The following is a 72,089-nucleotide window of genomic DNA, read 5'->3' as shown; positions in this document are numbered from 1 at the left end:
TAAAAATCCTGCTTGATCACAGTGTATTATCCTAGTGAGATCATACTATAATCACATTTCTAATATTTTATTTGATATTTTTGCATCTACATTTATTAGGGAAATTGGCCTATAATTTTCCTTCTCTGTTTTGACACTTCCTGATTTAGGTATCAGCACAATAATGGTATCAAAGAAGGAATTCTTCACCTATTTTTTCAAATAGTGTGAATATAATTAGAAACAATTGTTCCTTGAATGTTTGATACAATTTACTTGTGAATTCAACAGGCCCTGATATTTTAGCTTTTTTTTTAAAGCTTTTTATGGTTTTTTTGCAAGGCAATGGGGTTAAGTGGCTTGCCCAAGGCCACACAGCTAGGTAACTATTAAGTGTCTGAGGCTGAATTTGAACTCAGGTACTCCTGACTACAGGGTCAGTGCTCTATCCATTGTGCCACCTAGCTATTCCTGTAGATTTTTTCTTAGGGAGTTCACTGAAGGCTTCTTGAATTTCTTCTTCTGAAATAGGGTTAAAGTATTTATTATTCTCTTCTTTTAACCTGAGTAATTTATATTTTTGTAAAAAATATTCATCCAAGGGGCAGCTAGGTGGCACAGTGGATAGAGTACCAGCCCTAAAGTCAGGAGTACCTGAGTTCAAATCCAGTCTCAGACACTTAATAGTTACCTAGCTGTGTGGCCTTGGGCAAGCCACTTAAACCCATTGCCTTGCAAAAATATATTTATCCACTTCACTTAGATTATCAAATTTATTGGCATACAGTTTGGTAAAATAGTTCTCAATTATTACTTTAATTTCCTCCTCATTGGTGATTAATTCACCTTTTTCATTTTTGATACTAGTAATTTGGTTTTCTTCTTTTAATCATATTAACCAAATGTTTATCTATTTTATTAGATTTTTCATAAGATCAACTTTTGTTTTTATTTATTATTTCAATAATTTTCTTGATTTGTTTTATTAATTTAATTTTCAGAATTTCTAATTTGATATTTAATTGGGAATTTTTAATTTCTTCTTTCTTTAACCTTTTTTAATTCCATGGTCAGTTCACTGAACTCCTATTTATCAACTGTATTCTTGTAAACATTTAGAGATATAATATTTCCCCTAATAACTGCTTTGGCTATATCCAACAAGTTTTGGTATGTTGTGTCATTATTGTCATTGTCTTGGATGAAATCATTAATTCTTTCTATAATTTGTTGTTTGAACCACTCATTCTTTAACATTAGGTTATTTAAACTCTAATTAGTTTTAGGTTTATCTCTCCATGGCCCTTTATTCACATGGTCTTTATTGTATCATGGTCTGAAAAGGATGCATTTAATATTTCTACTTTTCTGTATTTGATTATGAGGATTTCATGCCCTAATACATGGTCAATTTCATGTAGGTGCCATGTGCACCTACATGCTGCAAGAACAAAAGGTATTTTCCTTTCTATCTGCATTCAATTTTCTCCAGAAGTCTATCATATCTAAGTTTTCTAACATTCTATTCACTTCCTTAATTTTCTTTTTGTTTATTTTATGGTTAGATTTATCTAATTCTGAGAGAGGAAGGTTGAGTTCCCCCTGCAGTAGAGTTTTGCTATATATGTCTTCCAGTAACTCATTCAGTTTCTCCTCTAAGAATCTGGATGCTATACCACTTGGTGAATACTTATTTTGTTTGTTTGTCTGTTTGTTTTACAGGGCAATGGGGTTAGGTGACTTGCCCAAGATCACACAGCTATTTAATTATTAAGTGTCTAAGGCTGGATTTGAACTCAGGTCCTCCTGACTCCAGGACTGGTGCTCTATCCACTACACCACTTAGCTGCCCCAGCATATTTATTTCGTATTTAAATTGTTTCATTACCTATGGTACCTTTTAGGAGGATATAGTTTCTTTCCTTATCTCTTTTTTATGAGATCTATTTTTGCAATTGCTTTGTCTGAGATAAATATTGCTACCCCTGCTTTTTTCATTTCTTCTAAAACAGAATATATTCTGCTCCAGGCTTTTACCTTTACTCTGCATGTATATCTCTGCATCAAATGTGTTTCTTGTAAGCAGTACATTGTCAGATTCTGTTTTTAATCCATTCTACTATCTGCTTCCATTATATGGGAGAGTTTATATCATTCATATTCAGTTATAATTACTAACTCTTTATTGCCCTCCATGCTATCTCCCCTGCATTTGTATTTTCTCCCTTCTTTCACCGTATCCCTCCTCCCCAGAATTTTGCTTCTGAAAACCACCTCCCTCAATGTGTTTACTCACTTCTATCCATTCCCTTCCCTTTCTTTACCCTTTCCCTTTTCCCAGTCTTCCTTCCCTCACTTCTGTTAGACTCTACTTCTCCCCACCACACTTCCTCTTATAGTACTTGAAGGATAAGATAAATTTCTAAACTCAAATGAGTGTGTGTTAATCCCTTTTTGAGTTAAATCTGATGAGAGAAAGATTCAGGTGGTTCTCACTATCTCCCTTCTTCTCCTGAAGTTCAATAGGTCCTTTGTACCTCTTCATGTGATGTAATTTACCCTATTGTACCTCCCCCTTCCTCCCTCCTCTTTACTGTCCCCCCTTTTTAATGAAATACATACATACATATGTATGTATGTACATATTTTTAATCATTCCATTAAAGTTATGTACATATGGACATGTGATGAATATCCATACCTTCAACTTAAATATATTCCCTTTAATAAAGTAACAATTCTCAAGAGTTATGAGAATCTTCCTCCCAGGTGGGGATGTAATCAGTTTAATCTTATTAGATAAGTTTTTTTTTTCTTTTCCCCTGTTTACTTTTTCATGTATTTCTCGAGTCTCCTGTTTGAATATTAGATTTATTTGTTTTTTTATCTGGAAAGATTGAAAGTCACCTATTTTGCTAAATGTCCATCTTTTCCCCCTGAAAGAGAAGATAGTGTATTCTTGGTTGTCCAAGCTCCCTTGCTCTCCAGAATAGTATACACAAACCATTCACTTCCTTAATGTTAAAGCAGCCAGGTCCTGTGTAATCCTCACTGTGGTTCCTTGGAATTTGAATTGTTTCTTTCTGACTACTTGCAGAATTTTCTCCTTGATTTGATAATTCTGGAATTTGACCACAATATTCCTTGGTGTTTTCCTTTTGAGGTGTCTTTCAGGAGGTAATCAATGTAGTCTTTAAATGACTAATTTACCCTTTGGTTCTAGGATATCAAGGTAGTTTTCCATAACTACATCCTGAAGTATGGAGTCTAGTGTTTTTTTTTTCAAGGTTTTCAAGTAATCCCCTGTTTCTTAAATTGTCTCTTCTGGATCTATTTTCCAGGTCCATTGTTTTACCAGTGAGGTAGCTTATATTTTCTTTTTCTTTTATTTATTTTTTTTAAATTTCATTTAACAGGTTCCTGGTGTCTCATGAAATCATTAGTTTCCACAGATTCCAGTATTTTTTTAGAGAAGAATTTTTGTCATTTACCTTTTGCATCTCCTTTTCTAATTGGTCAGTTCTATTTTTAAAGGAGTTGTTCTGCTTTTCCATTTGCTCAATTGTGTCTTAAGGGAATCATTTTCTTTTTTGTATTTGTCCAATTGTATTTTTAAAGGATTTGTTTTCTTCTTTAATTTTCTTGTTGTAAGATGTAAATTTTCTCTTACATATTGTTAATTTTCTTTTGCGTTTCTTTTCCAAATTTTTCCACTTGATCTTTAAACTCCTTTCTGATCTCTTCTAAAAAATCTCTCTGGATTGGAGACCAATACATATTCTCCTCTGAAACATCACTCTTTCTGTCCTTTTCTGAGCTAATATCCTTGTCTCCGAAGTAACATTCACTAGAATTTTTTTTGTACTGGCCTTTCTTCCTTTGGGGATGTTAGCTTTCCCTACAATCTTGTGATGGGGCTGATTTGCAGATCTTCTGTGTTGAGATCACTGAGGCCTTGCTCACTGAAATTAGGAACTCCCAAGGGTTACAATGTGAACCAGAATAAGGAACCAGAAACTTTCTCTGGTTTGTCTGTGTTGAAATGTCAGTGAACCACTCCCTAGGCCTGGGGCTAGAAAATGCCAGAGGCTCTCTTTGGGTAATCAGTGCTGGGAAAGATCTAGTGTCCACAATTAGGCCATGGGCAAGATGAGAACACCTGGGGCTGTTTCTGCATATGGGATGGAGAAAGTCACACCCTCCCATGGGAGCAAGGAGGACTCTGGCTGGAAACCAGGGGCTTTGGTCAAAACACAGGGGCTTATGGCCCAGGACTTCCCGATCAACCAAGCTGGTCAGATAGGTATCTGGACATCCACACTGGAGCTTTCTCTGTCTGCCCACAATGTACATGGCAAAGGCTTCCACACAGAGCTCAGGTCACTCCCCTGTGTCTCAGCCCATTGCCCCATGCTGGATTTTTGCTCTCTGCCCTGAGCACTCTTGCACTCCCCCATGAAGAACTTGCTGGAAGATGTTCCCCTCTTTCTTCTGGGGGTTCTGCCCATCCAAAACCTGTTAAGAGACTTGATTAGGTCAAGGCTGAGGGAAAGTCAGGAGTACCTGGCTTCTCTCTGCCACCTTGGCCAGAATTTATGATGTATGAATTCTTGACTTGCATTTGAATTAGATTGAAATAAAACAAAGTTACACAGTTAATAGTCTCATCCTGTCTTCCAGTCCTTGATGTCCAGTAGCAACATAAAAGTAAAGATGACTAACAGGAATGACTAAAAAATGTGGAGGAAGAGAAAAAGAACTAGGGGAAAATTATCTGTACCAATCATAAGAATCTAGAATAGCTTAAGACTGACAACTCGTTCTACCCAGTGCTAATTTTTTAATAGGTTTAATTTCACCTTTTTCTCCAGTTTACCACAAATAGCAAGAAGATAAGTTTTTATGGAAATTATAATTTGGACACTCAGTGGATATTTAAATCCCCCAATAGACTTCCTACAGAGTCACTCAGCCTCAACTAATCCTAATAGATCTGATCTGGGGCAGTTAGGTGGTGTAGTGGTTAAAAGTATTAGACCTGAGGGGCAGCTAAGTGGCACAGTGAATAGAGTGCCAGTCTTGGAATCAGGAGTACCTGAGTTCAAATCTGATCTCAGACACTTAATAATTGCCTAGCTGTGTGACCTTGGGCAAGCCACTTAACCCCATTACCTTGCAAAAAAACCCAGAAAAACCAAACAAACAAAAAAAAAAAGAGTATTGGACCTGAAGTCAAGAAGAATCAGCTTCCTAAAGTCATCCATATCCAGAGAAAGAACTAAAGTGTTTGAATGTAGACTGAAGCATATTATTTTCATCTTTTTTTCCCTTGGTTTTTCCCTTTTATTCTGAATCTTCTTTCACAACATGACTAATGTGGAAATATGTTTAACGTCATTACACAGGTATGACCTATATCAGATTACTTGATGTTTGGGGAGGGGTGAAGGAAAAGAGGACGGGAGAAAGTATTAGAATTTAAATTCTTATTAAAAATGAAGATTGAAAATTATCTGTACATATAATTGGAAAAAATAAAATACCATATAAAAAAGAGCCAGCTTCTGAGTTCAAATCTAACCTCAAATACTGACTAGTTGGGTGACCCTGGGCAAGTCACTTAACCCCGTTTGCTTCTGTTCCTCATTTGTAAAATGAGTAGGACAAAAAGATGACAAACTATTCCAGTATCTTTGCCAAGAAAACTCAAACGTGGTCATGAAGAGTTGGACACCACTCAACAACAAAAATAGCAACAGTAACAAGGATACCTGCATCCAAGCCCCATTATCCTTTTAATCTCTACACTGACAAAAGCAGGTATTTTTTTTTTAGGTTTTTGCAAGGCAAATGGGGTTAAATGGCTTGCCCAAGGCCGCACAGCTAGGTAACTATTGTCTGAGACCGGATTTGAACCCAGGTACTCCTGACTCCAAGGCTGGTGCTTTATCCACTACACCACCTAGCCGCCCTGAAAGCAGGTATTTTTTATGAATCATAATGAAAAACACCTCAAATCTGTAAAAATGACAGGATTATTTAAGCCTGGATTGAGTTGAGGTTTCTGAATAATTCTAATGACAAGAAAAAGGATCTTTAAAAACTTAGTCATAACTAAGTTTTATTTTGCTTTAAAGTATGGGTTTTATTTTATTTTGTTTTAAAGTATGATTTTAAAGGAAGAAGGGAGTTTATGAAGATGATGCCCAAACAAAAGATATCAGTAAACTATATCTAAAATAGAACTCTCAGAGGAGAATGCATGGATAAATTTCAGGGAGTCTGAATTTGTTTTAATTTTTTTATATTTTAATATTATTCTAATTTTATTTTGATGTAATGGAATTTCTTTCATTTCATGTATTTAAAAGCATTATCATAGAAGAAGCAACCAATAGATTGCCAAAGGAATCCATTACAGAAAAAAGCAAGGAGGGAAAAAACCATCCAAAGTCTTCCCAAATTTCCCTACAAACAATTAAAAAATGATTTATAATTGGTCCAGAAGCCCTAAAGCATAAAGAAATACTTACCATCCCAGAAGGAGAGGTCTGCCTGTGGAAGTAGAAGAGTGAGTTCTATCAGCAGCAGCAGCTATCAACCTTGCCTGGATCATTCCACCTTGGGATCCCCACCCTCCTGCAAACTAGAAGACCCCTAGGCAAGTAAGCAGTTTGTGAAGTGCAGCAAAGCCCTCTCCAGTGACCCCATCCCCAGGAGAAGCCACCTAGCAAGATCTGGACCCCTTTGCTGGGCCAAACCAATAGCAAACTCTCTAATCTAGGACAATCCACCAGAAAGATTATGGTACCATAGCAACCCAGCAGCAAAGTTCCACCCCTGGAGCAGACCATCAGGGCCACACCCTCCCCAGTCAAACCAGAAGGGAAGTCTGCTCTTCAGATAAAGCAAACAGCTAAGCCTTCAAGTCCAGTGAAAAGCCAGCAATAGGAAACCCAGCATAAAAATGGACAGTTTTTTTTTTTTATAGGATCAGAGCCCAGCTCTCACGTTAAAACACCAAATCATAAAGAAGGCAGAAAAATGTGATCCAAACACAAAAAAAGAACTTAACTATAGAAAGTTACCATGGTGATAGGAAAGATGAAGGCATAAACTTAGTGACAATTGTGTCATAAATAGCTACACATGAGACCTCAAAGGAAAATGTGACTTAGTCTCAGGTCCAAAAAGAATTCATGGAAAATGATTTTCTAAAGCAAATTAGAGAAGTAGAAGAAAAATCAAGAAAAGAAATTGGAGTAGTGCAAGAGAATCATGAAAAAATAATCAATAGCATGATAAAAGATATACAAAAAATTTATTGAGAAATATAACAACTCCCTAAAAAATAGAATAGGCTAAAAGGAACAAAAGTACAAAAGCTCACTGAAGAAAATAATCCTTAAAAATAGAATTGAAGAAGTAGAAACTAATGATATTTTAAAATAAATTAAAAAGTAAAAAAAAAAGCAAATGTGAAAATCGTTGTAAAAACCACTAACCAGGTGCAGCTAGGTGGTGCAGTGGATAAAGCACCGGACCTGGAGTCAGGAGTACCTGGGTTCAAATTCGGTCTCGGACATTTAATAATTACCTAGCTGTGTGGCCTTGGGCAAGCCACTTAACCCCATTTGCCTTGCAAAAAACTTAAAAAAAACCCACTAACCTAGAAAATAGATGTAGGAGAGATAATATAAAAATTAATAGACTATCTTAAAGTCATGATTTTCCTCTCCCCCCCCAAAAAAAACCTTGGCATTATCTTTCAAGAAATTATCAAAGAAAACTGCTCTAATATCTTAGAACCAAAGGGTAAAATAGAAATCAAAACAATCCATCAGTCACAGCCTGAAAGAGATCCCCAAAATAAATACTCTGAGTAAACTTATAGCCATATTCCAGAGCTAACAGATCAATGACAAAGTATTGCAAGCAACCAAAAGAGAAACAATTCAAATGCTATGGAGTTACAATCAAAATTACAAAGGCAGCTTCCACTTTAAAGAACTAGAGGTCTTGGAATGTGATATACTAGAAAGCAAAAGAGTTAGGATTGCAACCAAGAAAACATAAAATGGAATGTAATCTTTCAAATGAAAATGTATATTTAACAAAACAGAGAATCTTCAAGCATTTCTCATTGAAAGACTAGAATTGAATTAGAATTGTGACTTCCAAATATAAGATTCAAGGGAAAAATAAAAAGATTGAAAAAACCAAGAAGGAGAAAATATGAAATTCAAAAGGTAAAACTATTTATATTTCGATCACAAGATAATATTTGTAACTCTTAGCAATTTTATAACTGTAAGAGTAATTATACATATATAATGTGGATAAACAGTGAATCTGATGGAATGATATCCTAAAAAAACAAAATATAGAGGTGAGAAAAAATTGCACTTGAAGGAGGAGAGAAATTGAATGGGATAAATTATCCCACATAAAAGTGGCATGGAAAAAAGTTATTATATTGGAGGGAATGATTGGGGGGGGGGAGGATTGGTAAGCAAAGCTTAAACCTTAATGTAATCAAAATTGACTCTAAGAAGGAATAATATACATACTCAGTTGAATATATAAATCTATCTTACCCTATAAGGAAGTAAGAAGTAATGAAATAATAGAATATTTATGCAGGTTTTTTTGTGGTGACTAAGAGTTGGAAATCAAAGGGATACTCATCAGTTTGGGAATGGATAAATAATTATTTATGCTCCCAATGAAATATTATTATGTTATAAGAAATGACAAGTAGTATGATTTCAGCAAAACCTTATGGGACCATATGAACTGATGCATAGTGAAGTGAACAGAACCAGGAGAACATTGTGCACAAGAACAGCAATATTGTTTGATGAAAAATGACTTGACTATTCTCAGAAATACAATGAAAGGACTTAGTGTCTACTTCCAGAGAAAGAACAGATATTGATTGACTGCAGACTGAAGTATTCTATTTTTCACTTGTTTGCTTTTTTCTTTCAAGTATTCTTATACCAAATGACTAATCTGAAAATATTTTACATAATTGCACATATATAACCTATAACTGATTACCATTTCAGGAGAAAGGAGATGAGGGGAAAAGAGATAAATTTGGAACTCAAAACTTTAAATAAAAATGTCCAAAAATTTAAAAAAAAACAACCTCCCTAATAAAGGAAATGAAAAGATGAAAAAAAGGATAAGAGAATTTTGAGGGGTAAATAGCATGATGACTTGAGAGAGAGAGAGAGAGAGAGCAAGTAAAATTACTCAATTTTATTTTAATTTTTTAATACCAAGAAGAATAATTCTAGTATGGAAAGTATAGAACAAAAGGGTTACCAGTGAAATTTGATAGATAATAAATGCTAAAATAATATACAACTACTCTTAATTAGTTCATTTATAAGACCCAGTGGAACTACATACATTTAGGTCATGAAACCATTAGTAGTGATATTTGAAAAATCATGGAGAATAAGAAAATAGTTACAAAACAGGAGATAAGAAAATATTGTCCCAATATTTCAAAATGGCAAAGGTGGATATTTAACTTTTTGGCATGTGAATTTGATTTGACAAAATTCCACAATGTTAAGGACAAGTTTTAAATAAAATTAAATCCCTTATTTCTAGACTAAAAAGAAAATAAAGAGAGTGATAAATATAAAATTTTAGTATAAATCAAGGTATTTGACAGTCTTTCATGATATTCTAACTTACAAAAAAATTACATATAGTGGATGATAGTATAACTAGATGGATTCAAATCTGATTAAAAGACCAACTCCAAAACAAGGATTCGTGGCTTAACCTTAATCTGGAAGGAATGTTTATAAATAAATAAACTTTTTGATACTTATTCGATACAGTTTTCTGTTATATTGTGCTCATAACTTTCAAATATTCAATCTGATCATTGAAGAAATGCTACCTGTGCACTTTCCTACTTTACTGGTTAGACTTTAGCACCACAAATCCACTCAGATGACTAGCTAGCAATATAATAAGATATTTCACAAATTTGACATGGTTTTTCTTTCAATAAATAGGTTAAGTGCAAAGAATGGGAAAAAATCAGCTGTCAACACAATTTTCAGAAACATTGTAAGAACTTAGCTCTAGAATTCCAAGTCAAGTTAGCAACAAGGTAGAGAAATAGACATTTTCTCTGATCCCAATACCTATAATACTTCTTTAAAACAAACTTATGTACCATAGATAAAACAACTTTGGCTATCTTCATAGTTCAGGACATCCAAAAATCCAAATGAAGATTAAAAAAAAAAAAAAACAAACCATGAACTGGCATTGAAAGACCCAGAACAGACTCAAAATTCCTCTCTCCACCATAATTGCAAGGAGGCTGCACTGGTCAATCCAAAGACAGACTTACAATATCAAAACCCAAACTTGTACTTTTAGTCTTTCTTCCATCTTTCTAGTTCCCAAATGCAAAAAAATAGATTTAATTATAAAGCAATCACCAAAGGTATGGGAGGGGAGGAGAGAGGGAGATAGGTAAAGCTTCTAGTCCTGATGTATTCTTTGGATAATTCAATCAAAGATTTTTAAAATTTTTCAATTATATGTAAAATAGTTTTCAATATTAATCCTTTTGCAAGCTTTTGAGTTTCACATTTTTCTACCACCCTTCTGTCTCTCCTCCCTCCCTGTATCAGAAAACAATTTGATATAGGCTGTACACGTACAATTGTTTTAACATATTTCCATATTAGTCATATGTGAAAGAAGAATTAGAATTAAAGGGGAAAAACATAAGAAAGAAAGAAAAAAAATAAAAGTTTAAAAAGTGATCATAGTATACTTTGCTCTGCATTCAGAATACATTGTTTTCTCTCTTGATATGGATGGCACTTTCCTTAACAGTCCTCTCTGGATTGTCCTTGATCACTGAACTACTAAGAGAAGTTGCTTTCATCATAGTTGATCATCTCACAATGGTGCTATTAATGGGTATGATATTCTCCTGTTTCTGTTCACTTCACTCAACATCAGCTCATGCAAGTCATTCCAGGCCTTTCTGAAGTCAAGTTGCTCACAATTTTTGTCAGAACAATAGCACTTCATAATATTCATATACCATACTTTATTCAGCCATTCCCAAAATGATGGACATTAAAAGAAGCATTTTACAAAATTTCACAAATATGTCTATTAGTTGGCCTTAGCTTTACAATGTCTTTCTCCTTCCTTATCCATTTTAATTAGATCTATTTTTGCTGTTGCTTTGCCTGAGGTCAGGATTGCTACCTCTTCTTTTTTTTTTAACTTCAATTGAAGCATAATATATTCTTCTCTAACCTTTTACTTTTACCCTGTATCTTTCTGCTTCCAAATGTATTTTTTGTTAGCAACATATTTTTAAACACTTTGCTATTTGCTCCTTTTTTATGGAAGAGTTAATTCCATTCACATTCACAGTTAAGAATACTAATTCTATATTTTCCTCCATCCTAGTTCCTTCTTTTTGTATTTCTCTCTCCTTATCCGTCCTCATCCTATTCCCCTTATCCCTCCTCATCAATGTTACACATCTATCTGATGCATCTATCAATCTGCCTTTCCTTCTACCAATTCTCTTCCCTTTTTTTCTTCCTTTCCCTTTTTCTTTACTTTTACCTTCCCCTTCTCTTTTATCAACTTCACTTTTCTTTTCTTACCCCTTCTGTCCTATTTCCCTGTAGGATACGATAAATTTCTAAAGTTATTTGAGAATGTATATTATTCTCTCTTTGAGCCAAATCTGTTGAGAGTAAGATTTATTCAGGGCTCACACAATCCCTTCTTCCCCTTTATTATAATAAGTCCTTTGTGCTAATACATGTGGTGTTATTTATCCTCTAATGCCTTCTTCTCCAGCATAATTCTCATTTTTAATGTCATAATTATTTTGTACATTTCTTGTACCCACATCCTCTGTCAAAGTTTACTCCTTTTATCTGACCTGATGCAAATACAATTCTCAAGAGCTGATTGACTGATTGATTGAATTATAAACTTCATCATAGCATTGTGCCAACATAAATACAACCCTCAAGAGTGAGGAGTTTGATCATATCACAGTCAATTTCTACCCATACCATCCATCTGCATATGATTCTTTCAACTGCCCTCTCAGGAGTTACAAAAATTCCTGTATAAGGATACAGACAGTTTAGTCTTATTAACTAACATTCCCCTCCAGCTTCCATTTTCCTTTTAACTCATCTCTTGAGTTTTGTATTTGAATATCAAATTTTCTGTTTAATACAGGTCTTTTCATCAGGGAAATGTGAAAGTCCTCTATTTTATTGAAAGTTCATTTTTCTTCCTGAAAGAATATGCTGAATTTTTCCAAGGTAGTTGACTCTTGATTGTGATCCAAGCAACTTTGCCCAGACCTTTCAATCCTTTAATAGTAAAGGTTATAAGTTCTGCATAATGCTAACTGTGGCTCCCTGGTTTTTAAATTGCTTCTTTTTGGGTACTTACAATCAATTTTCTCTTATAGCTGAGAATTCTGAAATTTGACTATAATATTCTTAGGAGTTTTTATTTTGAGACCTCTTTTGGGGGGGGTGATTGATGGATTCTTTAAAGGATTATTTTATCTGCTTGTTTTAGATTACTAGGATAGTTTTCCATGTTAATTTCCTGCATGATATTGTGCAGGCTCTTTTTCTCATTGTGCTTTTCAAGTAGACCAATAATTTGTAAATTAATTCTCCTGAATCTATTTTCCAAGTCAGTCATTTTTCCTAAGAGGTATTTTAGATTTATTTTATTTTTTCAACCTTTTGATTTTGGTGATTTAGGTGAACTCTTAGTCATTCATTTTCATTTGTCCAATTCTAGTTTCTAAGGTTTTATTTTCTTCCATTATCTTTTTTTTCTTTCCTTTTCCAGTTGCTTAATTTTATTTTTTAGATGGTCAATTTTATTTTTTAAATTATTTTTTCTTCAGTCAATTTTTTATAGTTCTCTTGCATAATTCTCATTTCTTTCCCCCATTTTCTTCTTCCTTTCTTCTCTGTTTTTTAAAAAATATTTTTTGAACTCTTCCAAAAGGTCTTTTTGAATTGAGACCAATTCATTAATCCCTTAGAGGCTTGACATGTAATCATTTTGTAACTCCTTTCCTCTTCAGAGATTGGATTATCACCCTTCCCTAAATAATAATCGTCAGCAGTGATTTTTTGGTTTGCTTGGGTTTTTTTTGGAGATTTTGTCAGTTGAGTTCTTATTGTATAGGATGTTCAGTCCCAAGTTTGTTTGTTTCTGATTACTGGTTTTCCATTCTGGTGTTCAAGTGTTCCAGTTTTCTCCCTGAAAAGGGGTAGTCTAACCATGCACCAGCTTCTCAGGGCTCAAAGCCTTCCTTGCTCTCTGAACTGGAGTTGGAACCCTCACTGCTGGAAGAGTTTCACTGGAACCTAAACTTCACTGTGGCTAAAAGATTCTCACTGGTTTCCCACTCTGTCACTTATACTGGGCTACAATCCCCTTTCTGCCATGGGATAGACCTTTTCCTGACGTTCCGCCAAGATATGTTCCTGAAAAGTTGTTTCACTGGGGATTCTTTTGGTTTTGGTTTTTTTGGTGAGTTCTGTTGCTTTAGGATCTGCTTAGAGGTTTCATTCAGAGTTGTTTTGGGAAAAACTCCAGGAGCTTTCTAGCTTCCTCCTATCATTTTGGTTCAGTCCTGTAAGTCCTCAATCAAAATTTTAAAGAACAAATAATATCCATAACATCAAAAATTATTCTTGAAAATTGAAACAAAGAAAGAAAGCACTCTCCTGGAATCCTTTTATAAAATGAATATAATCCCAATTCCTAAATCAAGGAAAGATAGAACATATAATGAAACTACAGATCAATATCACTAATGAATATGAGTAAACATTTTTAACAAAATCTTGTTACATAGACTGTAGTTATTATGACCAAGTAGATATAATAAGGTTTCAAGATTATTCAATAGTAAAAAAAATCAATGTAATTAATCATATTCAAAACCAAATCATTCAAACGCGCATGATTATCTCAAGACATGCAGAGAAAGGTTTTGACAAAAAAACTCTCTTTTATGCTAAAGTATTACAAAATATGGTTGTAGATGGTTTAATATCATAAGAAAACAGATCTGAAACCAAAAGGAATAATTATGTGCAATGGAGAATACTAGAACTTTTCCAAATGCATATATATATATATATATATATGGAGAGAGAGAGAGAGAGAGAGAGAGAGAGAGAGAGAGAGAGAGAGAGACAGGAGGGGCAGCTAGGAGGTGCAGTGGAAAGAACATTGACCCTGTAGTCAGGCCAACCTGAGTTCAAATTTGACTTTGGGCAAGTCACTTAACCCCTGCCTCCCCTGCCCAAAATTCCATATATATATATATATATATGTATGTATATATATGTATATATATTTACATATTTTATATATATATATATGTGTGTGTGTGTGTGTGTGTGTGTGTGTGTATAGAAGTGAACCAAAGATTCTTCTCAATATGATTTAATTTGGAAAATGCTAGCAATCTAGCAATAGCAGTGAGAAAAGTGAAACAAATCAAAGTCATAAATATAGGCAAAAAAGAGCAAAAGCTATCCTTGCTTGCTGATGATATGATGGTTTAGTTGGAAAATATTACAGAATTAGTAAAGATGCTAAATGAGGCAATAGCTTCAGCAGAGTTGCAGACTATAAAATAGACCCTCAAAAATCATTTTCTAGTCTATATAATAAAAACAAAACATAAGAGACAATGATAGGAAAGGAAATCCCATTCCAAACAACTATCAAATGCATGAAATATCTAAGGATCAATCTAAGAAAGCACAAAAAAAGACTTGTAAAGATTGAATTCTAAAGTACTCCTTAGAGAAACAAAGAAAAATTAAATAACTATTATTCAGTACTCATGGCTAAGCTAGGCCAATATAATAAAAAGGATAGTACTAACAAACTGTAATTAGACTTTTATTGCCATACCAATCAAATTAGTAAGAAAATATGTTATAAAACTTGATAAAGCAATGATAAAATTCCTTTGGAAAAAACAAAAGATTTAAAATATCAAGGGAAGTGATGAAAATAAATAGGGATGAAGAGAAAATAGCATTTTAGACTTCAACAGCTGTCATTAAAACTAGAAAAACAGAGATAGATCAATGGAACAGATGAGGCAAGGGAGAATAAGAAGAATAAGATTAATATAATAAAATATAATGTAATATAATAAAACATAATATGATATAATATAATGTGATATGATATGATATTATAATATAATATAATATAATATAATATAATATAATATAATATAATATAATATAATATAATATAATATAATATAAAGAATGTAAGAAGAAGAAGAAAAAAGTTTTAAACAAGTTTTTAACTAGTTTTAAACTTATCAAATACCAAATACATGGATCATTTCCATATACATTTGAGAAGAGAAGGATTATATATGAAAATATAAATCCCTTGGATATAGAACTTGTTTTTACTTTCTAAGTATAAATATAATTCCCTTTTTTGGTGAAAAGAAGGATTAAGAAGAGTAATGTCCATGTCACTTCTCTACCTTTCAAGTTTAAAAGAAAAGCCAAACTCACAATAAATAAGCATAGTCAAGCAACAGAACATCCTACATTGATAAAATCTAAAACTATATGTCTCATTGTTTATCTTGAGTCTATCTTCTCTCCCCCATAAGGTGGATACCATGTTTCATCATTGTTATTCTGTAATTTGTTTGGTTAATTAATGATCAGAGTTCTTGCATTTAAAAGTTACTTTTTCTTCACAGTATTGATATTATCCAAATTCCTCTCCTGCTTCAATTTCCATCACTTCATACAAATCTTATATTTCCAGGAAACTTACCTTTGCTGTTTTTCTTATGGCACAACAATATTTCTTTACATTTCATATATCCTCATTTGTTCAACAATTCCACAATCAATGGACATCCTTTTTGTTTCTAGCTCTTTGTCAATTCAAAAAGAGCCACCATAGCAAAGGTTTTATTCAGGGGTCCTTTTCCTCTTTCATTTAGGTATAGGCCTAAAAGTAGTATTTATGGGTGAAAGGGTATGAACATTCAATGCCTTTTAAATATATTTCTAAATTAAATCATCCAACTTTTCTGGAGAGCAACTTGGAATTACACTCAAAGGCCAACAAAAATGTGCATACCCTTTGATCCAGTAATATCACTAGCTGAAGAGATTATGAAAAAGGGCAAAAATATCACTTGTACAAAAATATTCATAGCAGACCTATTCATGGTGGCAAAGATTGGAAATTAAGTGAATGTCCTTTATTTGGGGAATGGTTTAACAAACTGTGGTATATGTATGTGATGGAATACTATTGTTCTATTAGAAACCAGGAGGGATGGGAATTCAGGAAAGCCTGGAAGGATTTGCATGAACTGATGCTGAGCGAGATGAGCAACATGGGGGTGATGGTCAACCTTAATGGACTTGCTCATTCCATCACTGCAGCAATCAGGCACAATTTGGAGCTATCTGTGATGGGGAATACCATCTGTATCAAGAGAAAGAATTGTGGAGTTTGAAGAAAGACCAAAGACTATTACCTTTAACTTTAAAAAATCATTATCTTATTATGTAATTTTGCTATTTCTAATACTTTATTTTTCTTCCTTAAGGATATGATTTCTCTCTCATCACATTCAAGTTAGTTCAATGTATACCATGGAAACAATGTAAACACTAACAGACTGCCTTCTGGGGGGTGGGGGGAGGGAAGCAAGATTAGGGGGGGGAGTGTATAATTCAAAATAAAATCTTTCTCAAATATATGTGTATATATATATATATATGTTTCTAAATTGGTTTTTTATAACTGTTGTACCAATGAACAATTCTACCAACAGTACATTTGTGTGCCTTTTTCATATAGACCCTCTAACATCTGGCATTTTTCTTTTTTTGTCATTTTTTCCAATCTGATGATGATTATTATATATGAATTTCAGTAAAGAACTGTTCAAGAAAAAAAAAGAAAAAAAAACAACTATTCAGGAGACTATCAGCTTTGATATCAGAACCCCACATTACAATTCCACTTTTATAGTCATGTTTTCAATAATGAGTAAAGGTTATTGACTTTTCAACAAGTATATAGTATTTTTGTTGCATTGATATGAAATTCTAATTCTGTTTTGCTCAATAATTGGTTTTAAAATTAATTAAAATGAAACTAAGGGCAGGGCCAAGATGGCGGAGAGAAGACAGGCACAGTTCTAAAGTCTCCTGATCTCTTCCCCATCTATCACATGAAACAAACCTCTTAGAAGAAATCCGAACCAGGAAACCCAGAAAGAAAAGCCAGGAGAGGAAAATCTACCTCAGGATTTGTCTCCTGCAGCAGCCTTGGCTGAGTACCAGCAGGTGAGTCTGAGCTCCCAGGGAAGATCAGCCAGACCAACAGCTGAATCGGAACCGGGAGTCTGAGGGCCCGACAGCCCACCTGATGGATCAGCGGTGGGGCTGGATGAAGGGGGCTTGGGTCCGCGGGGAAGCAGAGGTGCTGGTGTTGGGGCTATCCCCCTGGAGCTTGGGGGAAGGGGCTGCGGGGAGAGGTCTGTTGCAGGAGAGCTGTGGACACCATCCTTGGGCTCCTCAGGTCTGAGAAACTCTGAGCCCAAGCCTCCATTGCACTGAGGTCTCCTCCCAAACAAATGCAAATTATTTCTGCCTCAGGCCCAGGTGTGTGAGCAAAAGAACCAGCCCAGCTGAGGAATCACCTCAGGCCAGAGTAAAGCCCACCATTGATTGAAGACAAAAGAATTCAATAGCTCCAATTCCCTCCCTCAAGCAAAGGGAGAAGGCCTCCCAACCAAGGTCACAGACACCCCAGAGATGGCAACCACCTCCTCCTACTGGCCAGCTAGAGAAACTGCACTCAGTAAAGCCTTTAGAGATCCCACCCCAGGTGAACCAGCCCCACCCAACTCAAGGTCTTAGCATAATGAAGAAGGGTCAGCTGAAAGGTGGATCCATAGAAAAATTCCTGGAAGGGAAAGACCCCAACCCAGAGAGACCTGGAACCTCTGAGGAGAATACAATCTGGTCTCCAGCACAGAAAGACTTCCTTGAAGAAATAAGGAAGGAGTTTAAAAATCAACTGGAAAATTTGGGGGAGACAATACCTTGCAAAATGAGAATAATTCTCTCAGATCCTCAAATGAGCAAATGCAAAAAGAAATTAATTCTCTCAAAACCTCAATTGGTCAAATGGAAAGCTCTTTCAAAAGTAGAATCGACCAATTGGAAAAGGGTAATGAAGAAAACTCCTCCCCCCAAAAAAATAATGGAGTCTGCAGAAACTAATGACTCCACGCAGCAAGAGTCAGTTAAACAAAATCAAAAAATAGAAAAAATAGAAGCAAATGTGAAATACCTCATCAACAAAACAGATCGAGGAGGGGAAACCTGAAAATTATAGGACTTCCTGAAAACATTGAAGAGAAAAAAAGCCTGGACTTAATATTACAGGATCTAGTGATGGAAAACTGCCCTGACATCATGGAATCAGAGGGCAAAATAGTTATTGAAAGAGTACATCGATCCCCACCAGAAAAAGATCCTAAAAGGAAAACACCAAGGAATGTTGTGGCCAAACTCCAGAACTATCAGATAAAAGAGAAAATCCTGCAAGCAGCCAGAAATAAACAATTTAAATATCAAGGAGCCACAGTAAGGATCACGCAGGACCTGGCTGCATCAACTTTAAGGGATCGAAGGGCCTGGAAGGAGATATTTCAAAGAGCATGGGAGCTTGGAATGCAGCCAAGGATCTACTTTCCTGCAAAGCTGAGCCTTCTCTTCCCGGGAAAAAGATGGACATTTAACAAAATGGAAGAATTCCAAAAATTTCTGATGAAAAGACCAGAGCTAAACAGAAAATTTGGATATCAAACAGGAGGTTCAAGAGACACATGAAAAGGTAAAAAAAAGGGGGGGGCAGTAAAAAGAAAAAAATGCAATCCAGCAAGTTGAAACTGGCTAGATCCCAGCCTGGGGGGGGGGTAGAGACTCTCATAAATCCTGAGAATCCTGAGAAATGTAACTCTATCAGAGAGAGAGTATACCTAGCCAGAAATACTGGATATCCATGACCTATCCATGAGACTGATATCTAATGGGATGTAACTGGCTTTAACTCCACTGGGGAGAAAGATTCTAATAACTCTCAGGAATTTGGACTCTATTCAACAGAATATACTGAACTAGAAGGGTCAGACACTCAGAATTTTCTATGAGTTAGAATGATCTAAAAAAAAATACACTACCTCCCTAAAAAGGGGGACAGGAAAGAGACGGGAGGAGGGAGGGAATTGAATGGGACAAATCTCATTACACTAAGAGGTACAAAAAACCGATGGTAATAGCAGGGAAGAAGGGAGTAGAGGAGAAACATTTGAATCTTCTTCTCATCAGACTTGGCTTAAAGTCAACCTACACATACTCAGTTAACTTATAAAACATCTAACCTTTGAAGAAGTAAAAGGGGAAAAGGGGAGGGGGGACAGAGAAAGGGAAGGGGAGTGGAGGAAATAAGGGGAAGTAACAAAAGGAAGGGAAGGGAACAGGGAAAGGGGAAAGAAAGGGAAGGGAGTGATATAGGAGGGCAAACACACTGAAGAGGGTGGTATTCAAAAACAAAATACTGGGGAATATGGATAAAAGGGGGGGGAAGGGGGTAAAATACAAACAGAGGGAAGATAGCACAGAGGGCAATAAAGAATTAGTAATCATAACCTTAAATGTGAATGGGATGAACTCTCCCTTAAAACGTAAGCAAATAGCAGAGTGGATTAAAAACCAGAATCCTACAATATGCTGCTTACAAGAAACTCTTTTGAAGCAGAGAGATACATATAGAGTAAAGGTAAAAGGTTGGAGCAAAATATATTTTGCTTCAGCTGAAGTAAAAAAAGCAGGGGTAGCAATCCTTATCTCAGACAAAGCAGCAGCAAAAATAGATAGCATTAAAAGAGATAAGGAAGGAAACTTTATCCTCCTAAAAGGTACCATAGACAATAAAGTCATTTCAATATTGAATATATATGCACCCAGTGGGACAGCACCCAAGTTCTTAGAGGGGAAGCTGAAAGAATTACAGGAAGACATAGACAGCAAAACCCTACTAGTAGGAGACCTCAACCTCCCGCTATCAGATCTAGATAAATCAAATCATAAAACAAACAAGAAAGAAATTAGGGAGGTAAATAGATTGTTAGAAAAATTAGATATGGTAGACTTATGGAGGAAACTGAATGGGGATAGGAAGGAATAAACCTTTTTTCTCTGCAGTACATGGAACTTATACAAACATTGACCATGTACTAGGACATAAAAACCTAATGATCAACTGCAGAAAGGCAGAAATAGTGAATACATCTTTCTCAGATCACAATGCAATAAAAGTCATATGCAATACCGGGCCAAAGAGATATAGACCCAGAGCAAATTGGAAACTGAATAACCTCATCTTAAAAAATGAGTGGAACAAAAAACAAATTATAGACAGAATTAACCATTTTATCCTAGATAATGATAATAATGAAACAACATACCAAAACCTATGGGATTCATTCAAAGCAACTCTCAGGGGATATATTATAGCTCTAAATGCTTATATGAATAAATTGGAGAAAGAGGAAATCAATGAACTAAACATGCAACTAAAAAAATTAAAGAAAGAACAAATCAAAAATCCCCAAATACCAAATTAGAAATTTTAAAAATCAAAGGAAAAATTAATAAAATTGAAAGCAAAAAAACTATTGAATTAATAAATAAAACCAAAAGTTGGTATTATGAAAAAACCAATAAAATTGAGAAACCTCTGGTCAATTTGATTAAAAAAAGAAATAAGAAAACCAAATTGCTGGTATTATAAATGAAAAAGGTGAACTCACCACCAATGAGGAGGAAATTAAAGTAATAATTTGAAATTATTTTGCCCAACTTTATGCCAATAAATTTGATAATCTAAGTAAAATGGATGAATATTTACAAAAATATAAGTTGCCCAGGTTAAATGAAGAAGAGATTAAATACCTGAACAACCCTATCTCAGAAAAAGAAATTCAACAAGCCATTAGTGAACTCCCTAAAAAAATATCTCCAGGGCCTGATGGATTCACAAGTGAATTCTACCAAACATTTAAGGAACAATTGGTTCCAATCCTTTATAAACTCTTTGGAAAAATAGGGAAAGATGGAACTCTGCCTAACTGTTTCTATGAAACCAATATGGTACTGCTATCTAAACCAGGAAGAGTTAAAACAGAGAAAGAAAATTATAGACCTATTTCCCTCATGAATATAGATGCAAAAATCCTAAATAAAATCTTAGGAAAATGACTACAACAAGTCATCACTAGGATAATACATTATGATCAAGTAGGATTTATTCCAGGAATGCAGGGTTGGTTCAATATTAGGAAAACTGTTAGTATACTCAATTATATCAATAACAAACCTATCAGAAAACGTATGATCATATTAATAGATGCTGAAAAAGCTTTTGACAAAATACAGCATCCATTCCTATTAAAAACACTAGAGAGTGTAGGAATAAATGGACTGTTCCTTAAAATAGTGAGCAGTATCTATCTGAAACCATCAACAAACATTATACTCAATGGGGAGAGGCTAGAGGCATTCCCAATAAGATCAGGGGTTAAACAAGGGTGCCCATTATCACCACTACTATTCAATATTGTATTAGAAATGTTAGCATCAGCAATTAGAGAAGAAAAAGAAATTAAAGGAATTAGAATTGGGAAGGAAGAGACAAAATTCTCACTATTCGCAGATGACATGATGGTCTACCTAGAGAATCCCAAGAAATCATCTAAAAAACTACTGGAAACAATTAGCAATTTTAGCAAAGTTGCAGGTTATAAAATAAACCCCCATAAATCCTCAACTTTCCTATATATGACTAGCAAGAAACAGCAGGAAGAGCTAGAAAGAGAAATTCCATTCAAAGTAACCTCAGACAGTGTAAAATACTTGAGAGTCTATTTGCCAACACAGACTCAGAATCTTTTTGAAAACAATTATAAAACACTTCTCACACAAATTAAATCAGATTTAAATAACTGGGCAAATATCAACTGCTCATGGATAGGTAGAGCTAATATAATAAAAATGACAATTCTACCAAAACTAAACTATCTGTTTAGTGCCCTACTAATCAAAATCCCAAAAAATTACTTTAATGAGCTAGAAAAAATTGTAAGTAAATTCATATGGAGAAATAAAAAGTCAAGAATTGCCAGTAGCTTAATAAAAAAAAATGCAAATGAAGGTGGCTTAGCACTACCAGATCTAAAATTATATTATAAAGCATCAGTCATCAAAACTGTTTGGTATTGGCTAAGAAATAGAGTATTGGACCAGTGGAATAGACTAGGTGTAAAAGCAGGAGAGGATTATAGTAATATGCTGTTTGATAAACCCAAAGAGTCAGGCCACTGGGATAAAAACTCCCTCTTTGATAAAAACTGCTGGGATAATTGGAAGTTAGTATGGAAGAAACTTAGATTAGATCAACACCTCACACCCTTTACCAAGATAAGATCCAAATGGTTACAGGACATAGACATAAAAAAACAATACTATAAGCAAATTAGAAGATCAAGGACTAGTCTACCTGTCAGATCTATGGAAAGGGGAACAGTTTATGACTAAGGAAGAGTTGGAGAACATCACCAAAAACCAATTAGATGATTTTGATTACATTAAATTAAAAAGTTTTTGCACAGGTAAAACCAATGTAATCAAAATCAAAAGAAAAGTAGTAAATTGGGAAACAATCTTTACAACTAATGATTCTGACAAAGGACTCATTTCTAAAATATACAGAGAACTGAGTCATATTTTTAAAATAAAAAGCCATTCCCCAATTGACAAATGGTCAAAGGATATGCAAAGGCAATTTACAGATGAGGAGATCAAAGCAATCCATAGCCATATGAAAAAATGCTCTAAATCATTAATTATTAGAGAAATGCAAATTAAAGCTTTGTTGAGGTACCACCTCACACCTCTCAGATTGGCCAGTATGACCAGGAAGGATAATGATCATTGTTGGAAGGGATGTGGGAAATCTGGGACACTATTACACTGTTGGTGGAGCTGTGAACTCATCCAACCCTTCTGGAGAGCTATTTGGAACTATGCCCAAAGGCAACAAAAATGTGCATACCCTTTGACCCAGCAATACCACTACTGGGTCTATACCCTGAAGAGATGAGGAAAAAGGGTAAAAACATTACTTGTACAAAAATATTTATAGCAGCCCTGTTTGTGGTGGCAAAGAATTGGAAATCTAGTAAATGTCCTTCAATTGAGGAATGGTTTAGCAAACTGTGGTATATGTATGTCATGGAATACTATTGTTCTATTAGAAATCAGGAGGGATGGGATTTCAGGGAAACCTGGAGGGATTTGCATGAACTGATGCTGAGTGAGATGAGCAGAACCAGAAAAACACTGTACACCCTAACAGCAACATGGGAGTGATGTTCAACCTTGAAGGACTTGCTCATTCCATCAGCGCAACAATTGGGAACAGTTTTTGGCTGTCTGCAAAGGAGAGTACCATCTGTATCCAGATAAGGAGCTGTGGAGTTTGAACACAGTACAAAGACTATTCCCTTTAATCCGGAAAAAAAAAACCCAGATGTCTTATGGTTTGATCTGGTTACCTCTGAGAATTCTGTTCTCTTTAAGGATATGATTTCTCTCTCATCACACACAATTTGGATCGAGGTACAACATGGAAACAAAGTAAAGACTGACAGAGTGCTATCTGTGGGGTGGGGGGTGGGGGGAGGGAAGCAAGATTGGGGGAAAACTGTAAAACTCAAATAATATCTTTAATAAAAACTTAAAAAAAGATAATGATAGAAAAAATAAAATGAAACTAAAAGGCTCTGTCTTTGGTCCTATTGAATTTAATATTTCAATTATTGATTTAAAAATGAAAATATATTTTTAAAAATTACAAATAATACAGATCTAAGAGAGATTTTAAGAATTACTCACAGTAGCAGATAGACTTGGAATCTAAAGATAGAAATAAAGACAGAAATGGATAGATACATATGTAGATACATGCACACATACATAAAACATAAAGTTATAATGATGAGACAAAATCTAATTATATGAACATTAATAATATTTCATCTTTTTACAAAAATCAGGTTAAAATATCTTGATGATCTAAAATTGAAAGATTTTAAACTAATAAGAAATGCCTATAATGAACTCTAGAAAATAGTTTTTATTGACAGTTTAATGCATGGATCATAGTTATTTAGTATGGCTAAATGATCTGTGTCATGTTGACTATATATAGCAAATCCCCCCCCCATGATGATTTTTTAGGAAATTTGTTTTGAATAGCCTCCTTGACCCTTTGGCACTTATAATATATTTTTAGTTTGTTTTTTGGTAGGCTCCTTGATTTTGCTGAATTTTTTCCTCTTCCTATTTTTCTTTATATTTTGTTATATATTTATATACATCACATATAACCTATATAGAATATATAATATTGATACAGAATATAAAATATAATAATATGGAATATATGATATATAAAGAATATATATATATATTCCTTTTTTAATTTCCTATTATTTTTGTTATGTGATGGCTGAGAAAAGAGAAAGTCAGGGGTTACATTGAGAAACATAAATTTAAGCTATCTAAAATATTTTCAAAAAATCTCTTTTTGATAAATATTGATGTTTGCTTAGGATTTGGACTTTTGGGGGACTTCTGGGGTGGAGCCAAGCTGATGGCATGAAGTTAACATGATCCTGGAGTTTTTCCCTGCACAACATTAAATGAAGCCTCTACACAGACACTAAACTACAGATACCATAAAAAAAAAAAAGATCAAAGCATGTTTTCAACTGGAGACATCATGGAGGATCTTCACTGAAGGTCTGTCTCTTTGGAGGAAAAGGTGAAGTAAAGCCCAGCTAGCTGGGAGAGCATGAAAGCTAGTGGAAGACTATTAGCCACAGTATAGACCTCATACCAGCACCAAGACAGTAGCACAGGTCCCAAATGCCATATAGAAAGCTAACAGGGAAGGTTCCAACCCCAGATAAAGTCTGAACCTTGGGACAACTGGGGCAAAAGACAGGACTGAGTTGGTAACAAGCCACTGCAAAGGCAGAGCTTGGACATAAAGGAGGAAGTAAACCTTTGCATAGGCAACATCTTGACCAGCAATAAGCCAAAGATCAGACTCTAGCCCCAGCACAAAAATCTTGGGTCTATATTCAGTAAACCCCATGGAGAAGAACTCAACCAATCAAAACAAGCAAAAACCCACTAAAAAATACTAACCATAGAAAGCTATTGTGCCCATTGAGATGATAATACTGCCACCTCAGAATATGAAAGCAGTGAAGAATTACCTACATGAGAAGTCTCAAAGAAGTCTATGAATTGGACTCAAATCCAAAACCTCAAAGAAGAGTTAAAAGAATTTAAAAACCAAAGAAGAGAGCGAGAAGAAAATTGAGAAAAAGAAACTAGAATCATGCAAGAAAATTATGAAAAATTAACCAAAGAAATAAACTCCTTTAAAAGTAAAAAATAGCCAATTGGGAAAAAAGAATGTAATTCTTCATAAAACAAAATTGAATTGGAAAAGGAATGCAAGTCATCTAAAACTCAAATTGACCAACTTTAAAGGGACTGCAACCCCTACTGAAGTAAAATTAACCAACTGGAAAAGGAAACACAAAAGCTAACTAAAGAAAATCAATCCTAAAATTTAGACCTGGACAAATAGAAATCAATGAATCTTTGAAACACCAAGATTCCATCAAACAAGGTCAAAAGGATTTGGACTTGCATTTGTGCAAAAATTAGGGGTGAGTACATCTTAAAGAATGTTTGTAAACTGATTTTAGAGTCCTATGCAGAGAAGACAAATATTAATTTGATATAAAGAAGAACAAACTAAATTTTTGTGATGTTTCTAAGGTCAGAGATTTATTTTTTATAGGGAAAGTCCCAGTGTTAAAACTATAGCTAGATACAAAATAACAAATCATCTAAAAACTATCTTTGGCAGTTATCTGGGGCACTGAAATATTAACTAAGCCACTCTTGCTCAGGTAGCTAGTACATTGTCAAAGGCAGAATTTGAACCCAAGTACCTGACTCTAAGGTCACTTCCATCTAGGGTACCAAGTTGCCTCCTCTCCTAAGAATCGGAGCTATTTTAAAATGAAATATTCTCTTTTGTAATGTAGTATGCTCACCAATATGAAAAGTCTTTTAATGTAAAGTGTATGGACAATGGATGTTATGGGAGGAACTTATGCCTTGGTGCAGAGGTTTCTACTTGGAAGATAGAGTTTCCTTCCAATCCCTATTATTCTATAATTCTATACTCTATATAAAAGCCATTGCTAAGTAATTGAAGACTTGCCCGTTCATCATTGCTAAAGATTTGAATCGTAGAATTAAGTTCAGTAGGATGGGGTTTCATGAGTCCTCTAGTCCTACTTTCTCATGAGTTCAAGATATCAAGTGCCTTGCCCAAATTGTACCAGGTAGCATATTGTATAGCAGAAGCCAATTCTAATTCAGCTGTTCTGACTCCAAATCCAGATTTCCTGTTTGAAATAATTATTGTCCTAATGAATTAAATTCAATTCAGTAAGTATTCAACAAATATTTATTAAATGACTTCTTAGCCTAAGTTATTGTACTATGCCTTAAGCAAACAAAGAAAACAAAAAATAGTTCTTTCCTTCCCTGGACTTGTATTTAACTGGGGAAATAGAATATAAGGAAATTAAAAGGGGAGGAAAGAAATTAAAATGTAGGAATATTAGACAAAGGAGAGAGAATTATAGATTGATAGGTCCTTAATCTAGCCCTATTTCATGAAAAAAACTGAATCTCAGAGATATTAAATGATTACAAAACTTACACAGGTATTAAGTGATCAAGTCAAGAACTTGAAGGTCTTTTAATTCCTCAGGAACATTTCAACCTTGGCTCTTCTTTCCTTTCAGTCTGACACAGAAAAGACAGAAGATCAGCGACTTTGAACTGGAAGTCTTCTGAGAGGTCATCTGATCCCTCTCTAGTTTTACAGATGAGTCAATTAGTCAACTAACCTAAAGTCATACAACTACCAAGTGTCACACAACTATAAATCTAATAAGAAATGTTAATCCTGAATTGATTTTTGTCTTTCATCTCTTTTGCTCATTGAGCAGGAAACACAGTTTCTCATCTCTGACAGAGGGTTTCTCTCAGTTTCTGGATGTTAGTTGACCCATCTCACTCACCTGTATAAACCTCCAAACTATTGATTCCTGAATCTGTCATTTCCATCTCCAAATATATCAAGCAAGCCATATCCTACAGATATTCTGAAGTTCGAGAGAGAGACAAAACTGTATTATTACACACAGGTTTACTAAGAACCCTGAATTCCTAAAGTTTCCTTTAATTCTTACAAATATATGATTCTGGAATTATGGCATCCTATAATTTCCCAGTGAGTGATATTTACGAGATAAACTCCAAAACTTGCAAAATCAGAAAGAAACATGAGATTTCTCTTTCTGTTTCTCAATTACATAGGATTTAAATTCTAATGAAAGGGATACAGATTGAATTTTATGTGCCCATCATTTTGCATATGAAAAAATTAAAGCTCCAAGGAGATAAAATGAATTGCCCAAGATAATACATTAAGCAGCAGAGATAAGATTTGAATCTGACTCTAGTTCTAGCATTCTTGCTCCCATGCCATTCTGCTTTCTATATCCATGTCATTGAAAATTCCCTTCCCTTTCTGCCTTTGGGAATGAACTTTCAACTTACTAAAAATAAAAATCCTTGGTGAACTATATTATTAACATTCATTTATAAGCTAGGAGCATCCACAGTTGAGAGAGAGAGTGGGTTAGTGAAGGATCTCATATTCATGCCATATGAGTATTAGCTTAAGAAACTGAGAATATTTAATCTAGAGAAGAGAATACTTAGCAGGTATATTATATGGTTGCCCTCAATATTTGAAGGGTTGTTGTATGGAATTAGATTTGTTCTATTTGGTGAAATAAAGATAGAAACTCTAGAGGGAATAAAGTTTGATATAAAGAAAAGCATCCTAAAAATTAGAGCTATTCTGAAGTAGAATGTGTTTTCTCAAAAAAGTGAGTCCCTTCCTGTTGAAAATCTTGAGGCAAAGACAAGATGATAGCTCTTTAGGTATACTGTACAATCTTGTTCAAATATGGGATACACTAGATTACCTTTGGGACGAAGACATATGATTCTATAGTCTAGAACAGCAATTCTCAAAGTGTGCTCCTCAGAATTCTGATGGGTGCCAGAAACCCTCTCAGAGGGTCACTGACGTCAAAACTATTATATTCTTCAACCAACAAAATTCATTGTAATAGATTGAATTCAAAAGCATAAAAAATAATCCAAATATCTTCTATTGTCAGACATTAGATAGAGCAAAAAAATGTAAAACAATGCCATTTTTCTCATTTTTTATTCTGTAAGACATAGTTATTTCTTCTAAAATATGTCAGATATGTTTACTGTAATACTTTTGTTATTATTACTGATTTAAATGAATGAATAAGTATAGATTTTCAAATTTTATTAGTTTAATTTTGTAATATGATGATGATGTTTGTCCTTTTTCTCCAAGAATATCATGCTATCAGGGAGGTGATGCTATGAAAAGCAAGTGAATTGGATTTGAGTGAGGGGTTGCTGTGTTAAGTCACCAGCCTCATTTTCTCTTCTGGTGCCAAGAGGGTCTAGGAACCACATATTAATCAGGACAACTGGAGATAATCCTGGATGTGAATCAATCAGGGGTAAATGATTTTCCCAAGGTTACACTGCTAGAAAGTGTCTGGGGCCAGTTGTGAATTCAAATTCTCCTAACTCTTGGACTGAACTATCTAGTTGCCCTTATCATGCACAGTCCAATCAGGTAAATATTGATAAATGTAATTCATATAAATTCAAACCTTTTGGGGTCCTCAAAATTTTTTTAAAGTATAAATGAGTCCTGAGATACAAAAATATGAAAAAACCCTGATCTAGACAGTCACTTAAAACTCTACTTTTTTGGGGGTAAATCCCATATAATGTCCCAAAAATTTTTGTGCAATTTAAAATTGTCAAATTATAAAGTTATTAAAACTTAAAAAACAAGAAGACTCAGGGAACACCCTGCATTTTAAAGTGCTCTGTTATTATCAATGGTTGCTGTTACTACTACTACTACTACCTACTACTACTACTACCACAACTACTGTTACTACTAATCCTCCTCCTACTACTACCACAACCACTACTACTACTACTACTACTACTACTACTACTACTACTATTACTACTACTACTACCTCTGCAAGAGCTATTACCTCTACCATCATCACCACCAGCGCCACTGCTGCTGCTGCTGCTACAACTACTAGTACAATGATTACTGCTAACATTTTTATTTTGCTCACTAAGCATTTATTAAGTACCTACTATGTTTCAAGCATGGGCCATGGAGACAAAAATGTAGCCATTCTACTATATTCTATAGAAAAGGAATTCTAAGGAGTTACATTCTACAAGAGAAAATAACCTGTAAACCAAATTGAAAACACAATATATAAGCAAAGTAATTTTCAAGGGGAAAAGTACAAATCCTGAGAGAATGAGTATAGATGTTATAAGCTGAACTTTGAAGAAAACTTATGAGGATGAAGTACATTCTAAAATGGGAGATGAATTGTCACATACTGAAAAAGAAATTTGCCATTTTTGTCTATAATACAGAGAGTGCACAAAGGCGATCAGTGTTGGGTAAGATTGGAAAGGTAAACTCAAGCCAGATTGTGAAGGGCTTTAAATGTCAAATAGAGTAGTTTGCATTTTACCCTAGAGGCAAGGGAGCAGCTGGAGATCCTTGAGCAAGGGAGGGACATGCACAAAACTGTTATTTAGGAATATCCATTTAGCAGCTGTGTGGAGGATGAATTGGAAAGGGGAGAGGTCTGGAAGAACAAAGAGCAGGCTATTGGGATAGTTCAGGAAAGGTGATAGGGTCCTGAACTATGGCTTTGGTGATATGAGCAGAAAGGAGGCAAAGGATGAAGAAGTTGTGAAGACAGAATGAATGTGATTTTGCTATTCATTGGACACAAATGGTGATTGGGAGAATCTTAAAGCATTAGGAATGACCTTGAGGTTGTCATATCCTTTTCATCAACACAGGAATCTTTAAATAAGTTCTGCTTTCAAATTTGGAGAATTTTATTTTTAGACAAAAGGAAGAAACACAGGCAATTATGAAAGAACCTTTTAGAAAGCAGTGGGTCAGAAGGAAGAAACACAGATGGGGCCATCAGAGAAAAAAACAATTCCTAAAGACAAAGCTAAACAAAGTAGTTTGTTTTCAAGTATCTAAATTACATGTATTTATTACAAGATTTTGAGATTGAGTCCTGAACCCTGAATATTTTGGTGATAATAGGATAATTGTGCATTGTCTATTTGTGGTGTGTCTGATAAAAATGTTATTTTGCTTTCCCACTCTGGTAAGTCAATTCACACATATAGTTCCTGCTTCAGAGAAGACAGAAGAAACCAAGAATGAAGTGGAAGAGAATGAAAATCAAGTAAAGAAGATGACAATAAGCACCTAAAAGAAGCAATAAGAAGTGCCAAGTCTAAGCAATCTATTCCGGGAACAAGATGCTGGCCCCTGCTCTTTGAAAGAAGACAACCCCAGATAATATATGTGTATGGATATCTGTAGATGTTTAGATATATGTGTAAATATGTTTAGATACAGGCTCATTTCAATGCCAATATACATATATGTGCATACACATATAATTTTAGAGGTAGTATAATAACCTGTGTACAATAAGGAAACCATGATTTTAAATTTCTCCTCTTTCCACCCCAACTCTCATATTAATTAACTATGGGATTCTTGGCAAAACACATGATCTCTGACTACTCATCTACTAAGTCATAGATGGATCGTGAACTGCTCAGAAGAAGGGATTCTCACAAGGTGTGTTCCGCACCCCAAGAAAAGGATAGATTGTTTGCAAGTGTGTATATCTAGAATCTTTCTCTTTTATGTAGGAATACAATCATAATTTCTCCTTTTAAGTCAAGTAAAATGATCCGAAGACCCATTGGAGAAACAAGAAAGCTTATCAATGTCCTCCTCATAATGTTGGGGAAACAGAAAAGTCTTCATGGAGGAAATAGTATTAAAGTTGAGTGTTAAAGGAATATAAGGCTTAATCTCATGAATGAAGGATCTTGTGTGAATATACTAAGGCAAGAGATTGAATGTCAAGTTCCAGAATAGATAGTATCACAATTTTCTTGGAACACTGAGCATGTGAAATAAGCTGGCGCTAGGTCAATTGTAGCTAAATTGTGGAATTCCAAGCTCAGGAACTCATATTTTATCTATTCAGAGACAATAAAGTACTACTGAAGGGTTTTACATAAAGTGATAGTGTAAAAGCTTTGCCTTGGAAATATTATTTTGACTGCTGGGAATGGGGAAGGGTTCATATTGGAGAAGGGTGAGTTTGGTAGAAAGGGGGTCAATTAGGCAGCTGTCACAAAAGTCTAGGCAAGAGGTATATGAGTGGAGATAAGGAATAGATGAGAAATGCTTTTTTAGATGTAGAATCTAAAGGACTTGGCTACTGAACAACTTTAAGAGGTGAGGTAGAGAGGAGAGTTAAAGATGATTCTCTGGACCTTAGTTTCCTCATCTGTAAAACTAGGATCTCTAAGATCCCTTCCAAACATGAATTCATTGATCCTACAACTTCTGCATGTGATCCCGAACATCTCCTCCTCTGTGCCAATCTGGAACATGATCTTACATTGACATAGTCAGAATTTTAGTTTCCTGAATGTTTAGAGGACTATACAAGTCCCCTTTAAAACCTATAATCTATCAGATTAGATAAGTATATGCCTGAGCAGAAGCTTCCACAGGGAAACCTGAAAAGTTGTTGTCATTCATGCCAATGTCTCTCTGCCCTGCAGTTGGTGATATTGAACCTTTCCCCCTGTGTGTCCTGCCTCCATGCTAGAGATAATATCCCATGTTAATGATAGTGGTGTATATTCTGATCAAGACTATTCATTCCCCCCATCTCCAAATGGTCTTCTGGTTCCTCAAAGAAATTTTCTGGTTTCACAGTTTTCATTTTCATATTTCCTCTAATCAGTAATCTCAACTTATTATTCATTTTTAGGTCACAATAATCATAATTCTTCAGGTAAAGCATATGTCTCTCAATTCAAAGGAAAAATAAAGCATTTGTACTGAACCCTTTATGGTTTCAGCTTTTCTAGTCTTTTATTGACAATAATAATGCTTACATTATATAAGTCATAGGATTTTTAATAAGAGAAGTAGTTGGTAAATCTTAAAGTTCTCTATAAATTTCAGTGTTTCTTTTTAATTATTTATTCATTTATTTATTTTGTTAAAGTATAAATTTCATAAGGACAGTGACCATTCCATTACCAGCAATTAGCTCAGGACTTTAGACAAAGTAACTGTTTAATAAATAGTAGTTTGAAATGCTTATTCAGTAAATAGAGGGCTTTGCAGAGATAACCATTCTATAAGACAGTTCCTAGCACTTGGCTAAATCCTTATTGATTGCTTGAATCCACAACTGATAGGTAACAACAGCATTGTTTTTGAATTCTGTAAGGTTTTTTCTTTATATCAACTTGCTTTCTCAATTTAATTCAACAAAATTTTTAAAGGACTTACTGAGGTACCTAAGGTGGGCCAGTGGATAGAGAGGCAGATCTGGAGTTAGGAAGACTCATCTTCCTAAATTCAAATCTGACCTTACATACTCATTAGTTTTTTGACCCTGAATAACTTATTTAATACTATTTACCTTAGTTCCTTCACCTGTAAAATGAGTTGGAGAAGGAAATAACAAATCAATCCAGTATATTTGCCAAAAAAATTCCCAAATTGGGTCACAAGAAGATAGGTATGACTGAAAAAAAAATGACTGAACCAAAACAAAAGGTCCTAAAACACTGGAGTCTAAACTGTGTAAGCAAAATAGAACCCAGGACTGAGTAATTAGCTGATATATGTATTATATCATACATTCTGAATTGTATGTGACCTCAGGGACCATTCTGTTCAGTCCAAGACCCTTTTTTAAGGATGAGAAAATTGAAGCCTGGGGAAGTTGAAGGACTTGTTCAAGGTCACATAGGATCAGTGGCATAATTTGAATTCAAGTCTTGACCGCAATGCCAGTTATTTCCATTATACCATAATAATTAGTATATAGTAGATACTTAATAAATGTTTATTGACTGAACCCTAATGAAATAGATCTAATCTTCATCACTTTCCAGTATCCAAATTAATTTCCTACTTTATTTTATTTTGGACATGTTAGACATAGCCACAGACTACTTTTCCATTGAAGGATAAAAGTGGAATCAGATGACTGGACATCAGATTCTCCTTCTACTTCTACCTGTGTTACTTTGGATAGGTCCCTTTACCTGTCTGGCTCTCTATTTCCTTTAAGAAATCCCATTCCATCCAAATCTAAAATCCTATAACCTAAGATTTTTTAAAAACATGAAAAGGTAAAAGTATACTGGGGGGAAATACCAAAGAATATACATTTTTTTTGGCATGTAAGGCGCATTCATTATTTTTTGAATTAAATGATTCTGCTCTAAACAGCCTTTCTTTGAGTTCTCTGTTAATATACATATTTACATTATTAATTAAAAGTTATTCAATATTGGTAACACTTAAACTGTAATCAGAGGAGAGGGTCACACCCCCATTGCAATTCAATATAAGTGTAATTGTGTTTGTTCTTTTATTGGGACATTTTTGAGGCCTAACCTTTGCTACTTGAAACCTAAGCACAATAATTCTTCATTTTATCCCAAAGGCACCATATGTCACCTTCCACAGTCTTAAGATAGACACAGAGCATGGAGAGGCTGTCAGGAAGTAGCAGGCCCTCAGTAGCTGAAGTTGAAGGTAACACTCCTTGGCATGTCTAAATGCACTTTATGAAAAAAAAAGTTTTTCTATGAATAAAAGATGTGGAAAAGTCAGCCATGCTAAGAAATCATTTTTAAACACATAATGGTTGGGATAAATGAAAATTTGCCTAGAGGGGTAAAGTATTTTGACTTTATTTAATAAGAGATATCATCATACAGTTTAAGGATTTCAATCAGATTAAAAATTTAAACAGAGAAAGAAAAGCCTTGATCTAACAGATAGCTGTACCTGACCCCCTTCTCCCCCAAATCCTAGGTCTAGATGTGATGGCATTATAATTATTTTGATATATGTGGATATATTTGGAATTTTGGATGTATTTTAGCAAGGACATAAAAACACATTCTAATCTAAATCGTGTCTCTGGGTAGCAGAGGGAAATTAGTTGTTACCTTTTCTTCTGAAATTTACATTTAAGAAAAGTTCAAATGGATGACAAACTCATGTCACTTATGAATAAGAAAAGTCATAATATTGCCATTTTTACTTATACAGAGTATTGGGCCCAAATGACTTAGTCCTATTAAGGTTAGAGTTCAAAGTAAAACAGTTTTAATAATCAATGTACTCATATGACCATGGATGTTATCAGCTAATCCAAGATGGAAAACAACTGGAAACTTAAGCCAAGAATAATTTTATTTCTGCCCTTGTCACTATATGCATTGGAAAAGAACCATATTGGCTCTTTTTTAGCTAGTAATGTCTAATGCAGGAAGACAGGAATAAGCAGAGTAGAAAGCACCTGTCAGCTCTATTTCCCACTCTCCTTGATTAGCATGAAACATTAATAGGGCTCTCAGAAATTCTGGCCTGAAATGGGCTTTGCCTGAGAACGTGTCTGTCTTTACTGCACAAAAGCCACTGTCATTTTTTTTAAAAAAGGAGGAGGACAGATAACTGAAGAAGACTCTTTCTGGAAATTTATACCATTTTTTCATACAATGACAAATTATTTTAATAATGGGACTCGCACACACTGCCATTTGTATAATGTTTCCCATAAAATTCCCCCATTAAATTTGCTCCTTTACTTGACTCATCTCTTTTTTAAAAAATGACACACACAAAATGATACATCATGCTTTCTTACAAAGAATTGAAAATGAACATACTGTAATGGGTTAACATACATTTTAATAAAATTTTCATTGTTGTGCATTTCACTTTTCGATACTGAAAGCCAGGGATGTACCAGTAACCTCAGGCAATGCCTAAGGATAAAACAAATCATATGGTAGTGAACTATTTTCACCTATTTATTCTTCTTCTGAAAAAAAATCCATAAATACAAAATGAAACTCAGATATGTGGGTAAGAAAATTATATCTTCCCCAAACACCTCTCACTGTGTGTAATAACAAATATTAAAAATAAAGCAAATCAAATCAATTTTGGAATGCAGGAGAATTTTATATTGGCATGCCTTTACTAATTGTCAAGTTAGTTTGAGCAATTCTGACTATCAAGAAGTTCCCACACAATGAGAAGAACAGATTCAAGACCAACCAGGTGAAAAAAAGGAAAGAATTGCTATCTTCTAAGAACAGGACCTTTTTTAAAACTAGACATAGTGATATGCTTTAGTTCTCATTCTGGAACTTATTTGTGCTGCATATGGAGACAGTTTACAAAACATGTTACTCAACTGGAACTAATAGGCTGCATATCGTTTGGCATGCTATAAGCTAGTTGATTTTCTAAAAAAGATTAATATCATGTCTAAACAGAAAAAGTATTGACTATAGATTTTATTACCAAAAAAATTGTTAAAGAGTACTGAATACTAAATATCCTCAATTTCATATTAAGCTAGCAGTTAATCTTAATAATTTTTGTTTTATTTTGCCTTGTTTGCTCTGTAAATGTTCAGTACTTATAGTTTTATGGGTGCAATTCAACATTTAGAAGTCTACTGCCTATTAGGTTAAGAAAATCTGTTTTTATTAGTTCTCATTAGGAAAATACTTTTTAAATTTTATTTTAGCAATCATTTACATCATTTTGCTGATGAAACTGTGTTCAAATAAGGACTAGTCAACTGGAGTAGCAAGACATGAAGGACAATCAAATAAGCCACACAAGTTACCAATGAAATAGTTCAATAAATCTTTGTGGTCTCATTATTAACAACCTTAAAGAACATACTCAGACACATCTGGGAAGATACTCAGAATTCTGCTATACCTAGCTTCTAATAAATGTTCATGTTCACTGAGAGGGTTAAAAAAATGAAAGTCACAAAAATACATCTCAACTGTGAGTATTCATTTTAAGCCATTCTTATTTTCAAGCCACTGTCAACAAATTCTGTAAAAGAGAACCATACCGTTCTATTGCTACTGGCAACTGAGATTGCCTTTTTGCTCCATTTCCATAGTTGGAATCCTAAAGAGAAACTATTGTAGTCATAAGTTCTGATGAGTCTCTGGGCAACATTACCTGGTACTTTAATTGTTAGTGATGCAAGTTAAAATTTTTCAATGTAGAGTCAATACCCTTACCAATCCAGAGGAGGTAAATGGAAACCTTGTATGTTTGAAATACTAAACATGAAAACAGGCTGTGAATAATGGCTGAGGGACAGCAGATTATAATCGGAAATAAGGAGGGGGGTCATGAGTAAGCAAATGCTCCTTTCTAGCTAAATGCCAATCAATAGGTCTATAGAAACATCAAGCTTAATTTCAGAACTATTAATATAGAGCAATAGAATCCACGGATCATGCATATTCACTGTCCTTGCTGCATTTTCTAGTAAAAAATGCTTCGCACTGTGCTAGCTTGTCAATCTTTAATAGAAACTCATCAATTATTTGTGGGCAGGAGATTGAAATGGCTAATAGCTCAAATATATTCCTCCATTTCATTGCATCAGTAGCTCTAAATTAACGCCCTCATTTTTTCTTAAATTAAGTTTTTTCCCCCTATAAAATGGAAATGTATGCTTTAGTCTAGCAAACAGGTAAACAAATAAACATATCTATTTTCTTCTGACATTTAAAAAAAAGGACAACGGTCCTTTTAACAGATGAATCACTGAATGAATGAAAAAAATGAAAGAATAACAAACATACATACAAACACACTAACAGAGATGCCAATTACATTTTTCTACTGTTAAATCATCTTAAGCTGAACTCTAATTTCAAGAAATGAAATAAAACACTGAAAAATGCCCAGAACTTACTCTTTCCTATAAGTGACACCATCTGACAGTCTATTCTACACATAGTATATATGAGATCTTGCAATTGGAAAGCAGAGTATTCCCCATAAAACAAAGTCTATTCAATTCTACCTAATTAAAAATGAAACTTCTCTGACATTAATAGGCAGTAAAACAAATTTATAGGCAGACACAGAACATTTCAGTCAAAAAAGTTAGCCTACAACTTGAGAGAAGGCAGGTTTTGCCAATCACATGCCATGAATCTACCCTCCCTGACCCCAGTCATCTCTCAGATAGCGGATACTGGCATTCTTTGCACATCAGAAATACGCCAGCAGAGACCATTCATGAGGGAAATAGGAAAGCAAGTCACATTTGAGCAGACAACAAATGCTCCAAAATCTTGACCCACTGCATGCAACAGTGAGTGAGACACAAACCCAGCACCCAGAACCGTGAGCCTGAACAGTCACTGCAGGCTTTCTAACCTAGGAATCTGCCTGCCCTGCTGCAAGAGGCTCTAGTCCCTGCACACAGCTGGTCTTTAAAAAATAAAAGGAGATTTGCATTATCGTTAGAAGCCAGTACCCATAGAACAGCACAGAATAGATGACACACTTACTGTAATGTCCCATGAAGCAAAGTTCCCATCTAGAGAGAGAGGCACTCTTTGCATTATTCCACTCCCTGAAAAAGGGTTAACCATTATGAAGAAACATTATGCCAGACATTAGCAGACAGCCTACTTAGATATTACATTTTTCCATACATGATAAATCCTGGGTAAACCTGTTTTTCTTTTTAAACACCTTGCAGAGTGAAGCCTAGCACTGCATCTAGTTGCCAAAGCACAATCAATATGGAAGGAGCGGTATTTTATGATTGGAGAAGTTGTTGTGTTTTTGGTGGTGAAATTCATTATTTAGTATCTGAACCCTCAGCATTTCAGTATCATTTATTCATAAAGTCCCTTTTTGCCAGGAGGAAATGGATACAGCTGGAGAGAGAGAGAGAGAGAGAGAGAGAGAGAGAGAGAGAGAGAGAGAGAGAGAGAGAGAGACTAGCATGAGAGAGGGAGAGAGAGAGAGAGAGAGAGAGAGAGAGAGAGAGAGAGAGAGCGAGAGGGAGTGAGCCGGATTGATGATATTGATCAGGTACCATCTTGAAACAAAGGCTAGGTGCTCTATTTTAGTTGACAACTGTGACACATGAAGAACAAGCAGGAAAGGGGGAAGGCTAGGGCCTTGAACATCACAGGCTTTAAAAAGCGTTTGAAGAAACCATTATGACAAGCAGGTCTAGGCAAGCTGCTGCAAAAAATGTATTCAGAAGAGTCATTAAAAAATGATGCTTTGTTTGCCTTGTGAATATGAGGCTTCTAGCTAGCTGGAGCGTTCTCTGCTACAGAGGAAATGAGGAGGGCTTCACACTGCACAGTTGCCTCTCCTCCTTTCTTTGGGGGTGGGGTGATATGGGAAAGAGAATCCAACTTTTTTGCCCCCCCCCAATACCCAAATTCAGCATTTCAATGACTAACTAATCAATTGGGTTTATTATATTGCTGATATGGTTAAACAAAGTGGTTCATTTTGATACAACTGGTGAGCCCTGATAAAATAGCTGAATAATTTACAAGCCTTTGAAAGAGTTAACAAATATCACTACTTCTCTTACCTTTTTAGCACAAAGAACTCCACTAGACTGTAGGAGAGATACATTATTTGAGCAGTGAGCAGCTATTGACATCAGATCACAGACACTCCTTTTTTTGTCCAGTCATCAATATGGACATATGCCATGGGGCTCTGATTGAAATTAAGTAGATATTCATTATTTGCCAAATCTGAGAAGAAACATGGAGTTCAGTCTCCTTTACTATAAAAAATATGTTTTCTTCTATGAGTCTTAAACCTTTGTTTTTGTTTTGTTTTGTTTGCTAAAAAAAGAGCACTTGGGGCTATTCCTAGTCATTTAAGAGAGAGGGAGGGGGTCCTCTTTTGAGTCCAAGTTATCCAGCTCAGAGACATAATTAATTATGGGAGATACTGACCAAAGGAATTTTAAAGGACTTCCAAGGACTATCAACTATGGTAAGACCTTTTCTAGAAATGAAAAAGACATTTGCCTATCAAGAGGTTAATTGATTTCCCCCTTCCTTTTGAGTGATGGGGAAAAAACCAAACAAACTAGGTTTCTTCTCCCATACCTTGTAGGCATTTCCCTAAACTAAAATGTGAGAAATATCTAATGAAAAAAATTATAAATTTTTTCACTGTAGGGACTAAATTTCCTTGCATCTAGGTAACAGTAGTGGGGAAAGAATGTGGGCTTGGAAATCTGAAGACATGGGCTCCAAATCCCATTCTTGACATACCAGATCTTGGGCAAGTAATTTAAACTCCTTTGGATCTCAATTTCTTCATCAATAAATGAGAGTTGGGCTACATGACCTCTGAAGGGTTCATCTAGCTCTAAATTTATCATGGTGTGGATTTTGCTAAAGCCTAACTGTAAACATAATGCTTAATGAATACTTTGTGAATGAAGGCATATAGGAGAACCTAGTGTTGGAACAATGGTTAGCTCACAGTAGGTTCTTTCAAAAAAAAAGCTTACATGCAGAATGATTTTATTCTTGGAGACCCTGTGTTGTTCTCTCTCTCATTATGTTAGGGAATACTTAAGAAATAAGTTTTAAGATTAAGACTGTATATCTTTCTATCACTACTGACAAGGAAAACTGACTTGTCTACCTTTCAGTTTTCAGAAACATCATAATATCTGTATCTATATAGATATATAGATATAAGGATACTATACACATATATATGTGTATATATAAGCATTCATTAACTGTTGTGATAATCTCACTGTAATACACTTGAATATATCTCAACTTGTTTATATCTACATTTCTTCTCCATTTAAATAGTATTCATTTAAGTGCCTTTCATATTTATTTATAGTTGGGCAGGAATCCTGGCTCTGCTACCTACTGCCTGTGTCATCTTGGGCAAGTCAATTAAATTTTCTGGGCTTTAGTTGTCTTATCTCTAAAACGAGGAAGTTTATCTCTTCTATTTATAAATTTCTGATCTTATCATTTTACATTGAACTTTGAGGCTGGCAATTTATTTTACTTACTTCCTGTCATCCTTTTAAATGTCCTCTGGGTGCAAGGTCCTGAGATTGCCACTTAGGTCATATAGTTTACTCTTGAGGAGTTTATAACCTTATAGGGAGAGAACGGCATGTGTATAACAAATGAAAACAAGAAAGAGATATGTAATAATATGGCCAGGCAAAATGTTGTGAGAAAATTAAAGTCATATAAATCTCTTCATCTGTCTAATAATGATTATTCCTGGAAGAAGACCATGACATCAGGGATGTGATACCATGATACCATGATAAGCAGTGAGTGAGGGGAGTTGTGCTAAGTCCCCAACCTCACTTTCTCCTCCAGAGCCATCTGAATTCAGTGACCAGATTATGCATTGAGATGACTAGTGATGGTCCTGTATGTGAGGCAATCAGGGTTAAATGATCTGCCCATGGTCACATAGCTAGTAAGTCTCAAGTGTGTGAGGTCTGATTCGAACTCCTGTCCTCCTGACTCCAAGGCTAATGTTCTATCCACTGCATCACCTGGCTGCCCCTACCTAGATAATAGTATATAGAAGATAGAATGGAGAAAAGATGAAGGAAAGGCTTAATGGAAGAATTAGAAGCTGGGCTTTGAAGCTGAAAAGGAATATTAATTAATGAAAATCTATTCATTTCTCAATGAATAAGTAATGAAAGGACACAAAGAAACGATGCTTTAAAAAAGTTGAAAACTATTAACAACTATGTGACATTCTAGATCATTTCTTTATTTTCTTTTTAAATTTATGGAATAAAACTAGATTTTTCATAGCATAGTACAATAAAAAGATGATTATTATATGAAACTACAAATTTACTAAGTACAACTTGCAGGTCCTTTCAAATATATAAAATTATTATGCAAATTTCATTTTTTTCTTCCCTTTCCCTTCTCTCCAGTCCTAGAGATTGCTAGTTTGAACATACACATATGTGTGTATGTGTAACATTATTGTATACATATTTCTATTTCCCAATTCTTTCTCTATATCTTTCTTCAAATGCACCTTTATAGCTAATGTGGATATTTATTATGGAAAAAATAACATTTGCTCAAAAGTGCTATTAAAACAATATCAAACCTTTACTTTTCACCAAACAAATTGATAAAAATGACAAAACAAGATGTAAAAAGTGAATGTTGGAGGATCTGTGGAAAGACAGGCACTCCAATACACTTTTTGGAACTGTGAAGTGGGCCAATTATTCTAAAAAGCAATTGGGATATAACCAAAAAAGTGATTAAAACATTCATACCTTTTAACCTAAAGTCACACTGTTAAGCACGTGTACCAAGGAGGTCAGAGACAGAGAAAAAAATCTAGTCTCACATATACCAAATTATTCATAGCAATTTTTTTTTAATAACAGCAAAAGCCAAAGTAGATATTCAACACTTTAAGGAACAATTAAAGAAATTGTGTTATATGGTTGTAAATAATATTACTTTCTTAAAGGAATGACCAATATGAAATTGACAATGAAGTAAACAGAATAAATATACATACATATATATATATATACATATATATATGTAGTGTGTGTAGAAAGAGATGGTAATAATGTAAATTAATAGAATAAATAGCAAAAATAAAGTATGAGTAATTACAAAAACCCTTCTTGACCTTGGAGAATGGTCTGACAAAAAGTACTCCTTTTCCTTCATTTTAGAGATGGGGGGGGTTATGGAAAGGGATTATTGTTTATACTATCAAACATAATCAAGGTTTCGATCAGTTTTGCTGAAACACTTCTTTCTTCCTTTGTCTTTTAAATTCTTTGTTATGAGGAAAGTTTTTCTGAGTGTGAAAGGGGCATAAAGTGGGAGGAAAAGAATATATATCTAGAAATGAAGGTGAAAGAGAAAGAAAAACAAAAATAAGTTAAAAAAAACTTTTTAAAATATATTTTCTGAGTGGCTAGGTGGCGCAGTGGATAGAGCACCAGCCCTGGGGTCAGGAGTACCTGAATTCAAATAATGACCTCAGACACTTAATAATCACCTAGCTGTGTGGCCTTGGGCAAGCCACTTAACCCCATTGCCTTGCAAAAAACTAAAAAAACCCACCAACAACAAAGACACATTTTCCCCCTCCTCTATGTTTTAGTTTCAATAGTAAAAAAGTTTTTGTTAATCACTTTATCAATTTTTTTCTGCCTTCGATATTGAAATTACAAAGTACTGATCCTAATGCTTTCTTTTCTTTTAAAAATATCAAATAATTATGGATTTTTTTTGTTTCTACCTGACCATTCAAATGTATTTCTTATTCTTCCCTTCTTAGTGAGAAATCTCTTTGTAATAAAGAATTAATAAAAATAGGAAAAGGGCAATCTAACAAACATACAATATATGTCCATATTTTCCCACCTTTGCAAATCTTGGTCATCATAATTTTTAAGCATTCATCTTCTTCTTTTTATCCTTCTGTATTGATTTTTATAGTCATCATTTATATATTTTTCTTGCTTCTGTTTATTCTATTCTGCATGAGTTTACATACATTTTCCTATGTTTCTGAAAATCTTCACATTCATCATTTCTCACAATGAAATATGTTACTACCTTTACTTTCATTAGTTTAGTCATTCCCCAAATTAATCATCATCTAATTTTTCCCTCTGTTACCAAAATAGAACTGTTTTAGATATATTGGTATATATGGAACCTTTCTTTCTGTCCTTGACTTTTTTGGGTTAAATGCCAAGTATTTTTGGTAAATTCTAAACTACTTTCCAAAATGGTATTACTAATCCAAAACTCTTGTCAGTGATGGGTGAGTGTGTCTGTTTCTTCCAGTATTACCTATTCCAAACTTTTTCAATCTTTGCTAATGGTCTGGTGAAATGGAACCTCAAAATTTATTTTCATTTTCATTTGTATTACCATTAGTGATCTGGAACAATTTTTCACTTAGTTATTAATAGTTCAAAATTCATTTTAAAATGTATTGTTGCTGACTTTTGTTAACTGAAACAAATGATTTTGATTTTATTTTTTTGGCTTTGTTTCTTATATTTCTCAGCTATCAAGCTCCTGTCATTTATATTTGAGTCAAGGATTTTTTTTCCCACTTGATATTTTGCATCATATCATAATTGTATTAGGTTAGTTCATGAAGTAGTCTAAATTATAGTATATTTTTTGAAATGTATGAACTTTTCTCAGAACAATGTTTTTAAATGCAAAAATAAAAGATGAAAAATTATAAGAGAAACCTGTTATAATAAAATCATAATCTATTTTTCCTGCCCAGGATAACCTGCAATCATTCCAAGACAATGATCTAAACCTAATTTATGCCAAGTTGCTTTCTGGTTTATCAAGAAATTCTTCTTAAAGAGAAAGCATTTGCCCAAGCAATTTATGTTCTTGGGTTTATAAAATACTGGGTTCAGTTGTTTTAAATTCTTATCTAGTATGTTCCATATCAAGCAATTTTGATGTTATTGTATGATATTATTTGATGTTAGAAAGAGCTATTTCTTCTTCATTATTACCTCTTTCAATATTCTATATTTTAAGATTTTATATCTTTTTTTTCCAAATGAATTTTATTTCTTTTCAGTTCTACAAAAAAACTTTTCAGTACTTTGTTAACATAAAACTAAATCTCTCCAACCATATGCTATCATTCATTTCTTTAGAGAAGGTCTAATCTTGGACTCCTGGATATTTTTTACATATAAGTTACATTATTTTGAATGGGACTTTATTTTTTTAATTATTTTTTCTAGAGTTTGACATTGATGAATAGAAATGATAGTTAATCTTATACATTTGGTAGCTTTCTACACTATAGAAATAATTATTTTAGTTCCTTTTCAGGTTCTTTGGGAATTCCAAGTTAACTATCATATTGTTATAAATTAGGGATAATTTTTCTTTTCTTTTCCTATTTTTTGATTCTTTAATTTCTTTCTTCTATCATTGCCATAACTAGTATTTCTAGAATATCCTTGCTTTATTCCTACATTTATTGGGGAAATTCCTAACATTTCCCTTTGCAATTAATAATATATTTTAGTTTTATATATGTACTTTTAAAAATCATTTTTAACATTATCATTTTTGCCTTTGCTTTGTAGGATTTTTAGCACAAATGACTATCATACTTTGTCAATTGTTTTTCTATTATCTGCTGATATAATGTAGTATGCAGTGTGTCGTTTTAAATTGAATTAACTTTTGTATTTTATTATTCAAATTGTTTTCTAAATGTTGATTCATTCTTACAACTATGGCATGGTTCTACCTTGATTAAAGTGAATAATTTTTGATGTAGGGTAAATTACTGTAATTTTCTTGATAGGAATCTATTTTTTTCTTTTTGCTTTAATATTCTTTTTTTTTAGGGCTTTGCAAGGCAAATGGGGTTAAGTGGCTTGCCCAAGGCCACACAGCTAGGTAATTATTAAGTGTCTGAGACCAGATTTGAACCCAGGTACTCCTGACTCCAAGGCCGGTGCTTTATTGTACCACTTAGCCTTCCATTGCTTTAATATTCTTTAGAGATAGCTACATACAATTCTCTATTTTTGTTTTATTTTTGCTTCCCTTTGATATTAGGACTTTATTTGCTCATAGAAGGAATTTGAAAGAATGTTTTCTTTCTTAATTTTGAAAGCAGTTTGTATATCATAGGTTCTAGTTGTTTTTTAAAAGTTAATTGAATTCATGTATGAATCTGTCCGGACCAGTGTTGGGATTGTTCTATTTTTCTTCTTTTTTAATCTCTTATAGTTCATTTAGGGCTAGTTCAATTTCATTTTCTTGGATTGGTTTCATTAAGATCTACATTTTTTGGTTGATAGATATTTAAATATGGTAAGTAACAATACATTTCTTTTAAATGTTTCTCTTTCTTTGACCCAATTGACTCTTCTAGGTTCTCATCATTCTGTTTCCTTCCATTAATCCTGATTTTATCTTATTCATCGGAGAGGAGAGGAAATTTGATTTTTTCCTTTTTTTTTGTTCAGATTTACTAATAGTATCAATTTTGTTAGTCTTTTCAAAAATAGATTTTTAGTTTAGTTTTTGAAAAAAAAACAATTCTGCAGATGTTTTGATGAAGAGAATTATGACAGTGAAAGAAGTTCTTCCTTTAGAGTAGACAGACTTGAGGTCAATTCCAACCTGCAATGAATATTATTTGTTTGACCCTACACAAAGCACTTTCAACCTTAGGTTTCTTATTTATAAAATGAGAATAAGAATAGTGTATATATATATATATCTTTTTTCCCCATGTATAATTATTTTGGGGGCCCGAAATTTGAAAAAAAATGTATTAGAAAAAGTTACACTCAAGTTTTATTCATCATGAAATTCAAGGACCTTCTGCTCATAGCTTTCAAGCATCTTTTGGGTATGTCTGGTGCATGGACACATGCTTAGTCCATCCTGTTCCATGAACCTGAAGCACCAATTTTGTCCCGCTTTGAAATCAGTAACTTCTTTTTCATTAGCAATTTTTCTGACCTCATGTTGAACCATCTTTGTGGACAAAGGAATTCCGCTTGCCCTTTGCTCTTCAATCCATCTCTTCAATTCCCTCGCTAAATCAGACCATTTGGCTGCCTTGCCTCTCATGGACTTCTGCTGAGGCATTTTCTTCTTCCATTAGCCAGTCTCAGACTGTTTTCTCAGTTGGAGTAGAAACAAACTTACATTCAGCAGCATGATTTCCATTCACTTTTGTAAACTGGATCACTTTTAACTTGAATTCAGTATTATATGAAAATATTTTCTGAGCTATTTCTGGGTAGAATGTGGGAAAACATAGGAGCACTAAGACAATAAGCATGAAAAAGTAGGAAATACAAGTAAAAAAATATATAACCACTGTATAAGAGTTTCCCAGTTTTTAGACCCCAATTCTTTTGAAAAACATATATCTTATTCATGAGGAAATATGGTAACAGTTTGTTAGGAGGTTCAAATGAAATATCTTTCTATCTATCTATGTATATATATATACATATATAAAATTCATCTATATATAAAGTGTTTTGAAAACTTTAAAATACTTTTTACTTTTATTATATATTTCTCTACAATTCTGAAACTCAATTTCTGCATTTATTTACAATTTTTTTGCCTTTTTTTGCAAGGAAATGGGCTTAAGTGACTTGTCCAAGGTCACACAGCTAGGCAGTTATTGTCTAAGTCACATTTGAACACAGGTCCTCCTGACTCCAGTACCAGTGTTTTATTCACTATGCCACCTAGCTAACCCCTATTTTCTAGTTTTTTAAAAAATTTGCATACTCAGTTTATTTGTCCTCTCTTATCCAATTTTGCTAATAAATGTTTTCAGTTTGCTCACCCATGAACTGTTATTGCTTCATCACAGAAATTTGGATATGTGCTTTCTTTATTAATATTATCTTGCACAAAGTTATTGTTTCTATGATCTATTCTTTAATCTATTCATTATTCAAGATGGCACCATGAAATTCTTATTCATATCCATAAAATATAATATGTTTATATTACTGGTAATAATTGCTATTTCTATTGTGTTATAATCTGAAAGGAATTGATTGGTAACAGGCTGAAGTATCCTGCTATTAAAGTTGCCTTGGTGATACTTTCAGTGAGTCTTCAGAAAATGAGCTCACAAATCAATTCTTCTATGAAATTACAAAAAACAGTTATTTTGTAAAACTATAATAATAATCCTTAAAACATTAAATATATAAGAAAAATAACAGGATAGTAACTTGTGCTCATAACATCTGTGTCAAAAAATGAGAATTCTTAAGGAATGAAATGGAACAACCCCATAATAAGAATTCTCCTTTCACAAGCAGCCTATATGTAAAACTTTGGTCTTTTCAAGTTAAGGAATTTGCCATCAGTGCAGCAGCTGAGGTCATGTTCATCCTCAATGAAAGTGTTTGATTTCCTGACTGGAAACCATCATGCTAAAAAGTATGGGAGCAAGGACACATCCTTGTTTTACTCCACTGTTGACTCAAGAGCATTGTCCACTATCCAAAACCCAGGCATGCATACTATCATGGAACTGACTTAAAATACTGATAAACTTCTCTGGGCAAGCAAATTTTGACACAATTTTCCAAAAATCTTCACAACTGACAGTATCAAAGGCCTTGATCAGATTTACAAATGTTGAATACAGACCTTGTTCTGTTCCTGGCATTTTTCCTGGAGTTGTACCCTTTCTGAAGCCATACTGGTTCTCCGGAAGGTGACCAACTTCCAGGTGAAGGATTAGCCTATTGACAAGGACTCTGGCAAGAGGGAGTGTTTGTGTATAATCTCTTTGCAGATGATTGTACTCTCAATGAAGCCTCTGAAGCTGAGATGGAACAAAGTATGGCTCCATTATCTTCTGTTTTTGCTAATTTTGGTCTAACAATTAACACCAGGAAAACACAAGTACTCCATCAGCCAGCACCACACCATTCATATGTGTAACCATCTAATACAGAAAATGGAGAAGTTTTAGTACTGTGGACAAGTTTATTTACTTTGGCAGTGTCCTTTCCAAGGAGGTACACATTGACAATGATGTTAACACTCGCATTGCCAGAACTAGTCCAGTATTTGGGAGGCTCTGAAAGAAAGTATGGGAGAGAAGAGGTATTAGAATGACCACCAAACCGAAGGTCTACAGAGCTTTTATGTGACCTCATTGCTGTATGCTTGTGAAACCTGGACAGTCTTCCAGTGCCATGTCAGGAAACTTAATTGCTTCCATTTAAAATGTCTTAAGAAGATTCTGAAGATCACCTGGAAGGAAAAGATACCAGACCCTGAGGTTCTTTCTCAAACTAAAGTGCTTAGCATTCCAACATTACTGCAGAGAGTACAACTACAATGAGTTGGACACATTGTTAGAATGTCAGACATACTATAGCCCAAAAAGTTAATTTATGGAGAACTTACACAGGACAAGCTTTCACAAGGAGGTCAGAAGAAGTGATGCTGAGACACCCTGAAGGTCTTACATTGAAGAACTTTAGAATTGAAAGTACAGCTTGGGAGACACTGGCACAAAACTGCCCAGCATGGCAAACCCTCATTGGTGAGGGTGCTGCACACCCTATGAGGAAATCAGACTTTAAGCAACTCAAAGGAAACATGACTTATGTAGGTTTAGAGTACTCATCCCTAGTTATGTGGACTATTTGTGCCCAATCTGTGCTGTCATTCCAATCTCATATTGACCTGATCAGCCACAGTTGGACATACTGTAATTTGTCTCAAACATATTGTTATCATTTTGGTCTTCTTTAAAAATGAGAGACAAGAACCACCAATCTGTACAATAATCATTACTTTTGTATCTGGATAACTGCTAAGAAATAGAAGGAGAACTCACAAAATGTCCGGAAAAGGTGATATTTATGTTCTGGTGCCAGATCTGGTGCCAAGCCTTGACACACCTAAACAAGGCATTTTCAGGACAAGATTATGGTTTCCTAAGATAAGATATTTAATTGATTTAGGCATTTTACTATATGATGATCTGAAAATATGAAATTTGGTTGTTGTGGGAATGATGGATGGGTTTTCTGGATTGTTAAAGGAAGGTTATCTGGACTGGGGATTGAGGACCAATATCTATTGAAAAAAATCATGATAGAATTAAAAAAAATCAGAACAATGAGGTGGTGTCTAAATACAAATTATCAGTCAAATAAAATGTCAGGTATTATAAATCATTCTTCTTCCTTTACAAGCTAGATTGTATAGCTTTGTAGCTGCTATTAGGTTTTCTGACTCTAGGTTATTTTTATCTACACTTACAGCAGGGGTGGAGAACATCTGGCTGCCTATGAAATCATTTATTTTGGTGCTGCCAAGTCAGCTGCAGGTGGGACTACAAATTCAATAAATCTAGAAGCTTTTTAGGGGTGAATTAATTAAAAGTTCGATCAAATATAGGAGGCTAATTTTAAGTTGAAAATTTTGTATGGCCTGGAAATGATGTTATAAATATGAAAATGGTTGTTGGCAGAAAACAGCTTCCCCATCTTTGTTTCAGATCATGTTCAGGGCTCATATACTCTGGAAGGGTAGGAAAATAAGAAATTACCTCCTATCAGTAATCATGAGCTCAGCATCTTCCCTCCCCCCTGAACTTGACTGGGAACAAGCATAAATCAATAATCAATGATTAAATCTTTTTTTTCCTGCTCTGTTGAATTCAGATTTCTCTCAATTTTGCATTATGGGTTCTGTTTGATGTCCATCTGGTTGTAAAAAGAACTACTTCAAATAGCCTAGAGAACAAAAAAGATCAATTAGTAAGTAATTTGCCCAACTGCCAACAGCAGAGAATTACAGATAAAATGGTGGTGGTGGGGGCGGAGCCAAGATGGAGAAAAGAAGGGATCCAGTCTTAGGAGCTCTCTGATAAAATTCATCAGCTAAGGACTCTAACTAAACTTTCGAGAGACAGAACCCACAAAGGGTCCCAGTGAGGCAGTTCTCCCACTCAAGGTAACCTGGAAAAGAGCAGAAAGGCTCTGCTCCCCGAGGTCGGAAGGGCGGCCTGCCAGAGGGGTGGCCCACCAGAGCCAAAGAACCTCAGCCTCCCGGAGGCAGCCCCAGGGCGCTGGGAGTCTCAGCTCACAGCAGTGGGGGAGTCTCCCAAGCTGCACCCCGAGGAGCACCAGGCACAAAGTGGGGGGACAGGGGAGGACCTCTGCCAGAGTGAGCATGTGGAGCCCAGCCCTCAGGGCACACAGCAAGCAGCATGGTCTTTCCCCAGCCCTGATCCAGGAAAGAGAAGCAGGCTGAGCTGGTAAGCAGGAGCCCCCAGGGCATGAGCCCATTGAGCTGAGGGAGGGGAGTGAAGAGAGACTGCAGAGCTCTATCCCTGGAACAGGACTCTGGGGCTCTGACCCCATTCAGATCCTGATAGCAGTCTAGGCCCCCCCATAGAACAGCAGGGCCCCCCCCACCTCAGCCCCGTGGCAGAGGGAGGTGCTTATGGTCATTCACAGACCAGGAGGGAGGACAGAGCCTCACACACCGAGATCCTTGTGGGAGTGTCCCAAAAGCTCAAGAAACACCCCAAACCAGGCCCAGGCTGGGAAAATGAGCAAGCAGAGAAACAAAAAGAAGACTATTGAGAAATATTTTGCAAATGAGCCCAAGAAGGACCAAAATACTCAGTCTGAAGATGAGGAAGCACAAGCTCCTGCATCTAAAGACTCCAAGAAAAACAGACATTGGGCTCAGGCTATGACAGAGCTCAAAAAAGACTTTGAAAATCAAATGAGGGAGTTGGAAGACAAACTGGGAAAAGAAAGGAGAGAGATTCAGGAAAAACATGAAAATGAAATCAGCAGCTTAGTCAAGGAAATCCAAAAAAATGCTGAAGAAAATAGCATGCTAAAAACCAGCTTAGGTCAAATGGATAGAACAGTTCAAAAAGTTATTGAGGAGAAGAATGCTTTAAAAAGCAAAATTGGCCAGATGGAAAAAGAGATAAGAAAACTCTCTGAGGAGAACAAATCCTTCAGACAAAGAATAGAATTCAGGGAGAATGATGAATTTAACAGAATTTAACAGAAATCAGGAATCAATACTTCAAAACAAAAAAAAATGAAAAATTAGAAGAAAATCTGAAATATCTCATTGAAAAAACAACTGATATGGAAAACAGACTTAGGAAAGATAATTTAAAAATTATTGGAATACCTGAAAGTCATGATCAGGAAAAGAGCCTTGACATCATTTTCAAAGAATTACTATAGGAAAATTGCCCTGATATTCTAGAAGCAGAGAGCAAAATAGAAATGGAGAGAATCCACCTATCCCCCCGAGAAAGAGATCCCAAAAAACCAACCCCTAGGAATATTATAGCCAAGTTCCAGAACTCCCAAGTCAAAGAGAAAATATTACAAGCAGCGAGAAGGACATAGTTCAAATATCGTAGAGCTGCAGTCAGGATCACACAGGACTTAGCAGCAGCTACATTGGAAGCTCATAGGGCTTGAAATACAATATACCAGAAGGCAAGAGAGCTTAGAATGCAGCCAAGAATGAACTACCCAGCAAGGCTGAATGTCCTCTTCCAGGGAAAAAAGATGGACTTTCAATGAACCAGGGGAATTTCAAAGGTTCCTTTTGGAATGGCCAGAGCTGAACAGAAGGTATGATCTTCAGATACAGGACTCAGGTGAAGCATGGAGATTGGAGGAGAGGGGGGAAAATATGAGGGACTTAATGAGGATGAACTGCATGTATTCCTGCATAGAAAAATGACACTGATAATACTCATATGAACCTTCTCAGTTAATAGAGCAGGTAGAGGGAGCTTTTATAGTTGAAGCACAGGAGAAAGCTGAATTCGAAGATAAAATATGGTGTAAAAATGGAGTCAATAGAAAAAAAGGGAAATGGAATGGGAGAAAGAAAAAGGAGAGGGGGAATATTCCAAGATATTTCACATAATAAGATTTTTTTTATTACAATGAGCTATTGCAATGATATGGAAGGGGGGAGGCAAGGGGGAATGAGGGAAACTTTGCTCTCATCAGAGATGGCTAGGAGAGGAAACAGCAAATATACTCAATGGGGTATAGACATCTGGAGTAAGAAGGAGGGGGGAGCAGGGGGAAGGGGTGGGGATGTGAATAAAGGAGGAGAGGATGGACCATGGGGGGAGAGCAGTTAGATATAACACATTTTCTTTCTTACTTCTTGCAAGGGGCTGGGAATGGAAGGCCTGCCCAGGACCATAGGGCCAGGTGGATTCTGGGCCTAAGGGGTGGTATGGGGGCTCAGGGCTTCTTGGCCCCAGGACCAGGGATCTGTCTGCTGTGCCACTCAGAGACCCTACAGCAGAGTCAGAGTGAAAGGAGAGAGAAAATAGAGTACATGGTAGTGGAGAAATAAGAAAGGAGGGAGTTGCGATCAGCAATGGCAACGGTGGAAAAATATGGAAATAACTTTTGTGATGGACTTATAAAGAATGAGATCCACCCATGACAGAGTTGTTTGGGTTGGAACAAAGACTCAAGCACATTTTTTGTTATTATTATTTGGGGGAGGGTGCAGGGCAAGTGGGGCTGGATGGCCTGCCTGGGGTCACATAGCGGGGTGATCTTTGGGTGTCTGGGGCCGGATTTGGACCCAGGTGCTCCTGGCTCAAGGGCCAATGCTCTGTCTGCCACCCAGCCACCCCTACTATTATTACTATTTTATTTTATTTTGGGTCTTTTTTTTTTCTTTCTTTCTTTCGTTTTTGCAGGGCAGTGGGGATTGGGTGGCTTGCATGTCACACAGCTGGGTGATTGTTGGGTTTACGAGGCTGGATATGGACTCGGGTACTCGTGGCTCCAGGGCTGGTGCTTCGTCCATTGCGCCACCTGGCCATACCTACAATTATTACTATTATTATTTTTTATTTTAATTTTTTTCTCTCCCCTTTACTTTTTTCGCCCAAACAAGTCTATCTATATTCATGGGGGAAGAGGGGTATTTTGTTTACTTGTAAACAAGAATATTTTATTAATGTAAAAAAACATTTGTACAAAATGAGAATAAAAATAAATTAAAATGTTGGTGGTGGGGAATTCACTTTTTTTTTCATTTTACTCAATAGAGATAGGCAGGTAATGTAGCAGATACAGTGCTGAGAAGTCTTGAGTATCAACTTGGATACTTAGCTGTGTGACCTTGCTCAAGTTGCTTAACCTCTCTCAGTCTCAGTTTCCTCATCTATAAAATAAGGGCAATATTCAATCTACCTCCTGGAGTTGCTATAAGGATTACATGAGATAATTTAAGAAGACAATAAATGTTTGTTTCCTTCCTTTCATTTTCTCTCATTGGTGGGGAGGAACAGAATTTCATTTAGCTAGCCTCTGAAAAACAGAGAGTAGATTTTTATTCTTATGGACATCAGGACATCATGAAAATGATATTAAAGGAGGCAGAACCAAGATGGCGACAGGAGAGTATCCTCTCTTAGGTGCTCTCTCTCAAATCTTATAATATAAAAGACTCTAACTAAATTTTCAAGAAACAGAACCTACCAAGGGATCCGGTGAGGCAGTTCTCCAAACCAAAGTAACCTGGAAAAGAGCGGAAAGGCTCCACTCCACAGGGTGCTAGGAGCCAAGGCTCACAGCAGAGAGGGCAGTTTCCTGACCTACACTCGGGGAGCATCAGGAACAACTTGGGGGATCAGAGGGGGTGCCTCTGCCAGAGCAAGCCTGTCAAGCCCAACCCTCAGGGCACACAGCAGCCCAGCCAAGGAAACCCAGATCCAGGAACTGGAAGCAGAAGGTAAGCAGGAGCCCCCAGGGCATGAGTGCTGAGCCTAGGGAGGAGAGTGGAGAGACTGCTGAGCTCTGTCCTCTGTTCCTAGAACAGGATTCTGGGGTTCTGACCAAATTGAGATCCTGATTGCAGTCTAGGCCCCCCATAGAACAGCAGCCCCCCCACCTTAGCCCCATGGCAAAGGGTTGCACTTACGGACATTCACAGACCAAGAGGGAAGACAGAGCCTTATACACTGATATCCTTGGTGGGGGGGGGTGTCCCAATAATACTCAAAAGCTCAGAAAGCACCCCCAAACCAGGCACAGACTGGAGAAATGAATAAGCAGAGAAAAAAGGAGGAACACCATTGAGAAATACTTTGCCTGTGATCCCAAGAAGGATCAAAACATTCAATCTGAAGATGAGGAAGTACAAGCTCCTGCATCTAAAGACTCCAAGAAAAACAGAAATTGGACCCAGGCTATGACAGAGCTCAAAAAAGACTTTGAAAATAAACTGAGAAAGATAAAAGAAAAATTGGGAAAAGAAATGAGAATGCAGGAAATGAGATGCAGGAAAAACATGAAAATGAAGTCAGTAGCTTAGTCAAGGAGATCCAAAAAAATGCTGAAGAAAATAACATGTTAACCAGCATAGGTCAAATACAAAAAACAGTTCAAAAAAGTTATTGAGGAGAAGAATGCTTTAAAAAGCAGAATTGACCAGATGGAAAAGGAGATAAGAAAGCTTTCTGAGGAAAACAAATACTTCAGATGTAGAATAGAGTTAAAGGAAGCTGATGACTATATGTGAAGTCAAGACACAATAGCTCAATACCAGAAGAATGAAAAATTAGAAGAAAATGTGAAACATCTCATTGAAAAAACAACTGATATGGAAATGGACTTAGGAAAGATAATTTAAAAATTATTGGAATAACTGAAAGTTATGATCAGGAAAAGAGCCTTGACATCATTTTCAAATAATTATTACAGGAAAATTGCCCTGATATCCTAGAAACAGAGGACAAAATAGAAATTGAGAGAATCCACCAATCTCCCCTAGAAAGAGAGACAAAAACAAAACCACCCCCCAGGAATATTATAGCCAAGTTCCAGAACTCCCAAGTCAAAGAGAAAATATTACAAGCAGCGAGAAGGACACAACTCAAATATCATGGAGCTACAGTCAGGATCATACAGGACTTAGCAGCAACTACATTAAAAACTCATAGGGCTTGGAATATAATATTCTGGAAGCCAAAAGAGCTTAGAATGCAACCAAGAATCAACTACGCAACAAAACTGAATGTCCTCTTCCAGGGAAAAAGTTGGCCTTTCAATGAACCAGAGGAATTTCAAATGTTGCTGTTGGAATGGCCAGAGCTGAACAGAAGGTTTGATCTTCAAATACAAGACTCAGGTGAAGCATGGAGACTGGAGCAGAAGGGGAAAATATGAGGGACATAATGATGATGAACTACATGTATTCCTGTATAGAAAAATGATACTTATAATACTCATATGAACCTTCTCAGTTAATAGAGGAGGTAGAAGGAGCTTTTATAGATGAAGCATAGGAGAAAGCTGTATTTGAAGATATAATATGGTGTAAAAATGGAGTCAATAGCTAAAAGGGAAATGTAATGGGAGAAAGAAAAAGGAGAGGAAGAATAGGCTACGATATTTCATATAATAAGATTTTTCTTTATTACAATGAGCTATTGCAATGATATGGAAGAGGGGAAGGCAAGGGGGAAATGAGGGAATCTTTGCTCTCATCAGAGGTGGCTAGGATAGGAAACAGCATATATAGTCAATGGGGTATAGACATCTGGAGTAAGAAGGAGAGAAGAAGGGGGCAGGGGAAAGGAGGGGATGTGAGTGATGGATGAGAGAATGGACCATGGTGGGAGAGTGCTCAGATATAACACATTTTCTTTTTTACTTCTTGCAAGGGGCTGGGATTGGATGGCCTGTCTGGGACCATAAGGCCAGGTGGATGCTGGGCCTAAAGGGTGGTAATGTGGGCTCGGGGCCTCTTGGTTCCAGGCCTGGGATCTGTCTGCTACTCAGCTACCCTACAGCAGAGACAGAGTGAAAGGAGAGAGAAAATATAGTACATGACAGTGGAGAAGTATGAATGGAGGGAGTCGTGATCAGCAATGGCAATGGTGGAAAAATATGGAAGTAACTTTTGTAATGGACTTATCATAAAGAATGTGATCCACCCATGACAGAGCTGGTGGTGTTGGAACACAAACTGAAGTACATTTTTTGTTATTATTATTTTTTGGGGGGTTGCAGAGCAAATGGGACTGCCTGGGGCCACACAGCTGGGTGATTGTTGGGTGTCTGAGGATGGATTTGGACCCACATGCTCCTGGCTAAAGGGCCAGTGCTCTGTCTGCCACCTGGCCGCTCCTACTATTATTATTATTATTTTTTATTTTTTGGTTTTTGCAGGGCAATGGGGTTGGAGTGGTTTGCCCGGGGTCACAGAGCTGGGTGATTGTTGGGTGTCTTGGGCCAGATTTGGGCTCAGGTGCTCCTGGCTCCAGGGCCGGTGCTCCATCTACTGCACCACCTGGCCATACCTACTACTATTATTATTATTATTATTATTATTATTATTATTATTATTATTGTTATTATTATTTTTATTTTATTTTTTCTCTCCCCTTTACTTTATCACTCATGTGAGTCTATATTTTTAGGGGGGAGGGGGTATTATGTTTACTCTTAAACAAGAATATTTTAGTAATCTATAAAAACATTTTTGTACAAAATAATATAAACAAATGAGGAAAAAGGATATTAAAGAACCAGGTATGTCCATCTCACCAGCTACTCTGTGTTCTTCCAGAGTTATTTAATTTTGATTGGTCTACATCTCCTACTCCACTCTTATTCATGGGCTCAGTATACTCCACTCATGTTTATCAGATGGGTTATATGTATAGGATATTCAGGGAGAGTTGGCCCTTCTGATGTGAGGGTCTGTTAAGCCCTTTTCAGGGCTGTTAATTCAACTTTTTATGTCCACCTGACACTCAATTCTCATCTGTAGCTCCAAGAAACTGTACTAGGAGCTGTAGTCACACTCTGGTAAACTCTCTTGGTTGATGGGTTAAACCAGATTAAGGGTAACTGACAGACCTCAAACCTGTTGGTGGTTAAGGAAAATATCTACCCCAAGGGTGTGAAGACTTCCCCCCTGCTGAAAATAATTTGTCTAAAGGTCATGAAGGACGATGAAGGAAGATGAAGTACTTTCAGCTTGGTCAAACATCCAAGATGTAAATATCCATTGTATCCCAGGCCATCACTAATCATTTTGACATTTGCCCTGCCAGGGAATTTCAATGACTGAAAGAGAGTAAATTCATGTACAAGCAAAGACACCACTGTGTGATATCAGTGGTCTTCTTTAAAAACAAAGGACAATAATCAGATTGATGATGGTATGTTGGGAGATGGAAAATGAAATGTGTTGGGAGATGTGTAGTAGACCTGCCTATTTGCTGTAATATAGAGTGATTAAAAGGGCATAATATGAACTATAAAATATGAAAGACAGCTGGAACCCTGATTATAAAATACTTTAAAGATCAGAGCAAAAATTTTATAATTTATCCTAGAGAATTGAATTTTTGTGAATGTAGAGGGATGGAATCTAGCCATAAAAACTGAGTAGTTACTTCCAACCAAAATGGTAGAAAGAAACCAGACACTTTCTTAAGTTCTCCTGGCTTTCCCTCAGAACTATCATGGATCAAGCCTCTTAACAGAATTTGAATCTACAAAATCCAGAGAAGAACATCTACCAACAAAATCTGTCTCAGGGGAGCATGGGGGAGCCAGAGACAGAGAGCAGAGAGCCAGCATTGGGAAGTGGGGGGGGGGGGGGGGTGTAAGACCTGGGACTAATCTTAGAACAGCAGCAGAAGCTTTTTCTGTGTACCTAGTGGAAGGTAGAGTTCCAGCATGGAATTGTTCACTGGGTGGAGTGGGAGAGCCCCTGCACATGGCTAAACATCAATCTGGTCAGCTCAGCTGATCTGGAAGACCAGGGTCACAAGATCCCATGTTTTTAGCAAAGTCCCTGTATTGCCAGCTGAGTCCCTTGGGGTGGGGGGGCTGGTCCTCCAGATCAGCTGAGCTGGCTTAAATGTGGGCAGCAGCATTCCACCAGTGCCGATTGACTATTAAGAAGATTAAGTACAAAACCACAATTGGACAAATGGTAAACTACTTCAAATATATAATTGATCAATTGGAAAAGAAGTTAAAAAAGGTAAATGAAGAAAATTCTTCTATTTAAAAAAAGACTGGAACCTGTGGAAACTAATGACTTCATGAGACAATAAGATTCTGTTAAACAAAACCAAAAAATGAAAAATAGAACAAAATGTAAAATACCTCATCAGCAAAACAATTGACCTTGAGAATAGATGCAAGAGAGAGACAATTGAAGAATCTTTGGGCTTCTTGAAAACACTGAGATTAAAAAAAAACCTGAATCAATACCTCAAGATATGGTGAAGATGAATTGACCTGCTATTATGGAACCAGAAGGCAAAATAATTATTGAAAGAACACATTGGTCTCCTCCTTAAAGGGATCCCAAAATAAAACCACCAAGGAATTTTATGACCAAGTTCCAAAGCTAGCAGATAAAAGAGAAAAATACCTGATCTGACTGTATCAACATTAAGAAAATGAAGGGCCTGGAATATGATATTCCAAAGAACAATGGAGCTTGGAATGCAGCCAAGAATTCACTATCCAGCAAAATTGAACCTCCTCTTTCAGGGGAAAAGATGGATATTTAACAAAATAGGAGACTTCCAACTCTTCCTGATGAAAACACCAGACTTAATTAGAGATTTGGACTTCAAACAGGCAACTCAAGAGATAAATGGAAAGGTTAAAAAAGGGGGAAAGAACAAAACTGTTATCCAATAAGATGAAACTAGGTATATCACCACCTGAGAGAAAGATTCTCATGACCTGAGAATTGAAACTCTATTAGAAAGAAAACACTCAGCATGAAGTAATGGACACTCTTGACTTATTCTTGACTCTGATAGAATGCTTTAAAGATAATATTTCCTCAAAAGGGGGGGGCAGTAAAGAGACAGGAGGATGGAGGACAATGAATGGGGTAAATTATATTACATGAAGAGGTGCAGAGGACCTATTGAAATAGAGGGTAAGAAGGGAGGCAACGAGAACTTGATTCTTATTCTCATCAGATTTGGCTCAAAGATGGATTAACACACACCCACACATACAAACAACCCCCCACACACACACACACATACACACACACTCAGGTTTAGAAACTTACCTTATCTTTCAAGTAGTAAGAGGGGGAAGGGGGAGGAAGTTGGGGGGAGGAAAAAAGGAACTGACAGAAGGTAGGGAAAGAAGAAGGGGCCGGGGGCAGCTAGGTGGCATAGTGGATAAAGCACCGGCCTTGGAGTAAGGAGTACCTGGGTTCAAATCCGGTCTCAAACACTTCATAATTACCTAGCTGTGTGGCCTTGGGCAAGCCACTTAACCCCATCTGTCTTGCAAAAAAAACCTAAAAAAAAGAAAAAGGGGCAAAGGGAAAGGGGGAAAAAGTGGGAGAGAGGTTGAAAATAAGGGGGCAAACACACCAAAGGAAGTGTTATTCAGAAGCAAAATCCTGGGAAATAGGGATAAGATGAAAAAAGGAGAAAAACACAGAGGAAAGATAGCAAGAAAGGCAATAAAGAGGCAGTAATAATTACAACTTTGAATGTGAATGGGATGAACTCTCCCATAAAAGGTAACTGGATAGCTGAGTGGATAAAAATTCAGAATCCATAATATTCTGCTTTTAAAAAACTTATTTGAAGCAAAGAGCTACATATAGATTAAAGATAAAGGGTTGGAGCAGAAAAGATTATGCTTCAGTTGAAGTGAAAAAGGTAGGGGCAGCAATCCTTATCTCAGACAAAGCAGCTGCAAAAATAGATCTCATTAAAAGACATAAGGAAGGGGACTATATCCTCCTAAAAGTTACCATAGACAATGAAGCAATTTCATTACTAAATATATATGAGCCAAATGGTAGAGCATCCAAATTCTTAGAGGAGAAGCTGAATGAGTTATAGGAAGACATAGATAGCAAAATTCTCCTGTAGAAGACCTCAACTTCCCTCTCTCAGAATTAGATAAATCTAACCATAAGAGAAACAAGAGGAAGTTAAGGAGGGAAATAGAATGTTAGAAAACCTAGACATGATTAGACCTTTCAAGAAAATTGAACAAGGAACAAAAGGCAAATGCCTTTTTTTGCAGTACATGGCACCTACACAAAAATTGATCATTTACTAGTGCTTTAAATACCTAAATAACCCTTTCTCAAAAAAAAAGAAATTTAACAAACCATCAATGAACTCCCTAAGAAAAAATGTCTAGGACCAGATGGAGTCATAAGTGGATTCTATCAAATATTTAAGGAACAATTGGTTCCAATTCTATATAAGCTCTTTGGAAAAATAGGCAGACATAACTCTGCCTAATTGTTTCTGTATCACCAAATAGTATTGATACCTAAACCAGGAAGAGTCAAAACAGAGAAAGAAAATTATAGATCAGTTTCCCTATTGAATATGGATACAAAATCTTAAATAAAATCCTAGTAAGACAATTACAGCAAGTTATCATAAGGATAATATACTATGACCAGGCAGGACTTATTCCAGGAATGCAGGGTTGGTTTAATATTAGGAAAACTGACAATATAATTGACTATATGAATAACAAACCCATGAGATATCATATGATTATCTCAATAGATGCTGAAAAAGCCTTTCACAAAATACAACACCCATTCCTACTAAAAGCACTAGAGAGTGTAGGAATAAATGGATTGTTCCTCAGAATGATAGACGGTATCTATCTGAAACCATCAACAAGGATTATATGCAATGGGGATAAGGTAGAGGCATTCCCAATAAGATCAGGAGTGAAGCAAGGATGCCATTATCACCACCACTATTCGATATGCATTAGAAATGTTAGCTTCAGCAATAAGAGAAGAAAAATAAACTGAAGGAATTAGAATTGGGAAGAAAGAAACAAAACCCTCACTCTTTGCAGATGACATGATGGTATTCCTAGAGAACCATAAAAACAATCTAAAAAACTACTGGAAATAATTAGCAAATTTATCAAAGTAAGAGGAGATAAAATAAGTCCACATAAATTCTCAACAGTTCTATATATTACTAGCAAGATACGGCAGCAAGATCTAGAAAGAGAAACTCCATTAAAAATAATTTCAGACACCATAAAATACTTCGGAGTTTCCCTGCCAAGGCAGATTCAGAAATTCTATGAAAACAATTATAAAACACTTTCCCCACAAATAAAATTTGAATTAAATAACTGGGCAAATATCAATTGCTTATGGATAGGCTGAACTAATATAATAAAAATGACAATTCTACCTAAATTAAATTACTTATTTCATGCCATGCAAATCAAGCTTCCAAAAAATTATTTTAATGAGCTAGAAGAAATTATAACTAAATTCATATGGAGAATCAAAAAGTCAAGAATATCAAAAGGTCTAATGGAAAAATGGTGCAAAAGAAGGTGGCTTAGCCTTACCATCTAAAGTTATATTATAAAATATCAATCATCAAAGCTGTCTAGTACAAGCTAAGAAAAAGAGTAGCAGCTCAGTGGAATAGACTAGGTATAAAGGAGACAGCAGAAATGGTTATAGTAATCCACTATTTGATAAACCCAATGAGTTCAGCTTCTGGGATAGAAACTCATTCATCAATAAAAACTGTTGGGACAATTGGAAGTTGGTATGGAAGAAGTTGGATTAGACCAACACCTCATACCAAGATAAGATCAAAATGGGTGCAGGATTTAGACATAAAAGACAATATTATAAGCAAATTAGGAGAACAAGGAACAGTTTACCTGGTTGAGCTATACAAAGGAGAGCAGTTTATGACAAAGAAAGAGACAGAAGACATCATAAAAAACAAACTGAATAATTTTGATTACATTAAATTAAAAATCTTTTGCACAAACTAAACCATTAAAACCAGTCAAAAGAAATGTAGTAAATTGGAGCAATTTTTGCAACTTGTGTTTCTGACAAAGGTTTCATTTCTAAAATATATAGAGAACCTAGTCAAATTTATAAAAAAAAAAAAACATTCCCCAATTGACAAATGGTCAAAGGATATGCAAAGGCAATTTGCAGAAGAGGAAATCAAAGCTCTCTATGGTCATATGAAAAATTGCCCTAAATCATTACTGATTAGAGAAATGCAAATTAAAGCATCTCTGAGGTAACATCTCACACTCTTCAGACTGGCCAATATGACCAGAAAGGACAATGATCAATGTTGGTAGGCATGTGAGAAATCCGGGATACTAAATGCATTATTGGGGTGGCTAGGTGGTGTAGTGGATAAAGCACTGGCCTTGGAGTCAGGAGTACCTGGATTCAAATCCAGTCTCAGACACTTAATAATTACCTAGCTGTGTGATCTTGGGCAAGCCACTTAACCCCATTTGCCTTGCAAAAAAAAAAAATCTAAAAAATAAAAAAAAATAAATGCATTATTGACAGAATTGTACACTGATCCAACCTTTCTGGAGAGCAATTTGGAATTATGCCCGAAAGGGCAAAAAAAATGTGCATACCCTTTTATCCTGCAATACAACTACTGGGTCTTTACTCTGAAGAGATCATGAAAAGGGGAAAAAATATCACTTGTACAAAAATATCCATAGTAGCTTTGTTTGTGGTGTCAAAAAATTAGAAATCACGGAGATATCGATCAATTGGGAAATGGCTAAACAAATTGTGGTATGTGTGTGTTATGGAACACTATTGTTCTATTAGAAATCAGGAGAGATGGGATTTCAGAGAAGCCTGGAAAGATTTGCATGAATTGATCCTGAGCAAGATGAACAGAACCAGAAGAACATTGTATACTCTAACAGCAACATGGGGGTGATGACCAACTTTGATGGACTTGCTCATTCCAGCAGTACAATAATCATGGACAATTTAAGGGTATCTATGACAGAGAATATCATCTGTATCAAGAGAAAGTACTGTGAAGTTTAAAGAAAGACCAAAGATTATTACCTTCAAATTTTTTTAAAAAGTTGTCTTATGTACTACATAATTTTCTTATCTCTAATATTTTATTTCTTCCTCAAGGATATGTTTTTATTTCTCTCAATACATTCAATTTTGATCAATGCATAGCATGGAAACAATGTAAAGATTATCAGATTGCCTTCTGTGGGGGGAGGGGAGAGGAGGGGAGGAATGGTGTGGGGGGAATTGTAAAATTCAAATCGTTAAAAAAATGATTGGCAGAAACTAGTATTGTATATATAATTGAAAAACAGTTATTATTTTGAAAATAACTGAGTCGTTTTTTGGAAGAAGGATTGGAGAGAGGGAGTGATTGAAAATCAATGAAGACACCAGGCAAAGTTCAAAGGAACTAACCAGAACTAAAGCAATGAATGTATTGTAGTAATGAAATAGATAAAAATGAGATAGATCATGGGTATAGATAAGATTTAATAATTAGATAAAGAATGATAGAAAAAAGATAAAAGAGTCAAACATGATGCTGCTATTATGAACCTGAGTGATTTGGAGAACCTGTTGTGACCACTACAGAAAAAAAGTCTGAAGACATGATAGGTTTAAGGGAGATAATATTGTTTCACTTTAATATGTGTTTTAGAAACCAAAGGTACCAACAGATAGAACTAACCTTTAGGCAACTGGTGAAATAGAGAAGGGGCTCAGTAGAAATGTTGGTGCTGGATATATAAATCTGCACATTATTTGCAAAACTGTTATATTTTAATCCATGGGAATTGATAATATCATTAAAGAAATAGCTAAGACAGAGAAGAGCAGTGAGAACAGGACAAAATCTTGGAGGGAAATTTACTTTTGGAAAGCCAAAGAAAGAATCATAGAGAAAGCAGGGGAAGAGAAAACATTTGTGAGGTGGTAGAATCAATATTATCAAAACTTGAGAAGAGGAGAGATGGTGGAGAAAAAAAAAGCACTAGATTTGGATTAAGAATCTGTTTGAAATTGTGCTCTACTACTTAAGACATGTGATATTGAACTGTAGTTTCCCCTTTTTTAAAAAATGAGGGGGTAGGACTAAATGACTTTGAAGATTTATTTCAGGTATAAATCTATGAAACTACAGATACTCAGAAGTGAGAAAAAGCAATGAAATGTATGAGTTAAGATTTCTTTGTTAACATTGGAGGGAATTATTTCAGTTAAGTTGTAGGGCTGAAAGAATGATAGAGATTTAAAAGTAAATGGGAGTTGAAATGAAGCAATAAGTATAGATACCTTCTTTGTACTTTGAATAAATCATAAAGATATATGAGCATAACTTGAAGGAATAGTAAGAAGCAAGTTAAGATTTTTTAAAAGAATTTTACAGAGTTGTTTTCAGATGTAGAGAAGGAGAGAGTGAAGTGGAGAGGGGAAGCAAGTCTTTGGAAGATAAAAGAGAGGGTGGAATCAAGGGCACCGAGAGAATAATGGTCCTTGGCAAAAAGAAATATTTTCCTTAATAGAACAAAGGTAGAACTAATGGAGAAAAACATACAAATAATTCTTGCTTTATACAAATTCACTTTATGAAAATTTGATTTCATATAAAGAATTCTTAAAGAAATCCAATTGAGGATTCTGAAGGAGAATCTGACTGGGCTGCTAACAACAATGAGGAATGGGAAGCTTTGGAAATGAAGGTCAAACAAAAAAATTCACAGTGAAATAGTTGACATCATTTGAGTGAATTTTTTTCTTGTTTTATAAAGAAGGATCCAAATACTTCAAGGTTTTTTTTTTTAACTTCAAAGACTAGTTGAGGATAATATTGCTTGCTACCATCAAATATGTGAGGGGAAAAAGAGAAACTCTGCACAAGTATCTCTCAATAGCTTCTATTAAAAGTTGCACGGCCTAAAAAAGCTTTTACACAGACAAAACCACTTTAACCAAGATCAAAAGAAATGTAGTAAATTGGTAAACATTCTTACAACTAGTATTTCTGACGAATGACTCATTTTTAAAATATACAGAGAACTGAGGCAATTTTTTTTTAAAAAAGCCATTCCCCAATTGGCAAATGGTCAAAGGATATGCAAAGGCAATTTACAGATGAGGAAATCAAAGCAATCCATAGTCATGTGAAAAATTGCTCTAAATCACTACTTATTAGAGAAATGCAAATTAAAGCATCACACCTCTCAGACTGTCCAATATGTTCAGAAAGGACAATGATCAATGTTGGAAGGGCAATGATCAATGTTGGAAGGGATATGGGAAATCTGGGACACTAATACAATTCTGGTGGAACTGTGAACTCATTCAATCTTTCTGGAGAGTAATTTGGAATTATGCCCAAAGTGCAAAAAATTTGTATACCCTTTGATCCAACTATACCACTACTGAGTCTATACCCTGATGAGATCATAAAAAAGGTAAAAACAGGGGACAGAGTCAAGATGGCAGCATGAAGGTAGCATTTCCCAGGAACTCCTTCCCCCAAAACTCCAAAAGTCATCAAATTATGACTGTAGCCAAAATTTGGAGGGGCAGAACCCACAGAAAAACTAAATGATACATTATCCCAGCCCAAGAAGTTCCACTGGAAAGGTATATATCTCACAAGGACCAGGAGTTGGAAAAAACCAAGGTTGCAGTGCAGCCCAGGAACAGCTTAAAGTGGCAGGAAGAAAGTTCTGTTGCACCAGAATGAATGAGTAGTGAGTATTGACTGCAGAACCTACAGCAAGAATTGGGGAGAACCAGCCTGTACCTCTAGAAAACAGCTCAGAGATGGCAAGGAGGTTAGGGGAGACTGGAAAAATTTCTCTACTGTCTCTGAGGGCAGGGCTCTGCTGTTTGCCCACACTCAGATCCAGGTTGCAGTTTGGGCTTCCATACTTAGATAGCCAAACTGGGCTCCTCCTTACAGCACCAGGGCAGAAGGAAGTGCTGTGGTCATCTGCATATCAAAGCACAGGTTAGAGAACATAAGACCTTGGAGGAATAAAAGTACCAGTGGGGTGTCCCAAACCCCTCCCCCAAAGTCTTGGAAGTGCTTTAAATTAGTCTTGGGCTGAGGAAATGAGTAAACAACAAAAAGAAGAATCTGACCATAGAGAATTATTTAGTCCCAAGGAAGATCAAAACATATACTCAGACCCACACCAAAATCAAAGTTTCCATATTCAAAACCTCCAAGATAAATAGAAAATGGGCTCAGACTATGGATGAACTAAAAAAAAAAACTTTGAAAAGCAATTAAGGGAGGTGGAGCAAAAAATGGAAGCAAAAATGAGAGCAATGCAGAAAAATCATGAAAACCAAATCAAAAGTTTGGTGAAAGAAATACAAAAAAATACTGAGAAAAATAATATGTTAAAAACCAGTTTAGGCCTAATGTAAAACAAAAAAAAAACAAAAGGCAAATGAGAAGAATGCTTAAAAAGCAGAACTGGCCAGCTGGAAAAGGAGATAAAAAAATCTCTCTGAAGAAAATAATTCCTTCAAATGCAGAATGGAACTCAAGGAAGCTGATGACTTTGCAAGAAATCAAGAAGAAATAAAAATTCCAAAATTAGAAGAAAAAGTGAAATATCTCACTGGAAAACAACCAACCTCAAGAACAGATCCAGAAGAAATAATTGAAAAATTATTGGGCTCCCTGAAAGTCACAACCAGGAAAAGAGCCTAGACTTCATTTTCCCAGGAAATAATACAGCAAAATTATCCTGAGATCCTAGAAGCAGAGGGTAAAATAAAAATTGAAGGAATTCACCAGTTACCTCCTGAAAGAGATCCCAAAAGAAAAACTTCCAGGAATATTATAGCCAAATTCCAAAACTTCCAAATCAAAGAAAAAAATTATAAAAGCTGCCAGAAACAAATAATTCAACTACTGAGGTTCCATAGTCAGGATTACACAGGACTGGCAGCATCTACATTAAGGGCTCATAGGGATTGAATTATGATATTCTGGAAGGCAAAAGATCTTGGTTTACAACCTAGAATCAACTACCCAGCAAAACTGAGCATTCTCTTTTAGGGGAAAAGATGGACTTTCAATGAAACAGGGGACTTTCAAACCAAACTTTCCTATTGAAACAACCAGAGCCAAACAGAAAGTTTGATCTCTAAGTATGGGACTCTGGTGAACCATAGAGGGGGTGGATGAGAAGGACGAACTATGAGCAATTTAATGATATTGAACTATTTGTATTCCTGCATGGGGAGAAGATACTGATCTCTCATGAACTTTCTCATTTATAAGAGCTGCTAGGAGGAGCATATATAGACAGGGCACAGGAAGAAGTGGAATATAATGGCATAATATAGTAAGATGGAGTCAGTGGGTGATAAATGAAAGTACTGGGAGGAAGGAAAAGGAGATAAATAAGAAGCTAGTAATTTCCCATAAGAGTCAAGAAAAAGCTTTTTTCAATGGAGTGGAATGGGGGAAGGCAAGGGGGAATGAGTGAGCCTTCATTCTCATCAGAAATGGATCAGAGAGGAAATAACATACACACTTAATAGGGTGAGGAAATCTATCTTACCCTAGAGAAAAATGAGAAGAAAGGGATGGGATAAGTGGAAATGGGGGGAGGGAAGGGGGAATAGGTTAGAAGGACAGAAGGATAGATGAGAGGGAAGATTGAGGGAGAGGCTACTCAGATACAACACACTTTTGGACAGGGCCAGGATGAAAGGGGAGAGAGAGAATAGAAAAAATGAGAGTGGGGAGGAATAGAGTAGAGAGAAATACAGCTAGTAATAGAAACTGTGCAAAAATATTGAAGCAATTTCTCTGGTGGACTTATGATAAAGAAAGCAATTCACCCTAGAGATAGTCACTGGAATCTGAACACAGACTGAAATACATTTTTTTTTCTTTCACTGTTCTTGAGGTTTCTTATCTTCTTGAGGAGGGGAGGGGGGTTATGTTTATTCTTATAACAAAATTATTGGAATTATATAAAATAAATCTAGATCCTTAAAAAATAAAAAATAAAAATAGTAAAAACATTACTTGTACAAAAATATTCATAGCAACTCTGCTTGTGGTGTGAAAGAATTGGAAATCGAGGGGATGTCCATCAGTTGGAGAATTGCTTAATAAATTGTCGTATATGTATGTGATGGAATACTATTGTTCTATTAGGAACCAGGAGGGATTGGAATTCATTGGGGAGGCCTAGAAGGATTTGCATGAACTGATGCTGAGTGAGATGAGCAGAACCAGAAGAACATTGTACACCCTAACAGCAACATGGGGGTGATGATCCACCTTAATGGACTTGCTTATTCCATCAGTGCAACAATCAGGCACAATTTCAGGCTCTCTGTGATGTGATGGAGAATACCATTTGTATCCAGAGAAATAATTGTGGAGTTTGAACAAAGACCAAAGACTATTACCTTTAATTTTTTAAAAAACCTGTTATCTTAATATACAATTTTGCTATCTCTTATACTTTATTTTTCTTCCTTAAGGATATGATTTCTCTCCTATCATATTCAACTTAGGTCAATATGCACCACAGAAACAATGTAAAGACTAAACAGACTGCCTTCTGGGTGGGGTGGGTGAGGGAAGCAAGATTAGGGGGAAAGTTGTAAAACTCAAAATAAATAAATAAACAAACAAACAAACAAACAAACAAATAAATAAATAAATAAATAAATGAACGAATGGATGAATGAATGAATGAATAAATAAATAAATAACTTTAAAAAAAAGTTGCACAGCCATCCATTAGTAATAAAGGTTGGATTCAGTGAGTGGAGAAGTGCACACCTATGACAACTTTGCAGTCAAATGCATACTTTATCCTTAACTTTATCTTTCAATTTTTAATTCTTCTTTACATGTACATTTTATGTCTTGCATAAATATGTTCTTTTCTATATGTCTTTCTTTTATGGGTTAAACAATCACTTTATGTTGAGATCTACAAAATTATTTACTTACATAAAATAATGGTATTTTGAGATGTGGAATAGAGAAGCAGGAGAATAATCCTGATTTTCTTCATAAAGGACAATGCAAGATCCTTTCCTGAGAGAGATTAGGAGAGGATAGCCTTATGGAGATCAAAGAGAGAAGAGGAAAAAGTTTGAAATGACATTGTGAGGACTGTAATTAAGAGTAAATCAGGGAAAAATAAAAGAAGAGGTCAGGGACCAGTTAATCATATTAAATCACATTTAATCTACTTGGTGTGGTTGTGTGCCTTGTAATGGCATCCAGCAGACAGATAGTAGAAATAAATTAATTGTGGTTGAGATTTGATAAGGTATATATAGTTATAGGATAAGGGAACTTGAAATTCAAAGGTGCTATATGGAGTATAGTTGGACTGAAGAACTATTGGGTCAAGACTTCAGAGAGAAAAGTGAGACCAGGGCACAGCTGATGAATCAGAACAGTAAAAATTGGAGGATTAGAGATCAGAATGAGATGGCTTAAGAAAAGAAGTTTATGGGGAAAAAGAAGGATCAGAAAGTTATAAATAGCACAGTTATGGGTGATGGTGCAGCACAGATTATTATTATTACCTTCTCTTTGAGTGTCTGAAGTAGGGCAAAGATGTAAGTCATGAGAATTGAAGTTGATAAAACATTCATTGTTAAAGAGTTCAGTAATATATGTATTAAATTCCTCAGAATTATTACAGGGATTGAGATGGAGGAGACTATTTGGCAGTTACTGACCTTGAAGAAGAAGTAAGAAGAATCTGGAGGTTTACTGGTATCTCTGATAAGCATCTGGACCAGTTCATATATTAAGATCAGGGGAAAAAAATTAAGGAAATACTGCAGAGTGGTAGTAATGAGATGACATGAAAATATCAATAAGGAGTAAATGAGGAGTCAGGAATATGGTTACCCTTCTATGTCCAGGATGTCAAGGGGTATGTGAGAGAGGACATTCAGTATTAGAAAGGTTTTCTCATAATTTCTCTGAGTGTTTGAGATTAGAAATAGTGTGAGAGAATGATAATGATGAGGAAACAAGCTTTTTTAAATAATAAAATGAAGTGTTAAGAAGTTGTGATGGAATGACAAAGTAGAGGAGTATAGGGTGTGGGGGGAAGGGCAAATGAGGATGAAGTAGGGTGTAGAACTAGGGGTATTTTTCCTTGAAGAGTTCTCTATAAAATAATAGAGAATAGGAATGAAACAGTGAAATCCTACTAGCCAAAAATTGAGGGGAAGTATCAATTTGTTGGTAGGATGCACACTATCTGGCTATCTGGAATCTTGTGATAATGAGTGAATAAGAGAATGAAGTTTTCTTATAAGTAAGTTCTCTGAAGCCTGTATGAGGATGTGCCTTCCTCATGAATTTACCTTCCCCCCCACACACTCCATAGGTGATTTGGCCGCATTCCAAAGATTCCAGGAGCCAGCCACTCCTTGGAATAGTACTGGGGAGAACTGGCTATTCTCACAGTATTGACCTTATTCAAAGTAAAATCTCCCGGCCCCCTATGGCATTTCATTGAAGTCTTCAAACTGGTAGACTTGTACACTTTTCCCATATTACTGTTAAAGGAACTCCCTCCCAACTAAGGGAATCCCTCCCAACTAAATTAGCAACTAGCCTTCTTTGTTCTCCACTGATAAATACTCTGAGGCTCCAAGCATTGGAGGGAATCTCACCCATGGAGAGTTGATTCTGCCTGGGGCTTTTCTTTCTCTCTTTCTTTCTTTCTTTCTTCCTTTCTTTCCCAAATTGGGCCTTAACAGAAAGGCTGGAAAAAGAACACAGGATCCCCCCATCCACGGACAGTTCAGAGTTGGTGCTCCCCCGAATTGGTGATGTTATCTTTATCTTTTTGTTCTACTTTGATTATAGTATTACTAACCCATTGTCTTTAATGTATTAGTTGCTGTATTGGATGTTATTGTAATCAATCTATTCCTTGTGTTGTGTAATTAAAATACTTTCATTCTCATGAGTGTCAGAGAGTGTCATTTGCAGGAACGAATCTGAACCTCATTTAAAATCACAATACAATGAGGGATTATTATATTTTATTTTTTTCAAACAACAGAGAAGAAAGGACAAAAAGAAAAGAAAAGATGAAAAGGTGCTAAACAAGTCTCAAGTGGACTAACTGAATTTATACACTGTTCAGTTCCTTTGCTTTCTTCCAAGATGACTGTGGAAAGCCAAATGATATAAAATACGTGGGAAAAAATGCTTGGTTTCATCCTGGTCTTGGATGATATCTCAGCTGTGGGAAATCTAGAGTCTAGGTATCCATTGGCTAGAAAGGAATGATGTATTGTTGTTTATGTTAGAAGCATGTTGAATCAGTGTGTCCTCATATGAAAGTGAGTTCAAGAGCAAGGAATCTTCCATATACAGGCCCTAGACATGAAATAATAATGAAGGCCACAGGCTAATGACCTAAAATGGGTAGATAGTTCCTCCATGAATGGCAAAAGTTTATGGGGAAAGAAGTTCTCCAAAGTCCTCTCTCCTGAGAGGAACTAGTCTGGAGCTCTCTTCTCTTGTATCTAGTAATGGAAGAAGTGCTAGATTAGGAACTCTGGTTTAAGCAACAGCCCTTTTCTTCCTGAGTATCAAAGTATAGGTATACTTCATTTATTATGTTTTGTTTTATTGTGTTTCTCAGATATTGCAGTTTTACAAATTTAAAGCTTATAATAAGTTAGTCTGTCTTTGCCATTTTTCTAACAGCAGGTGCTCATATTGTGTCTGTGTTACATTTCAGAAATCCTTGTGATATTTCAAACTTTTTCATTATTATTGTATGTTATAGTGATCTGTGATAATAGATCATTGACAATACTATAATAATTATATTGGAGCATAATTAACTGCACCCATATAAGATAACAAAATTAATCGATAACAGTATGTATTCTGACTATTCCACTCTGCTGTTCCCCAGTTCTCTGGTTCTCCTTGAACCTCCCTATTCTTTGAGATAAAGCAATACTGAAATTAGGGCAGTTAATAACTGCACAGTAGCCTCCATATTCAAGTGAAAGGGGAAGTTGAAAGTCTCACACTTTTAATCAAAATGTAGAAATGATTAACCTTAGTGAGGAAGGTATTTTGAAAGCAGCAAGAGGTCAAAGTTGGGTTTCCTCCCTGATCAGTCAACAACCATCAACATCAAGGCAAGACCCTCCATCAGCAAATGATTACCTCTTATTGAAGGCTCAGATTGATGCAGGGAAATGATGTAG

The sequence above is a fragment of the Macrotis lagotis genome, chromosome 6, assembly GCF_037893015.1.
Source record: "Macrotis lagotis isolate mMagLag1 chromosome 6, bilby.v1.9.chrom.fasta, whole genome shotgun sequence".
Taxonomy (NCBI): domain Eukaryota; kingdom Metazoa; phylum Chordata; class Mammalia; order Peramelemorphia; family Peramelidae; genus Macrotis; species Macrotis lagotis.
Note: the sequence above shows the minus strand (reverse complement) of the source record.